Raw genomic sequence first — 72089 nt, 5'->3', positions numbered from 1 at the left:
TACTCTATAAATTTCAATTTTCGTTATAAAAATTGAACATTCAAGCATATCAATTTTATTTTCCAAAATTCACAGTCATCAATAAATATGATAAAAACATCATTTTATCATTTCTAATTTATGTGTCATCAAATTCACACATATCATAATTTATTATGTTTAGAGATTCATATTCTCTAAATTCTGATTTATATGAACTTTTGGTTCATATTTCTTGACTGCAATAAAAAAAATTGTCTAATCATATAACGTTGGAATTAAGTCCAAGTTACTCAAGTTTAAAATTAAACGCTTGTTCACACAATAAATTTTGATATGTCAAATATTAAAATCACACAACTAATAAAATAGAAGGAGAGTTTAATTTTGAACATACCATCAAAGGTGCAATCTTTTTGCACAAGAATGTATGGTAGACAAGTCTCTCTTTAAGTCCGAGTTAACTCAGTCTTATTCAATAGAAATCTGAAATTCAGATTCTTTCTTATTTTTAGAACATGCAACATGTCTATATACCCAATATGTCATAAAGTTTATGGCAATTCTTGTTATTGTTTAAAACAATAACTCACGTAAGTACCAGCCAATAAAAAAAAACTTTATCAATTCTTGTTACTGTTTAGTAACAAACAGAACCAAACAATTTCTTTTCAGCTCACATCGCTTGTTATGTGACAACTCACATTTTTTTATTTTCAGCTCCAAACATTTTTTTTTGGCTCGTTTCTTTTGTTTTGTAACAAAATAAACTCGTTTGGTTCTATAACAAATAATTTGTTTTGTAACAAATTATTGTTTCACTATATGGCTTTGATTTCGAAACCGTATTTCAAACAAATTCAACGTATTTGAATTTTTTAGTGTTGTTATTTAAAACAACAATCACTTCATCGTTTCAGTCAAAAGATGTATTTCTATAGCATGATTTATCCTTAATATATTTAGGGATAACTTAACCTTAATAAGTAACTTCTTTGGTAAACATAGTAGATCGAAACGTCTTAAAATTGTTGTTTTTGGATTTCCAAACTGTTGTATTTGAATTTCCAAATTCTATTATCTACCGAAGTTGTTACTAGGTTGAGTCACGATCAGGTCGCTCTCTTTAAGACGTTTCGTGGCACTGCCCAAAATTGTGCAAAGCAGACTATCAACCACGCCGCCTCCAGGATAAAACAAGCCCAGCTACAACTGTGCGGTTAACTACTACACCGTAGAAAACCGTTCGAGAATTACACCTTCAAATATGGTACTAAGATCACTCTTTAATACTGAAACCACTTTAATATGGTATTATTACCATTCTATTATGGTGCTAAGACCACTCAAATATGGTGTTTCCACCATTCTAACCCTTAAGTTCTCCAAACTATCAATATGGTACTATGACCACTCAAATATGGTGTTACCACCATTTCTCCTCAAATAGAAAAATATTGTTATAATATTTATATACCGTTAAGATCATTCTTGATTCCGACGGGACATTATTATTCCAAATAGGGACTATGATCTTAAAAGTACTCTTTATTCCGAAGGGACATATATTACCGAAGGGACTATGAACTTAAGATCATTCTTAGGGTTGGGAATAGGCCAGGCCGGCCTACAGGGGCCTACGGCCTGACCTGTTTTGGCCTGGCCTGGCCTGGCCTGTTTCGTAGATAGGCCTAGGCTTAGGCTTTTTAAAAAGCCTGTTTAGTTAAATAGGCCAGGCTTAGGCTTCCAGAAAAGCCTGTTAAGCCTAATAGGCTGGCCTATTAATACTATTTATTAAAAAATGTTTTTTTTTTATATTAAAATAATTGCATATATTAAAAATATAAATATCTTTTTCTCTATCTATTAGTCCCTTAATAGGCTTTGTTGTTATAGGCTTTTAAGTAGGCTTTAATCTAGTTAAAATTTACTTGTAGTTAAATAGGCTTTTAAGTAGGCTTTAAGGCTTGTTTAGCTTATTTAGTAGGCTAAATGAACTATTTGATGACCTTAATATAAAGTAGGCCTGTAAGTAGGCTTTCAGGCCAGTCCAGGCTTTTAAATAGGCCAGGCCAGGCCCAGAAAAACGGCCTATGATAGGCCATAGGCCAGGCTCAGGCCTGTAAATTTTTTCGTAGGCCAGGCTCAGGCTTATCAAAGCCTGGCCTGGCCTGGCCTATTCCCACCCCTAATCATTCTTAATTCCGAAGGGACATTAAACCGAAAAAGGACTATGGTCTTAAGAACACTCTTAATTCCAAAGGGACAGAAAGGGTAGAAAAAGGAGAAGGACTTGTTAAACAAGTCGAAGGAGGGAGAAGAGATGAAGGACTCGTCAACACAAGTCAAAAAAAGGGAGAAGAGAGAAAGAGTTCCCGACAACTCAATGAAACTCTTTGATGTGTGGAATGCACTGTGTGAGCTCTCTATTTATAGAGAAAATTCACAACTAATAAGTGAGAAACTTTGGGAACAAGTAATATGAGAAACTTTGGGAACAAGTAACATATTACTTTGCGATTAAGTAATTCACATATTAGATCTAGTACAAAAATATCTTAATTGAGTACTAAAATATATTAAATTTAGTACAAAAATATATTATATTATGTACCAAAATATTTTAGCAAAACTTGGGGACTAAGAAAGCACTTTCTAATAATGATTAAATTAATTATTTAATTTATCATTTCCAAATAATAAAATATATATCAATATATATTTTTCTCTAATTCTTATGTACCCCCATTAATTAGAGGTACACCCCCACTATATAAACAGTACTAATGTGTGTGTTCCATCCGATGTGGGACTTCCACTTTTTTCAATTCACACAACACTAGTTCTACCCAACATGGGAATTTGTGTTTAGTCTTTTTACTCAATTTCCACACATGTTCCAACATGAATCATACAATAGCCTCAGAACCTTCAACATAATACACACTTGGAAGTACCAGAACCACCGCCAGAGAGGCGCCGTTGGACTTCTCCAGGTTGAGAACCAAAGTGATGGTCGTGATAGCCACCACGTCAACCAAGCCAATGGGTTTTAAACCTTCCAAACACCTGCAAAACCACTTCAAACTCTAGCCTAGCAGTAGATCTGGAAGGATGGTGGTGCAGACCAAACGCCACTCATCACACCTCCTGAAATAAAGGTTACAAGGTGGACAACTGGAAGGTTTTGAAAAGGGAAGAAGACTTGCGGTTTAATTTAGAGAGAGGGCATATGAGAAGTTTTTTAGAGAGAGAAGTTCAATGGTGCGTTGACCACACATATTTTTTTTAAAATATATGTGGTCAACGCACCATTGGACTTCTCTCTAAAAGACTTTCCCTATGCCTAATCCAACTACCATTTAATAACTTATCTCAAATTATTTTTTCTCATGTATTAAAAAACTTTTTATGTACTAAATTGAGCACTACATATTTTTTCCCAAAGACCACAATGATCTTTTTTTTTTATCTTTTTTTTTTTTATGTATTTTCTTGTCTGTGATGTCACATATTTTTTAGGATGGTTTTAAATTGTAATGTGTCCCTCTGTTTTAGGATTAATTTTCATTTGTATAAACATATTTTGCATGCACAAAACCTTTGTTAAATACTAATTTAAACCTACTTTGAGTTAGATATCATATTTTACGAAGTCTGAGGTAATAGTGTGTTTTCAACTATTTTCTATGCACTTTTACACTTATGAATCGATTCATATGTCATAAACAACTAAGGATGTCAATGGGTACCCATGGGTACAAATAGTATGATAGACGTCCCCGTCCCGTTGGATAAATATGATACTCGTGGGGTATTGAGGTATCCATGGGTATTCATGGGTACCCATGAATTTTTGAATTTATTTATTTTTTTGTACAAATAATAACTTTTTTAATTACCAAAATTTTCAACTTTTAAACATTCATACATAATCCTTTCAAAATTTCATAAATCATACATAATCCATAGAAAATTCATGATTCTTACATAATCCATAGGATATGTTTTATGATGTGAATGAAGTGGAAACGGTGAACTTAATAAGATGATTTAAAAAAAATTAAAAATAAAATTAGGTTATTAATGAGAAATATTACGCAGACAATAAAATTTCCTTCAATATGGTAACAACTTTAAAGTAATAAGATAATCAAGTATAGGTACCCGTGGGTATGGAAACAATCAAATCTGTGTCCGTATCCATATAATAATGGGTAGTCAAATACCCATTTGTTATACCCGTGGATACCCGTTTAGCTACCCGCCCCGTACCCGTGACGGATTTTTCCCACGGGTACCCGTGGGCGTGGGTATTTTTGCCACCCCTATAAACGACATCTTGAATCGATTCAATGCAAATATAAAGGTTTGGGACACGTTTGAATCGATTCAAATTGTGTAGAAGACACTTTTAAGTATTTCAAACCTTATCAAGATGATTCTAAATCAATTTAATCTTCATCTTGAATCAAATCCTTCTTCAAAGGAACCCAGAAGGCATTTTAGTCCGTGATTCGCACTTTCTCGTAATCGATCCAGACAATCATTTTTCACTAAAAATCAGCTTTCTTTTGTTCTATAATAATCCACCTATAAATATAACATTTCACATTATGTTCAAGTTAGAAATCCTTCATTACGAGCTCCACTGCGCTCTCTCTCCGACACACATTAACGTTTTTAAACACTTTCATCAAAGTTTTTTTTAGATTGCATCATAGTTTAGGGGAACATTCTATGATTGTATAATCGTGTGATTACTCAAGGACAGGGGTGGAGCCAGCATAAATCCAGGGGATGCAGCTGAACCCCCTCAACCTTTTAATCTACACCTACTATCCTATGTTTTATCTATTTTGAATCCCCTCAAGTTTGTTAATTGTTAAATTTGAGTTAGAATATGTTCAAGTTGCCGGCGATATGATGATTTTGATGGTGATAATGGGATCGAATGATTCTGACGAAGAGTAAAATAAAACCGGTGTTAATGTTCAGTTTCTGTGAGAACGCCGAATTACTCATCGGTCACCGGAAAATGGCAGGTGGAGAAGAAACTCAGAACGAGTTTGAGAAGGGAGAAAACAAAAGCTCATTTCACCGGAGACAGTGAGAGCACTGCCGGGGAGAGAGGGAAAATGGTCGTCGCCCATGTCACACTATAGTCTTTTCTGTCTTCATCATGGCTTCTCCTGGCGTGGTCATCGTCGCCGGCAACACCACTGGCGTTCTCTCCCTGCATCGATTTCCTTTGTCTCACTCTTGGTGCTTTTATTTGAAAGCTTTTTATTTTATTTTAATGTCAAAATTCTCTCTGTCCCTTTGTTATGATTATTTATTACTTTTATTTATATGTTTATGTGGTGTCAAATTTTGATTTGATGTGTTCAAAGGCAACTTTCTTGGTCCTGGACCACTCAAGAATTTCTCCTCAAATATATACATTGCACCACTAACCCAAAGCTTGTCTCTCTCTCACCTCATATTATATTAGTTTTCAATGCTAGCATGCACCCTATACCCACTTAGTAAAGTATGTGTATGCTATACAAATGTACGTATAGCTGTATGAACGTGTCAGGTTTGGACCTGGACCAACATGAGGATTGATGAGGAAGAAATATATAAATTCTGAACTATTAAAATAGAGAAAATAAAATAAAAAGAGGTAAAACTAAAACATCAGGCACATGAGGAATTTAAGAAAAATGGTTAAATATGTTTATTGTTCTTACAAAATTATAAGTTTTGCATTTTAGTCTCAAAAAAATTATTCATTTTTAGGATCCATTTGGATTTTATAGAGACTATTTTGAAGGACTAAAAGTATCAATTTTTTGTAAAAAGCTTTCAAAATATGAACTTTTTTTTACAAACTATGATATTATGGAAGATTAAAATTACCATTCAAATTTTATAGGGACTAAACTTAAAAAATTTGTGATTTTATAAGTATTTGAATATATATATATATATATATATGAGTCAGGATCCGTTAACACCAGGTGTCAACGGATTCGTTGACACCAAGTCTCAACCGTCGGTTATTTTTAATCAAAGGGTAATAATAACTTTTTAAATTGATTCACATTTGATTAGTATGTTATCAGTTTTAAAACAAAATTAATTTGTTTGATAACAAAAAAAAAAACTCAATTTGATGATCGCCGCCACCGTGATGATTTTCATTCTTTCCGGCTTGAAAACTTCCACTATTTCACATATGCATTGAAACCAATGCAAACTATAAGCCTAAATTGAGTTTTTGTAATTGAATTAATTGAATAAACATGATTTCATAGCAATTGCATTTAATTTGTGAGAAAATGGCTTGATTAGATCATTTCGGAATCCCTTTAAATTAAATTTAGAAAGATCACACCTTTTGGGTATGAAATATGAATAAGGAGATGTGCCATCGGTGATAGCGAGAAGGAACTCTGCTGTGTATTACGGCTGATGGGAAACAGGAGTATGCAATCCTGTGAGTCTTGAGAGAAAAAGATCACCCTATTAATTTAACAAATAAATTCACACCCTTTGATTAAAAACAATCGACGGTTGAGATTTGGTGTCAACGAATCCGTTGACACCTGGTGTCAACGGATCCTGACTCTATATATATATATATATATATATATATATATATATTTGTGTGTGTTAATTATAAGTAAAATTCAAAAGTTAGAACCCCCGAGTCAGAGTCCTGGCAACGCCACTGCTCAAGGAAATTGAAGAATTCAAGGTTCTAAAGCAAATAAGAAGGGTTTCTTGTTCCTCTAATTCTTTGGAGATTTTTCCTTGCTTATTCAATTCGAAGGAATTCCAAGATTCTCATGTCAAAGAAAGATTCTCACCGGAAGAAGCACAAATCAACACTTTGAGTTGGGTATCATACAAATCAACACTTTATAGATGTAAAATGAATGTAATACAACATCCGGAGTTAAGTTTAATGGAAAAAGCTAGCCTTACAAAACGAGTCAAATTAAGGTTTGAATTTTGGTTGAAAGAGATTTGATCGACAACATGCGCCTTGTATAAGATTATCTCTAATAATCTATGGATAAAAAAGAGAAAATTAAATATAGCTTGAGTGGGCTTAATATTTGATCGGGCGAATTTATGATATTGAAAACTAAGTCTGTTTGTTAAATATTAAAAATGATTTTCCTTTGTATTTTTAAAAATGATTTTTATAAAAAAATTTCTCAAAAATTGTATTTCTCAAAAATTGTATAATTTATTTCAAATCCAGTTGTCATAAATTAAAAGAGTAATTTTGATATTCATTAATATTAATCATAAAAATCACATATTTTTTCAAAAACATATGTCTCAAGAATGATTTTTATCAAAAGTTATTTAAAGTGGCTTCTCAGTTTAGGCATTTTTTTTTTTTGAAGTTTTATTATAAAAAAAACCGCATTAAAAGGATGAAATACTTAAAATTACTTTTTGTGAGAAACTATTTAAACTATTATATGAAACTTTATTTTAAAAATTATTTGTTAAGTAATTTATAGCATAAGATAAATCACAATACAAATCATTTTTTATCAAAGTTATAAAAGTAAATGGACCCAGAAAACAATTGACGAAGGAATCTGAAAAAGAAAATGAAAGTGAAAGGAATATGAGAAGAGTGTGGAGCTACTCACTTAGCTCTTTCTAGTGAACTTCGTAAAATAAAGGAAAGCACGCAAGACATAGATAGTGCCTAGCTTCGAGTGAATTCAGAAAAAGTATCATGTCTGATAGTGACACTATTTTATTACATCACTTTGGAATAACCTCCTTTCACTTTTATTCATTTTTATGTATCGTTTTAAAATAGTATACTCAGATTAAGAAAGACAATAGTATATCTTTAGTACCAAAATAAAAATAAAAAAAGTATACCTATATTTTAATTCACAAATGAATTTATATTTTTTTCACACATATTCTCTCTCTAATATGTTTGCTGTGTTATATTTCTTTCTTCCATAACTAACAATTGTTAATACTCTCCATCTCTTCAATAAATTTGAGTCTTTAACTATTTCTTCTTCTTTTTTATCCGATGAGTCTTCAACTTTTTTTTATTGGAACATTCTTGAAGTCTTCTATTTTTTGCATTATAATTGTTATTTTATTTTGTATTTGAAATTTTTAATTATGTTATTTATCTTAGTTATAGAATTTCAACTCTTGATGAAACTATCATTAGGTAACAAAAAATTGTTTTAGGAAAGTTTAAATTTGTAGATAAAAAACAAACTTTATTTAAAAAAATATACTCGAATTTTTCAAATAGACAACATTAGTTAGTTTTATTGAAAGATAGTAAGTATAAGTAATTAAAAAATGATCCAATTGATAAATTGTACCCTTAAACTATCAAAAAGACGGTTAAATAATAACACAAACTCCGTACTCAAACGATAGATATTCTCTAAGTTTAGAGATAGATTTAGTAGATTATTTGAGTTGTCTATGTTGAAGGGGGAGTCAGTGTTGGATGGGGGAATGAGGGGGCAGCTTGGAGTTGGAGGCGTAGGTTGTTTGCGTGGGAAGAGGAGTTGGTGGGGGATCTTAGGCTATTACTTTAAAATGTTACTTTGCAAGTGGACAGGGAAGATATATAGATGGTTTTGGAGATTGGAGTCATCTTCCGTTTATACTGTTCGTAATGCTTATAATTTTTTGAATGTTCAGTCTCCTATTGATCATGTGGTACTTGTGTCTTCTCTCTAGCATAAGGATGTGCCTTTGAAGGATGTGTTGTTTGCTTGGCGTCTATTTCGTGATAGGCTACCTAATAAGGAAACCTTCATCGTCGACGTGTTATTGATATTGATGCTCAGACGTGCGTCGAAGGGTGCGATGCGGTGGAAACTTCTTCTCACTTATTATTACATTGTACTTTTTTTGGGTCCGTTTGGTACTTTATTTTTCGGTGGCTAGGCATGTCTAGGGTTATGCCGTTTGATGTAGCAGGTCATTTTAATCAGTTCAGCTATATTGGTGGTGCTGCTAAGTCACGACGTTCGATCTTACAAGTTATTTGATTTGCAACCGTGTGGGAAATCTGGAAAGAAAGAAATAATATAATTTTTAATGACAAAGAATGTAATATCCCGCTCGTCGGTATTGGGATATCAGTCAAGCATGGGTTTAAGTATCAGTGTCAGGCTAAACACGTTTAAGACGAAGGGCAAAATGGTAAAAAGCCACAAGGTCTATTTAAGGCCACAAGGGCCATTTTTCCTTCATTTTCTACAACCCATTCTCTCTCTAGGTTTTGAGAAAAAGAATTCTCTCCTCCCTCTCTCTAGATATCGCCCCATCTCTCCCTCTCTAAGCCATCAAAGCTTCCAAATACATGAAATTGGTGATCAAGCATGGATCATAGAAGCTTCATGGACAAGAAACAACAAAGAGAATGAATTAAAGCTTGGATTCTTGAGCTAGAGGTCTTGCAAGCTAGGGTTTGGTCTTGGCGAAGCTTGAAGCTCGAAGAAATCACAAGAAACATGTTGAGGTGAGTTCTTAGATAGTTAAACCTCCGTTTAGATTGAGTAATCCTAGTGAGAAAACTATGAAATTATGCTAAGTTAGTATGATATGATTTTAGTGCCCCAAAGCAATTCTTGTTGATTATATGCTAAAATTGCCATGGAATATGTTTATTACTGTCTCTATATGTTGCTGGATGTTTATGGTGCATTGCAGGATCGAATTGGACGAGTTTTGGGTAAAAATTGCAAATTCTGCACTATAGACCCGAAGAAACTCGCTATTAGCGAAATATTTCGCTAGTAGCGAAATTTCCAGAACCTTGCCCAGATACATTTCGCTAATAGCGAAAGTCTCTAACCTTGCCAACTTCCTTTTGGCTTGTTGGCTCATTTTAGGGCCGGTGGTGCAATCCAAAGCCTTTCTTTCATCGATTTACAACTTTATAACCCCAAAACAACATCTAAGCAATGCACATAACATCAAATGATTCATGAAATGAAAATCATGGCAATCTTAGCTTAATTGGCAAGGACGACTTATGATAGTTTTACACGAACATGATGGGGTAGAAATGAACTAAGAAAGGGAATGAATGTAGTGTCGCGACATAGCTTGTCGAGAACTAGAATGTTAAGCATGAAACTTATGTATGTTAAGACGCGAAGTGCTTAGTGTATTCTCTTCGTACATGAACAAGAATGTATATGCAAGTATGATAAGCCGTGAATTGATAAGTTAATCCCTTCACATATGATTAAGAATGATCAAGTAAGTAGTTACCACTAATCGGGTAGATAATGAACCCGTGGTAATGAGCAAGCATGAATGGGTTAATACCTTTATGAATGTATAAGACCATGACTATAATGTAAGATGCAGTTTACCACTATTGGATCGATCACGGATCTGTGGTAAATGAGTAAGTAAGATGTAGGTGCAGTGTCCCTTGTGATCCACGCAAGGTTGGGATCTCAAGGGGTTCTCACCATGGGAACGGGATAAGCTCCGCAAGGGGGGCCCACACGTCACTGAGGGCATAATGTAAGACGTAGGTGTCGTGTCTTTTCGTTATCCACGCCAAGGGGGATACAGGAGGTTCTCGCCAAGGAACAGGATAAACTCCGCAAGGGGGCCCCTCACGTCACTGAGGGAGTCCGATGTACCTTAGCTAGGTTTTCGTCGGTCATGTATGGGATTGTACTCAGGGTTACTCCACCCGGGGCTCTCCGTAAGATGAACCAATATAATAAATGTTTGTTCAACGCTAACATCTAACATGAATGTATGAATGTATGAATGAATGAATGAATATGACTATGTACGACACGATATGATCATGATTATGATATGATGTTAGTCATGTGCAGGTTATGCAATAGAGCAAGTTATGAATGTTATACCGATGACGATCTTAGGTTTCCCTAATTGTCTGGTTTAGGACCGTGTCATGAATAAGCATGTTATGTCTTGATGCGTTTAGCGTATCTTGAGTTAGCGGTTCTAGGATCCCTTGGCCGCCATGACACGTATGATGTAAGCAAGACCTATGACAAGTTAAGATGAACTTACGACGGATCTAGTATGCACGACCGTCTAGGAAAGCATGACCACACACATATAATCAACCGTCAGGTTGTATTGTAGACACGTGGTGACCATAGGCTTCCCCGGAGGTTACCTATAGCCTAGGATTAGGTAGAACTCACTGAGACATTATGTCTCATCCCAATCCTTAATTGTTTCAGGTTAACTGGAAGGCATTGCAAGCTTGTAGCCGGATGGATATTTCAGCAAGTGCTCGTTCGTACCCGCTGTAGGATGTCATGGATGTTAAGAATGCATTTACTATGTTTAGACGAGTAGTGTTGTATTATTGATGTACGAACGCATATTGTTGTATAAAATATTCATTCGAATGTATTTAAGTTGTAAATTTTAAGGTATCCAGTACTAAAGATAACACACATGCTAAACTTTCTAGATACGTTTAGTATGGGTGTTACAAAGAATGTACAATTATGCAGGTGATCGATAAGATTAAGTCTATAACATTTATGTGGTTGAAGGTGAAATTCGCTTCACTTCCCTTCAATTATCATGGTTGGTGACTTAGTCCGTTTACCATGCTGGGTATAGGGTAATTGTTATTTCTTTCTTGTAATGTTTATTGTTCAGCCTTTGGCTTGTAAATATTGATTAAACTCTGTTTGGATTCTGATGTTTCTTCCTCGGCACACCTTATGTTAGGAAAACATTTTTGTTGTGGTAATATATTCCATTTTAGCCTCTTAAAAAAAAGAATTTTTTTAAAATACTTTTAAAAGTTAAATATATTTTTCGTCACTTAAAACAAATAAGCTTTGTTTTTAATTTTTTTTTGGCTTTCGCACCGGTTTTCGATCCACCAATGGTGTACGACTAATCCGGCTCATGCGTAGAGGCATGTGCACTGGCCAAGCGTTTTTCCCCCTGAGAATCGAACCCGGTATTCCCCGGATACGTCCTTGAAAGCAGCTCATTGCCACTGGAGCCCAAGCAACTTGGTTAGCTTTGTTTTTAATTCTTGAAATAAATAAACTCGTTCAAATTTTCGCCCCCAATTATTTTTCATGAATTATTCCAGTCATAATTTAATATAGTGACACCTATTTTTTATTTTTTTTTATTGAATTTCATGTGGCAAATGTTACGAATTACTCACTCTGATTTTAAAAATAAAACATTAAAAAATATCTGTGAATTAACATGTGAAGGTCGAGGATTTTGTAAAAATAAAATAAAATTGAGAAGGGTGTGAGTATGATCACTTATTCTTGTCTTGCATCATTTTTGGGCAGGTGTGGCAGCTTGTTCGGTATTGATTAGGTGTTCTTTCAGCACCCTTAACCATTGTTGATCACTATTTTCAGTTTGGTATGTCCTCTAGACTTGCAAGATCACAATGTTCTTTTATGTATCTAATATGGTATGCAAGTTCTTGGGTCGTTTGGAAGGAAATGAATGCGAGAATTTTCCGGAGAGCACACTTTATCAGCTCCTGAAAAATATCATTTTTCTTTCTTTTTGGTGATATAAAGCTCACTTTGATGTTTATCATTATCAGTTTCACGAATGGTGTCAGAACCCATTTTTATGCTTGGGTGTTGGTTGATATTTTTACTTTCTGTTTTGAAACTTGAAACTCTGATGTAATTATTGGCTATCCTCTTTGGCACACCTTGTGCCGGAGGGATAGTCCGTTAGTTTCAATATATTTCATTTTGATTTGTTAAAAAAAATGATACCACCCATTAAAATGCATTGGGCCCTGTTTATAATTTTTATAAGTTGTAAAATCCATTGAATTTCAGTGATAAAATTATACACATAACTTGTACCAAAAAAAAAAAATTATACACATAACCCTCTCAATTTTTTTATACAATTGAGATGGTCCAAATCCAACAACCAGAGAGTAGTTTTTAATCTCATGAAATGCTTATTTTAATTAAATATATTGAACATGTGCACCTATATTTATTTTTTGGGTTAAAATCTTATTTTGATAAAGTCTTTGTTTTTCTCCATAAATTTCCATAAAGTAGAGATAATCTTATTACTTGAGACGGTGTCAAACATTAAAACAAATCTACAAATCTTGGTTCGTCACGTTGGGAGAGATTAACCTCTTATGTTATCCAACTCGCCGCATGCTAATTATTTAAATTTATACTTTTTTTCAGCTTATCATATATAATTTGTACAAAACTATTTTTTTTTGGGTACATGTACAAAACTATTACTATTATAGTAAATTAAATATCATCAAAATTTAACCAAAAGAATAACTAATTAATTGAAAATGACCTTAAAAATAATTATTCTACAATAAACAATGACATAAAAAGGAAATAAATTTATACCATTTAATGTTATTTCATACTTTTTTCTATAAAATTAATTTCATACATTTGGACGTATGAAAATCATAAACAAAACACATCTTTTATCAATCTAAAGAATCTACAAAAAGGACCCGTCCAGAACTAAAGTAATATTTTTACGTGTAATCTTAGGCCAGCAAGAAAAACAGCCAAAGCCAGCCAATACTCTTACCATTGAAGCGTCCAAGGCACATAATATATATTCCTTTTCTGCATATATATAAATGCCTCTCACACTTCCTTTCTATATGTGCATATTAACTATATTTGTTATACATAAAAAATTAAACGTTATAACCAACGATAAATAGTGAGACCAAGTTGATTTAGTGTTGATTAATTTCATCATCAAGTTCAAGTTATCATATGATGAAGACAAGTTGGTCGTTCAAGAAGTTGAGCAAGGAGCAATTGCGACCATGGAAATTCTCTCCTGCGTTTCACTGGAAACGACTTCATCTACGCACGACGATCATGGATACTGTCGTTTTCAAGATAGTTTATGTTGTTGAAGGTGTTGTAATTGTTTCCTCATTTTGCTTCTTCTACCTTTGTTGTGGTTTCTGAATTCTATGTACATCACTATATAAGCATATTTAAAATTGTGAGCTTCTAATTCAAATTTGTTCGTTCTTCAATTTTTTTGTAGTAATTTCTCAATAATATATACAAGGTTCATTTTTTGCTATTCTTATCAAAGTTTTATTCTGTGGTGAAAGTCACAAGAAATATTAGGCTGAATTAATGGATTAATTGTTGAAATAGCTTTTGTAATATGTTGATGCGTTTTCAAACTATAGGCTAATAAATCAATGCTTCCAACAATGAAACTTAAAAAAAAATTGTCTTCAATCTTCACAATCATAGACAATCTTGAAGTGAACAATAGCTAATCCCATACTTCGGATTTTAACCAAGGCTTGCAAAACAAATCTGAAGCCATCAAGAAAAGTTATGAGAGAAACCAAATTGAACTAGAAGCAACTAACTGCAGCAATTTGAGATTGCAAAGCTATTGGTTTCGTACGCAAAAATTCAAATTGTTTGCGAAGAGACAAGATCAAGATGTCGAAGACACGTGGGAGCTTGTCAAGAGTCTGAGAAACCTAACAGGGCATGCGTCGAAAGCTTTGTTTGTGATTGTTATTTGCAGTTATTTCTTACTAAGTGTATATAATAGTTTTGTGTAGGAAATAGGGGTCAGAAATCATTTACAAAAATTCTTAAGAGTGTATTTGGATGAGAGAATGTTTTGAGGTAATGTAATATTTTGAGCAAATTCAAATACCTTTAAGTGAATTATATTGTTCGGATAATAATATCGAGAACTTTCAAAATGATGGAAATTTATAAAGTATTTTGTTCAAGTTAAATTTAAAGATTTTCAAATGACATCTAAAAGCTAAGAATTTCAAATTTCTTCATTGTTATAATTTTTCAAATTTTCCAAAATTTTCAACAATTATAATTTGACCCCTCAAAATTTTTGAAATTTGCAATTGAACCCTAATTTCAGTTTTCAATTTTGGCCCCAAAAAATTAAAATTTTAAAAAGTTGCCCAAAAATAATGACAATGAAATTTTTTTATTACTCCATCCAAACAAAAGTATTGAGAAATGAAAGCAATTTAATTGAATCATTTGAATTACTTAAAATTCTAAATTATTTTAAAAATTTCAATTACCTCATCCAAACACACTTTTAAACACTCGAAGTATCCATGTCAAAGAGAGAAACAAGTCATGGGCAAATGTATGATTTTGCGTATGTTAGCCTGTAATTTCGACAGGCTCAATTAATACGGTCAACATTTGTTGACTTTTGTCTATTTCAGGAATCAAAGTATGTTCCTTCAGCATGACGATTTCAACAGATTTGGACTTAGCGTGAGAAAGGGTTTAAAAGCGCCGGAGTTCAACAAGACACGAGTCAGAACGAAAGTCGGTCGAAAACAAAGCAGTTACTGTCGAAGAGGGAATAATTTGAATTCAAAATGAGCGGTTTCCTCAACGAATACGTGGGGGACAAACAATTTTTAATGGAAGAAGTGCTGATTGTGGGAGTTAGCCTTTTTTCCAATTATTTAACTATGTATAAATAGTAGTTTTCCATATGAAAAATGGGTCGCAAATCATTTATAGAAATTCTAAGCAATGGAAGTACCGACGTCTAGAGAAAAGAGTCATACAGATTATATGTAATCTTATTTGTCGAACCACCTTTATTTTAATGCAATGCAATTTACCTTTCCTTTAAGTTTCTGCATTTTAAACTTTTAGCTTTTATTTGCATTTACTGCGTTTTCTTTTGTTTTATCATTTTTTCTATCGAAAGGCACCATACAGATTCATCTTGTTCATAAAGCAACATATGAATTTGATGAACGCTCACTCATTTTCTGGAAAAACCATTGCACAACATGTCCTAGGATTTTTGGTTTGATCCTGCTTGTAATAACCAAAACCAGCCCTTCTTGTTTACCAAAAACACCGGTAAACAAATTGACACGCCCAGTAGGACCCTGTTTGTGCAATTTTTGGAAATAATTTCCATAACGTTTCAAATATTTTTCTAACTTTTCTTGTGAAAACTGTTTTCTGAAAATTTGCAACTATTTTTAGTAAACTTTTTATGGGAAAACTCTTGTTTGTACATGCATTTAAGAAGTGGTAAAACTTTGAAAATAATGACTAAACCCACCAGTAGTGGTGATTCTGTGTCATCACAATCATCGTAATCCTCTTCACAAGCACAATCTACATAAGCATCTGCCCCTACAATGGGTGCTAGTGTATCAACTCCCGTGGGAGCAATCATGGCTATGGCAGTTTCGAAGGAAATGGGGGTAACCGCTCCTCCAACCGTTTCCACAACTGCTGCTGCAGTGACATGACCAGAAATGCGGACATTTGTGCTGCCATTTACTGTTGGTGTACCCGTGTCTACCAGTGTTCCTACTTTTCCTCATCCTCAAGTTAGGCCTAGACTTGATGATAAGTTTATAACTATGCATAATCTGTCTAGGGAACAACCTTATGGTATGCCAACTTTGATGATGACAAATTTTCATAATAATGCGTCTGTCGCGTCATTTTTTGGAGATCAAGGCTATTTGATTAGCGTTTGACTCACTTTTTATTTCACGACTTTGAAAAAAAATATATTTAAATTGGGGGGAGGGGGGGGGGGGGGGTCCGGGGGTTGGTTATATTTAGGGAAGGTATTAGCACCCTAAATATTCGTAGTACTCTACGAGAACCTCTTGATTTTATTTAACTTTTTGTGCTATAAACTTGCTTGCTTTTTTTAAAAATGGAATTTTGAAATGATTAAAAAAAAAGAAGACCTAATTATCTACATTTTATTGATTTGGAAGGACGAGTGTCCTCTGCCTACGTACCCGTGAGGGATCAAAACCTCGTAGTTCGGGGTTGAAATTGACGTTTGATTTGTTGTGTGTTTTTTTATTTAATTTTTGAAAAGGTTTTAAAATGAAAAGCCAAGTGGCAAATGAGAATTGGTTTGTATTTTTTATATTGAAAGAAAAATAGACTCAAAGTACGATTAAAGTTGATTTGATATTTGATTAAGAAAGAAAATAAAAAGGACGATCACTTGATTGAAAATCAAGGTTTATTATGAAAATATTTTTGTGATTTTTGATTTTTTGAATGTTTTTGTTGTTTTGGAATAATAAATTAAAATTAAACTAACGGAGCAATAAAATTAAAAGCGCGTGGATTTTTGTAGTGACGTTGGGTCACCACAAAATCCCTAATCTAATTTTTTTGTATTTTTTTATATATATAAAGCGATAAAGAAATAAAAGACACACACACACACACACACTTTTCTTATTTATATTTACATTGGACCTAAATACATTCTAATTGCAGGAAAATAAATGACAATAATTAAAATGCTAAATAGAAATAAAATAAAATGCTAAAAAGAAATAAAATGCAAGAAAATAAAAAAAAAGGGACAACCGAAGGGACAAAAATTACCGAAGGGACAAAATTCCGAAGGGACTTATTCCGAAGGGACAGAAAAAAGAGAGAGAAGAAAAGAATAGCTCGTCAACACAAGCTAAATGAGGGAGAAGAGAGAAAAGTTCTTTGACAACTCAAGAGAACTTGTGGTGTGTGAAATTGTGAAGGATGAGAGCTCTATTTATAGGTTCTAAAGTTGATAAAAAATGGAAAATTGGTTTAATGCACTTTGATGGGGATTTGAATGAGATTGATGGTTTTGGAATGTGATTTGAATGATTTTTCAAATGGGAGAGTTGACATGTAAAAATGGCATGATTGGTGGCACGCTTGAGAAAGAAAAAAATTGGACCTTGACACTATATTTTTTGACAATTTTTGGACTCATTAAAAAAAGTTAATAAAAACCTAAAGAAGTAATTAAACGAAAAAAATAAAAACAAAATGGTAAAATGGAAAATAAAAAAATATAAAAATCAAGACTGAATAAAAATGAAAGATAAAAATAAAAACTAAAAGTTTAAAAAAAATGACTAATAAATTAAAAAAGTGAGAAGAGGTATTGATGATGAAACGCGTTCCTGATGAAAAACGGGAAGAAAGTTTTGACTCTGCACTGATTATGGCATGGCTTGGAGGAAAAATATTTTGGACCCCTGGACACTTAATTTTGGACTCATTGACACTTTGGTTTTTTTTACTTGGACAATAAAATAAAAGTAACTAAAATAAAATATGAAAAATGACTAATTAAAAGCTAAAATAAAAATTGGAAATAAAAACTAAAATTATAAAATTAAATAAAAGATGGAAATTAAAGAGTAAATAACAAATAATAAAAAAAATAAAGAAAACTAAAGTTATAAAAATATAAAGAGCGAAGAGGGCCTGACTCGGAACCAAACATGAGGTATTTTAAGATACCTTTCTGCTGAAATTTCCTTTGGAAAGTCAAAGACTAATTAGGGTCAGACAATGTATGAATGTAGGATGTTAGGTCAAAAATTGGGGTATGACAGATGCCCCTATTTAAGTTTTCTTCGTCCGGAGATTTGAATATGAAATCTTTGAGTTGACGGGACGAAGAGACTTAAATACAAAAGTACACCAATTTTTGACCTAAGATGTTGTGAAATGCTCATGATGCAATTATGAATGCAGGACGGCAAAGATGATTTGACTGGGACGAGAAACAAACAACGAGATACCCAATTTGTTAAAGAAAGAGATCCGACTCCGCTGGGGAATTGCGGTTTCACTGGGGAAGAGTCTGTCTACTACCGTATCGGTTTGGAACAATAGCTTAATGAAACAAAACATTGTTAGCGACATCACTTGAACAGCTAAGCTGGGGATGACACTGGAGAAAATAAAATGTGATTTCAAACTGTTCATTGGTTGGAACTGACCATGACGAAAGGTAAACTCAAGTGGTCCGTTGTTTAGGACTGGCAGCTTGAAACAAGACAAAAGGTAAACTCAAGCGATCCGTTGTTTAGGACTCGCAGCTTGAAACAAGACAAAAGGTAAACTCAAGCGGTCCGTTGTTTAGGACTGACAGCCTGAAACAAGACAAAATGTAGACAAGCGGTCCGTTGTTTTGGACTAGCAGCTTGAAACAAGACAAAAAAAGGTAAACTCAAGCGGTCCGTTGTTTTGGACTGGCGGCTTGAAACAAGATTAAAAGGTAAACTCAAGAGGTCCGTTGTTTAGGGCTAGCAGCTTGAAACAAGGTAAACGTTTGCGAGATTCCACCCGGCTTTTGATAAACATTTGCGAGAATCCACTCAGCATTTGATAAACATTTGCGAGAATCCACTCGGCTTTTGATAAGGTTTGCGAGAATCCACTCGGCTTTTGCGAGAATCCACTCGGCTTGGTAAACATATGAGGGAATCCACTCGGCTTTTGCGAGAATCCACTCGGCTTGGTAACAGGTTTGCGAGAGTCTACTCGGCTTTTGATAAAGGTTTGCGAGAATCCACTCGGCTTTTGATGAAAGGTTTGCGAGAATCAACTCAGCTTGGTGAACATTTGCGAGAATCCACTCGGCTTTTGATAAAAGTTGGCCAGAATCCACTGGGCTTCATAAGAGTTTTGCGAGAATCCATTCAGCTTTTGATAAAAGTTTTGCGAGAATCCACTCGACTTGGTAAACATATGCGAGAATCCACTCGGCTTTTGCAAGGTTGTGCCGGAATCCACCGGGCTTTGTATAAGATTGCCGGAATCCACCGGACTTTGTAATAAGTGACATCTCTAGACCAGACACACTGGGGATGACACTTTTGATGATGAGAAGGTAAATGTCAGATGTTCATGTGTAGAAACATGCGGCATTGACACAATGATAAGTAAAGACCAAACTGAAGAGACACGACCGAAACAAGATTTTGGTGACTAATGCAATCATGTGTGAATGATGTCGTATGTATGTTGTGTATGCATCAGTGTATGAATGTGTGAAAGTATTAACGTATGAATGTATGATTGTATAAATGCATGAATGTATGATTGTATGGACTGGATTGTGACAGGTGACTTGACAAACAAGACAAAACAGGTAAGATGGGAGGCGGACTGACATCGTAGTACAAACACTCGGCAGACTTCCTTGGGGATGATAGTATTGCGAACAAATCGAGCCGCTGACGGGGCAAAACCTGGCACAAGGTAGCAGATGATGCTCCTGGTGATAAAGCCCATTGCCGACCAAAAGTCTGGAAAAAGTCGCCATTTGTAAGACGGTGCAAAGTGTACTTCCATAGGCATGCTTCAATAGTCATTTTTTTTTCTTCTTTTTTTTGAAAATCCCTAACTTTTGCCTGGACTGCCCTTTCGGGTTTTCAGTCCACCGAGAGTATATTCCTTTTTTGTGCCCCTAATTTTTGCTTGGACCGCCCTTTCAGGTTTTCAGTCCACCGGGACGCTCTCTATTGCCTAAGCCGCCTTTTTAGGTTTTCAACTTAGTGAGCTTTGATTGATTTTTTTTTTTTGTATTTTTTTTTTGTATTTATTTATTTTTTGACTGTGACAACACCTTGCTCAAAGCAGGAGTCCTCTCCATAGTGCTTAGCTATGTTTCTTTTCTGGAGTGTAACTATTCTCGAGGCAGATGTACGCTTCACCTACTCACGAGTTCAAAGAGGGTGTGTTTGTTGTTCACACTTTTCATAGATGTAAAAAAATGTTTTGTATTTTGAACAAAATTTTTGCTTCAAGTATGGCCATCAAAAATAGAAGAAATTTTGCAAAAAGAATAAATGAGAGTTCCAAATAAATTGGCACAGGTTCAAATTTGATGAATTGAGTGGTGGCCTGCCAATGGTGTGGCCCCATAGATCTTTGAAAAATTTGGAAAATGGTAAATATAATGGGGAGGTACATTGAACACAATAACCGTTATACTCCCTAACAACTTTGAATTGCCCATGTTCCGAGTCTTTGGTCTGCAGATGCTTCGAATCAGAGGTCTTTTGATAGCTGGATGCCCCAAGTGGATCTTGCCTGACCGGATGCGACCATGAATTTCCCCTGTTCCAAGTCTTGGATTTGTAGATGCTTAAATTGGAGGTTCTTTGATAGCAGGTATGCCCCAAGTGGATTGTGCCTGACTGGATGCAGTTACTTTGTCATGATCCTTAATTTTTGCATAGATCGACCTTTTGGGTTTTCAATCTATCAGGATGATTATTTTTGTTCATGTCTCTAATTTTTACCTGGACCGCCCTTTCGGGTTTTCAGTCCACCGAGACGCTCATTTTTGCCTAAGACGCCTTTTCAGGTTTGCGACTTATCGAGCTTTTATTTTTGACAAAGTATTTCTTGACTGCATCGACATTCATAGGACGTGTGTGTTTGTCACCATCCGTAGTTTCAAGAGTCATTGCACATGGGCCTTCCTAGTTAGGCGTCCATTTTCCCCTGGAGTCTGGTTGGGAAGATATTACTTTTTTGGGCACAAAATCTCTTTCTTGAAATTTACGGGGACGAACCTTCTTGTTTGATGTTTGTTTCAACCTCTTTTGATATAGTTATACAATGCCGTTATGCATTAAATTCAATGAAACTTGGATTTCACCATGACCTCCACGTTGTATACTGAGGGAAGGAAGGGGGTTGCCCCTGTTGAAATGTGTACTGAAGCGCGATACTCATGAAGTGCAGATAGTAACATCTCATGCCATTCTTTGTAAGTGAATGTCACCTTCTTGATATTTTAATTTGCAGCTTTGACGGCTAAGATGCCCCAGTATGCGAGAGATCTTGTCGGAAGAACTCTTCATCTTCCTTTCTTTTAGTTTCGCACACAGGGAACTCAAAGTCGAAAGAGAGTACATGGTTAATGTGTTCAACGGGCTTATAAATGTTTAATCTGCATTCATGTTTGAATTTAGAAAAGTGAATGATTATATGCAGATATTTGGAAATGATTAATCTTTGGGTTCTTTGTATTACCATTTTTCCAGAAAAAGCACAAAATAAAATCAAAGCCGGGATCAAAACGACCTTTTTATTAATGATGACAATACTTAAAGCAAAAATCCCTACACAAGTTCACATTCGCCTCGGGCGGGACGAAAGGATTTTTTTTGAAAAGCAGCAAACAATAAACAAACGCATTATTTGAACAGATGAGTAGTAGAAGGAACATCAAAAGCGACCCAATTGCGGCTATCCAGTCCATGCGTCATAACATTAGATAATATAATCTGGCAGTGGATTAACTTGCACGTCCGAATTCAATCTTGGAAAAGCAAGATATTGGCTTCAATCAGCTTCTGGACTTCAATCTTCAAAGAGAAACAGTGCTCGATGTCATGGCCGGGTGCTTCTTGATGGAAGGCACATGAGAGGTCAGGTTGATACCAAACCGGCAACTCGTTAGGCGCCCGAGGAGGCGCTCTAGTTTGGACAAGGTTCTTCATGAGCAAGATGGGAAGCAGCTCCTCATATGTCATTGGGATTGGGTCAAACTGCATCCTTGGAGCCTGTTGTCGAGGCTGCTGTTGATGTTGGCGTTCGGGCCCTTGCTGGAACCGCGGCTGATCCTGTGAAGATACTAGTGAAACCACCAGGGTACTCAGTCTCTCTAACTCGGCCTGGAGTGTTGTTACCTCTTCACGAATGCTCGTGGATTTCTTGTTCAAACTGATGCGTTCTCTCTCTTTGTTTGCACGAGTGTTGTAGGTGTGAGTTGGCTTTGGACGAGGACAGTCGGACCACTTTTGAAATGGGTTGACCTTTTTATAGGAAAAACAAACGTGTGAGACACAGACTTGAAACTATGAATGAATGATGATGGATTATGCTTATGCAAAAAATGGACACATTTTTTTATTGAAGGACTTTTCAAAGTAATTGTAAACATTATAAGAAACATTGTTTCAATTAATAATTTGAAGTGTTACAAATAGTTTCTTTAAGAGCAAAAGCAAAGTCAAGGAAAGAGACCCCAACAAAAGCTAAGGTCTGGATAAGACTTTTGAAAATGTATTTCTCGGTGTTCCTTTTATAAGGTGCATACCTCTAATGTTTACAAAAACTTATCGAAGTCCTTCGGTATTTAATGAGAAAAAGTTTATGAATGTATGCATGTATGCATGATTATGCAACAAGAACGGTGAAAACATGGTGAGGTTTAAGTCCATAATGTTGGAGTCAAGGGTAATAACGTCTTTTGGTAAGGACTATGGTTTTCAAATGTACCTGTATCACGGGTTCTACCAGGTTCCCAGAGTTATCAACCACTTTCGAACACTATCGGGTTACGAAAATACTTTCGATCTAACAATGTTCGTAAGAAGGTCTCGCTGAGTGTAGTATCGCGTATCAACTAAACCAAGATTACTCATGATTAGCCACCGCACTACGTCCTAAAAGGCCAAAGAGGGGTTTATAGGTAACTAAAGGTCCTCAACTTCGACGGTCACTTGAAAATAACATGCCAAACACGAATACTCATGCCAACATAGTATATTTCCAAGATCCCTTAGTTGAGTGGGGTTATCACATGTGTCACAAACCAAAATTCACTTTTGGCAAGGCACTATGATTATACCACCATCCTATCTTAAATTTCTCTCAAGTCCGGGTGTAGGACTTATCTCACCACTCACGTTTAAAAAAGGAGAAAGAAGAAGGAAGAACACATATATACACGAATTTCCATCTTTTATTTTTTTGTTTTTTTTTATTTTTAATCAAGTTTAAAGCACAAAATTTTAAACAAAGCCAAGTTAGGCTTAACCCTCTTAAGGTATCCCCAGTGAAGTCGCCATTTTCTGTCGCGTCATTTTTGGAGATCAAGGCTATTTGATTAGCGTTTGACTCACTTTTTATTTCACGACTTTGAAAAAAAAATTATTTAAATTGGGGGGGTCCGGGGGTTGGTTATATTTAGGGAAGGTATTAGCACCCTAAATATTCGTAGTACTCTACGAGAACCTCTTGATTATATTTAACTTTTTGTGCTATAAACTTGCTTGCTTTTTTAAAAATGGAATTTTGAAATGATTAAAAAAAAAAGAAGACCTAATTATCTACGTTTTATTGATTTGGAAGGACGAGTGTCCTCTGCCTACGTACCCGTGAGGGATCAAAACCTCGTAGTTCGGGGTTGAAATTGACGTTTGATTTGTTGTGTGTTTTTTTATTTAATTTTTGAAAAGGTTTTAAAATGAAAAGCCAAGTGGCAAATGAGAATTGGTTTGTATTTTTTATATTGAAAGAAAAATAGACTCAAAGTATGATTAAAGTTGATTTGATATTTGATTAAGAAAGAAAATAAAAAGGACGATCACTTGATTGAAAATCAAGGTTTATTATGTAAATATTTTTGTGATTTTTGATTTTTTGAATGTTTTTGTTGTTTTGGAATAATAAATTAAAATTAAACTAACGGAGCAATAAAATTAAAAGCGCGTGGATTTTTGTAGTGACGTTGGGTCACCACAAAATCCCTAATCTAATTTTTTTGTATTTTTTTTATATATATAAAGTGATAAAGAAATAAAAGACACACACACACACACACACACACTTACACACACACACACACACTTTTCTTATTTATATTTACATTGGACTTAAATACATTCTAATTGCAGGAAAATAAATGACAATAATTAAAATGCTAAATAGAAATAAAATAAAATGCTAAAAAGAAATAAAATGCAAGAAAATAAAAGAAAGGGACAACCGAAGGGACAAAAATTACCGAAGGGACAAAATTCCGAAGGGACTTATTTCGAAGGGACAGAAAAAAGAGAGAGAAGAAAAGAATAGCTCGTCAACACAAGCTAAATGAGGGAGAAGAGAGAAAAGTTCTTTGACAACTCAAGAGAACTTTTGGTGTGTGAAATTGTGAAGGATGAGAGCTCTATTTATAGGCTCTAAGGTTGATGAAAAATGGAAAATTGGTTTAATGCACTTTGATGGGGATTTGAATGAGATTGATGGTTTTGGAATGTGATTTGAATGATTTTTCAAATGGGAGAGTTGACATGTAAAAATGGCATGATTGGTGGCACACTTGAGAAAGAAAAAAAATTGGACCTTGACACTATATTTTTTGACAATTTTTGGACTCATTAAAAAAAGTTAATAAAAACCTAAAGAAGTAATTAAACGAAAAAAATAAAAACAAAATGGTAAAATGGAAAATAAAATAATATAAAAATCAAGACTGAATAAAAATGAAAGATAAAAATAAAAACTAAAAGTTTAAAAAAAATGACTAATAAATTAAAAAAGTGTGAAGAGGTATTGATGATGAAACGCGTTCCTGATGAAAAATGGGAAGAAAGTTTTGACTCTGCACTGATTATGGCATGGCTTGGAGGAAAAATATTTTGGACCCTTGGACACTTAACTTTGGACTCATTGACACTTTGGCTTTTTTTACTTGGACAATAAAATAAAAGTGACTAAATTAAAATATGAAAAATGACTAATTAAAAGCTAAAATAAAAATTGGAAATAAAAACTAAAATTATAAAATTAAATAAAAGATGGAAATTAAAGAGTAAATAACAAATAATAAAAAAAATAAAGAAAACTAAAGTTATAAAATTATAAAGAGCGAAGAGGGCCTAACTCGGAACCAAACATGAGGTATTTTAAGATACCTTTCTGCTGAAATTTCCTTTGGAAAGTCAAAGACTATTCAGGGTCAGACAATGTATGAATGTAGGATGTTAGGTCAAAAATTGGGGTATGACAGATGCCCCTATTTAAGTTTTCTTCGTCCGGAGATTTGAAGATGAAATCTTTGAGTTGACGGGACGAAGAGACTTAAATACAAAAGTACACCAATTTTTGACCTAAGATGTTGTGAAATGCTCATGATGCAATTATGAATGCAGGAAGGCAAAGATGATTTGACTGGGACGAGAAACAAACAACGGGATACCCAATTTGTTAAAGAAAGGGATCCGACTCCGCTGGGGAATTGCAGTTTCACTGGGGAAGAGATTGTCTACTACCGTATCGGTTTGGAACAATAGCTTAATGAAAACAAAACATTGTTAGCGACATCACTTGAACAGCTAAGCTGGGGATGACACTGGAGAAAATAAAATGTGATTTCAAACTGTTCATTGGTTGGAACTGACCATGACGAAAGGTAAACTCAAGCGGTCCCTTGTTTAGGACTGGCAGCTTGAAACAAGACAAAAGGTAAACTCAAGCGGTCCGTTGTTTAGGACTAACAGCTTGAAACAAGACAAAAGGTAAACTCAAGCAGTCCGTTGTTTAGGACTGACAGCCTGAAACAAGACAAAATGTAGACAAGCGGTCCGTTGTTTTGGACTAGCAGCTTGAAACAAGACAAAAAAAGGTAAACTCAAGCGGACCGTTGTTTAGGACTGGCAGCTTGAAACAAGACAAAAAGGTAAACTCAAGCGGTCCGTTGTTTTGGACTGGCGGCTTGAAACAAGATTAAAAGGTAAACTCAAGCGGTCCGTTGTTTAGGGCTAGCAGCTTGAAACAAGGTAAACGTTTGCGAGAATCCACCCGACTTTTGATAAACATTTGCGAGAATCCATTCGGCTTTTGATAAACATTTGTGAGAATCCACTCGGCTTTTGCGAGAATCCACTCGGCTTTTGCGAGAATCCACTCGGCTTGGTAAACATATGCGAGAATCCACTCGGCTTTTGCGAGAATCCACTCGGCTTGGTAACAGGTTTGCGAGAGTCTACTCGGCTTTTGACAAAGGTTTGCGAGAATCCACTCGGCTTTTGATGAAAGGTTTGCGAGAATCTACTCGGCTTGGTGAACATTTACGAGAATCCACTCGGCTTTTGATAAAAGTTGGCCAGAATCCACTGGGCTTCATAAGAGTTTTGCGAGAATCCACTCGGCTTTTGATAAAAGTTTTGCGAGAATCCACTCGACTTGGTAAACATATGCGAGAATCCACTCGGCTTTTGCAAGGTTGTGCCGTAATCCACCGGGCTTTGTAAAAGATTGCCGGAATCCACCGGGCTTTGTAATAAGTGACATCTCCAGACCAGACACACTGGGGATGACACTTTTGATGATGAGAAGGTAAATGTCAGATGTTCATGTGTAGAAACATGCGGCATTGACACAATGATAAGTAAAGACCAAACTGAAGAGACACGACCGAAACAAGATTTTGGTGACTAATGCAATCATGTGTGAATGATGCCGTATGTATGTTGTGTATGCATGAGTGTATGAATGTGTGAAAGTATTAACATATGAATGTATGATTGTATGAATGCATGAATGTATGATTGTATGGACTAGATTGTGACAGGTGACTTGACAAACAAGACAAAACAGGTAAGATGGGAGGCGGACTGACATCGTAGTACAAACACTCGGCAGACTTCCTTGGGGATGATAGTATTGCGAACAAATCGAGCCACTGACGGGGCAAAACCTGGCACAAGGTAATGGATGATGCTCCTAGCGATAAAGCCCATTGCCGACCAAAAGTCTGGAAAAAGTCGCCATTTGTAAGAAGGTGCAAAGTGTACTTCCATAGGCATGCTTCAACAGTCATGTTTTTTTTTCTTTTTTTTGAAAATCCCTAGCTTTTGCCTGGACCGCCCTTTCGGGTTTTCAGTCCACCGAGAGTATATTCCTTTTTTGTGCCCCTAATTTTTGCCTGAACCGCCCTTTCAGGTTTTCAGTCCACCGGGACGCTCTCTATTGCCTAAGCCGCCTTTTTAGGTTTTCAATTTAGCGAGCTTTGATTGATTTTTTTTTTTTTGTATTTATTTATTTTTTGACTGTGACAACACCTTGCTCAAAGCAGGAGTCCTCTCCATAGTGCTTAGCTATGTTTCTCTTCCGGAGTGTAACTGTTCTCGAGGCGGATGTACGCTTCACCTACTCACGAGTTCAAAGAGGGTGTGTTTGTTGTTCACACTTTTCAAAGATGTAAAAAAATGTTTTGTATTTTGAACAAAATTTTTGCTTCAAGTATGGCCATCAAAAATAGAAGAAATTTTGCAAAAAGAATAAATGAGAGTTCCAAATAAATGGGCACATGTTCAAATTTGATGAATTGAGTGGTGGCCTCCCAATGGTGTGGCCCCATAGATCTTTGAAAAATTTGGAAAATGGTAAATATAATGGGGAGGTACATTGAACACAATAACCGTTATACTCCCTAACAACTTTGAATTGCCCATGTTCCGAGTCTTTGGTCTGCAGATGCTTCAAATCAGAGGTCTTTTGATAGCTGGATGCCCCAAGTGGATCTTTCCTGACCGGATGCGACCATGAATTGCCCCTGTTCCAAGTCTTGGATTTGTAGATGCTTAAATTGGAGGTTCTTTGATAGCAGACATGCCCCAAGTGGATTGTGCCTGACTGGATGCAGTTACTTTGTCATGATCCTTAATTTTTGCATAGATCGACCTTTTGGGTTTTCAATCTATCAGGTTGATCATTTTTGTTCATGTCTCTAATTTTTACCTGGACCGCCCTTTCGGGTTTTCAGTCCACCGAGACGCTCATTTTTGCCTAAGACGCCTTTTCAGGTTTGCGACTTATCGAGCTTTTATTTTTGACAAATTATTTCTTGACTGCATCTACATTCATAGGACGTGTGTGTTTGTCGCCATCCGTAGTTTCAAGAGTCATTGCACATGGGCCTTCCTAGTTAGGCGTCCATTTTCCCATGGAGTCTGGTTGGGAAGATATTACTTTTTTGGGCACAAAATCTCTTTCTTGAAATTTACGGGGACGAACTTTCTTGTTTGATGTTTGTTTCAACCTCTTTTGATATAGTTATACAATGCCGTTATGCATTAAATTCAATGAAACTTGGATTTCACCATGACCTCCACGTTGTATACTGAGGGAAGGAAGGGGGTTGCCCCTGTTGAAATGTGTACTGAAGCGCGATACTCATGAAGTGCAGATAGTAACATATCATGCCAGTCTTTGTAAGTGAATGTCACCTTCTTGATATTTTAATTTGCAGCTTTGACGGCTAAGATGCCCCAGTATGCGAGAGATCTTGTCGGAAGAACTCTTCATCTTCCTTTCTTTTAGTTTCGCACACAGGGAACTCAAAGTTGAAAGAGAGTACAAGGTTAATGTGTTCAACAGGCTTATCAATGTTTAATCTGCATTCATGTTTGAATTTAGAAAAGTGAATGATTATATGCAGATATTTGGAAATGATTAATCTTTGGGTTCTTTGTATTACCATTTTTCGAGAAAAAGCACAAAATAAAATCAAAGCCGGGATCAAAACGACCTTTTTATTAATGATGACAATACTTAAAGCAAAAATCCCTACACAAGTTCACATTCGTCTCGGGCGGGACGAAAGGATTTTTTTTGAAAAGCAGCAAACAATAAGCAAACGCATTATTTGAAGAGATGAGTAGTAGAAGGAACATCAAAAGCGACCCAATTGCGGCTATCCAGTCCATGCGTCATAACATTAGATAATATAATCTGGTAGTGGATTAACTTGCACGTCCGAATTCAATCTTGGAAAAGCAAGATATTGGCTTCAATCAGCTTCTAGACTTCAATCTTCAAAGAGAAACAGTGCTCGATGTCATGGCCGGGTGCTTTTTGATGGAAGGCACATGAGAGGTCAGGTTGATACCAAACCGGCAACTCGTTAGGCGCTCGAGGAGGTGCTCTAGTTTGGACAAGGTTCTTCATGAGCAAGATGGGAAGCAGCTCCTCATATATCATTGGGATTGGGTCAAACTGCATCCTTGGAGCCTGTTGTCGAGGCTTCTGTTGATGTTGGCGTTCGGGCCCTTGCTGGAACCGCGGCTGATCCTATGAAGATACTAGTGAAACCACCAGGGTACTCAGTCTCTCTAACTCGGCCTGGAGTGTTGTTACCTCTTCACGAATGCTCGTGGATTTCTTGTTCAAACAGATGCGTTCTCTCTCTTTGTTTGCACGAGTGTTGTAGGTGTGAGTTGGCTTTGGACGAGGACAGTTGGACCACTTTTGAAATGGGTTGACCTTTTTATAGGAAAAACAAACGTGTGAGACACAGACTTGAAACTATGAATGAATGATGATGGATTATGCTTATGCAAAAAATGGACACATTTTTTTATTGAAGGACTTTTCAAAGTAATTTTAAACATTATAAGAAACATTGTTTCAATTAATAATTTGAAGTGTTACAAACAGTTTCTTTAAGAGCAAAAGCAAAGTCAAGGAAAGAGACCCCAACAAAAGCTAAGGTCTGGATAAGACTTTTGAAAATGTATTTCTCGGTGTTCCTTTTATAAGGTGCATACCTCTAATGTTTATGAAAACTTATCGAAGTCCTTCAGTATTTAATGAGAAAAAGTTTATGAATGTATGCATGTATGCATGATTATGCAACAAGAACGGTGAAAACATGGTGAGGTTTAAGTCCATAATGTTGGAGTCAAGGGTAATAACGTCTTTTGGTAAGGACTATGGTTTTCAAATGTACCTGTATCACGGGTTCTACCAGGTTCCCAGAGTTATCAACCACTTCCGAACACTATCGGGTTACGAAAATACTTTCGATCCAACAATGTTCGTAAGAAGGTCTCGTCTGAGTGTAGTATCGCGTATCAACTAAACCAAGATTACTCATGATTAGCCACCGCACTACGTCCTAAAAGGCCAAAGAGGGGTTTATAGGTAACTAAAGGTCCTCAACTTCGACGGTCACTTGAAAATAACATGCCAAACACGAATACTCATGCCAACATAGTATATTTCCAAGATCCCTTAGTTGAGTGGGGTTATCACATGTGTCACAAACCAAAATTCACTCTTGGCATGACACTATGATTATACCACCATCCTATCTTAAATTTCTCTCAAGTCCGGGTGTAGGACTTATCTCACCACTCACGTTTAAGAAAGGAGAAAGAAGAAGGAAGAACACATATATACACGAATTTCCATCTTTTATTTTTTTGTTTTTTTTATTTTTAATCAACTTTAAAGCACAAAATTTTAAACAAAGCCAAGTTAGGCTTAACCCTCTTAAGGTATCTGTAACGCCCCATTGGGGGCTTATGCCCTGGAATGTTTATCATTCACTTGTTGGGGGCTTATGCCCTGGAATGCTTTAACCATCCAAATTGTTGGGGGCTTATGCCCTGGAATGCTTAGCATTCAACGCGCGTAGATTGGTACCACCTGCATGATGCATTAGTTGTTGTTGTCGTAGCATTGTTGGGTTGTTGTTGTCGTTGTAGCATTGTCGAGTTGTTGTCGTTGTCGAATTGTCGAGTTGTCGGTGTCGTTGTGGATAATGTTGTTGTTGTTATTGCTGTTGTACCTTGTTGCTGAAAATAATTATGTTGTTGCTTATGCATTTATTTATATACATTATTAATGATGCATGTTGTGATATGCTTTGTTGTTTTCATTAATTTGATGAATTATATATTATTATTATTGGATAAGTTTCTCACCCCTTCTGCTTGAAAATGTTGCCCTTCGTATGGGTAACTTGCAGGTAATGATGGCTTGTAGGTTTGGTCGGCTCAAGTGTCTAGGACTCTGATACATATTAGGATGGGGATTCGTCGCGACTGTTTTCGTTTTCTTCATTTCTTTTATGTATCATATTTTTGGTAAAAGAGTTAATAATGGAGTTTATCGTTGTCGAAAATAGTGTTGAATATGTTGAGGCCTTTGTGCCAAGATTTTCATTGACGTTGGATTTGGTTGAAATTGTATTTTCCAAAGAATTATTCCGCTGTATGTTTTGGAGATATTTTAAATATTGGTTTAAATAAATAGCTATTTTCTATTTATGAAATTTTGATTAGCAGTGTGACACTCCGTTGTTGGTCTACTCTGATTAAATTAATTATTATTACGTTGTTGGGAGAACGGGGTGTTACAATTGGTATCAGAGCAGGTCGGTCCGTCCGGCCAATTAGTAGAGTCGTGTCGAGCCATGTAGAGTTGTTTGACAATTTATATTGTCTTAGTTGTGCTGATTTTTTGTTGTTATGTAGAGTAGAGACCTGGAGGCTGCGAACATTATCTGTTACAAGAGAAATAGAATGGCCGGAAGAAATGATGCTGTGGTGGCTGCTGCGTTGGAAGTTGTAGCCCAAGCTATAGGACAACAACAAAATGTTGGTGCTGGTGTTAATGCTGACGTAAGAATGTTGGAGGCCTTTCTGAGGAATCATCCTCCTACTTTCAAAGGAAGGTACGACCCTGATGAAGCACAGACATGGCTCAAGGAAGTTGAAAGAGTTTTCAGGGTTATGCAATGTACTGATGACCAGAAGGTGCGTTTTGGTACGCACATGCTAGCTGAGGAAGCTGATGACTGGTGGGTGAGTCTCTTTCCTGAATTAGAGCAAGGTGATGCAGTTGTGACTTGGGCTGTGTTTAGGAGGGAGTTCCTAAACAGATATTTCCCTGAGGATGTTCGCGGAAGGAAAGAGATTGAGTTCCTTGAGCTGAAGCAAGGAAATATGTCGGTGACAGAGTATGCAGCCAAGTTTGTGGAGCTGGCTCAGTTCTATCCACACTATACTAGAGATAATGCTGAGTTTTCCAAGTGTATCAAGTTTGAGAATGGTTTGCGTGCTGATATTAAGCGAGCCATTGGTTACCAGCAGATCCGTGACTTTTCTGCTTTGGTGAGCAGATGCAGAATCTATGAAGATGATACCAAAGCTCACTACAAGGTGATGAGCGACCGTAGGGGTAAGAGACAGCAGAGTCGTCCGAAACCTTACAGTGCCCCTGCTGACAAGGGCAAACAGAGGATGCCTGAGGAAAGGAGACCCAAAGGGAGAAATGTTCAGGCTGAGATAGTTTGTTACAAGTGTGGTGAGAAAGGCCACAAGAGTAATGCATGTACTCAACAGGATGAGAACAGGTGTTACCGTTGTGGCAAGAAAGGGCATACGATGGCTGAGTGCAAGCGTGGTGACATGGTTTGCTTCAATTGTGATGAAGAGGGTCATCTTAGTTCTCAGTGTAAGAATCCTAAGAAGGCTCAGACTAGTGGAAAGGTGTTTGCATTGGCCGGTACACAAACGGCTAATGAAGATCGACTTATCAGAGGTACTTGTTTCTTTAATGGTACTCCTTTAATTGCTATTATTGATACTGGTGCTACACATTGTTTCATTGCTGTTGATTGTGCAAATAAGTTGGGTTTAGTTATGTCAAGTATGCCTGTGGAAATGGTTGTTGAAACTCCAGCTAAGGGTTCAGTAACCACTTCGTTTGTTTGTCAGAGTTGTCCTATATCTATGTATGGTAGGGATTTTGAAGTTGATCTTGTATGTTTGCCGCGGGTATGGATGTGATTCTTGGTATGAACTGGTTGGAATACAACCATGTGCATATTAATTGTTTTAGGAAGACGGTGTACTTTTCTTCTGCTAAAGAAGAGAGTGGAGCAGAATTTTTATCTACCAAGCAGCTGAAGCAGTTAGAGCATGATGGAAACTTGATGTTTTCCTTGATGGCGTATTTGTCTGTAGAGAATCAGTCGATAATTGATAGATTTCCCGTTGTGAATGAATTTCCTGAAGTTTTTCCTGATGAGATTCCAGATGTGCCACCGGAGAGGGAGGTTGAATTTTCGATTGAACTAGTGCCGGGTACGAAGCCGGTGTCGATGGCTCCTTACCGTATGTCAGCTTCGGAGTTGGTAGAGTTGAAGAAACAATTAGAAGACTTGCTTGATAAGAAGTTTATAAGGCCAAGTGTGTCACCTTGGGGAGCGCCTGTGTTGCTAGTTAAGAAGAAGGATGGTAGCATGAGATTGTGCATAGATTACCGTCAGCTGAATAAAGTGACGATAAAGAATAGGTATCCACTTCCGAGAATTGATGACTTGATGGATCAATTAGTGGGTGCACGTGTGTTTAGTAAAATCGATTTGAGGTCAGGTTACCATCAGATTAAGGTGAAGGATGAAGATATGCAGAAGACGGCCTTTAGGACACGGTATGGACACTGTGAATATAAAGTGATGCCTTTTGGTGTTACTAATGCGCCTGGTGTGTTCATGGAGTATATGAACAGAATTTTTCATGCTTTTCTAGATAAATTTGTTGTTGTGTTTATTGATGATATTTTGATTTATTCTAAGACTGAAGAAGAGCATGCAGAACATTTGAAGATTGTTTTACAGGTGCTGAAAGAAAAGAAGTTGTATGCAAAGTTGTCAAAGTGCGAGTTCTGGTTAAGTGAAGTAAGTTTCCTTGGCCATATTATTTCTGGTAGTGGTATTGCAGTTGACCCGTCGAAGGTTGAAGCGGTATCACAGTGGGAGACTCCTAAGTCAGTTACGGAGATTAGAAGTTTTCTTGGTTTGGCTGGTTATTACAGAAGATTTATCGAAGGATTTTCGAAGTTAGCACTTCCATTGACTCAGTTGACCTGTAAAGGTAAAGCTTTTGTGTGGGATGCTCAGTGCGAGAATAATTTCAATGAGTTGAAGCGGAGATTGACAACGGCTCCGATTTTGATTTTACCAGAGCCAGATAAACCTTTTGTTGTATATTGTGATGCGTCCAAGTTGGGCTTAGGTGGTGTGCTTATGCAAGATGGCAAGGTAGTGGCTTATGCTTCGAGACAATTGAGAATACATGAGAAGAACTACCCTACACATGATTTAGAGTTGGCTGCTGTGGTTTTTGTGTTGAAAATTTGGAGACACTATTTGTACGGTTCCAGATTTGAAGTGTTTAGTGATCATAAAAGTCTGAAATATTTATTTGATCAAAAGGAGTTAAATATGAGGCAGAGGAGGTGGCTAGAGTTGTTGAAAGATTATGATTTTGGCTTGAATTACCATCCGGGTAAAGCTAATGTGGTTGCAGATGCCTTGAGTAGGAAAACGTTGCACATGTCGGCTATGATGGTGAAAGAATTTGAATTGCTGGAACAGTTTAGAGACTTAAGTCTTGTTTGTGAATTGGCACCTCAGACTGTGCAGTTGGGTATGTTAAAAATTAATAATGAGTTCTTGAAGAGTATCAAAGAAGCCCAGGAGGTTGATGTGAAATTTGTAGACTTAATGGTTGCCAGTAATCAGACTGCATATGGTGATTTTCAGGTTGATGATCAAGGAGTGTTGAGATTCCGAGGCAGGATTTGTATCCCTGATAATAATGAATTGAAAAAGTTGATTTTAGAAGAAAGTCACAGAAGTAGCTTGAGTATCCATCCGGGAGCTACAAAGATGTATCATGACTTGAAGAAACTGTTTTGGTGGTCTGGATTGAAGCGTGATGTCGCGCAATTTGTTTATGCTTGTTTAACTTGTCAGAAATTGAAAGTTGAACATCAGAAGCCTGCTGGTTTGTTGACACCATTAGATGTACCGGAATGGAAATGGGATAGCATCTCCATGGATTTTGTGACGAGTTTGCCAAACACTCAAAGAGGGCATGATGCCATTTGGGTCGTTGTCAATAGATTGACGAAGTCGGCACATTTTATTCCGATTAATATCACTTATTCAGTAGTTCAGTTGGCGGAGATTTATATTCATAATATTGTAAAGTTGCATGGTGTCCCGTCGAGTATTGTGTCAGATAGAGATCCGAGGTTCACTTCGAGATTTTGGAAAAGCTTGCAAGAAGCTTTGGGCTCTCAGTTGAAGTTGAGTTCGGCTTATCATTCGCAAACAGATGGTCAGCCAGAAAGAAAGATTCAATCATTAGAAGACTTGTTGAGGGTGTGTGTACTTGAGCAAGGTGGAGCTTGGGACAGTCACCTACCATTGATAGAGTTCACGTCCAACAATAGTTACCATTCAAGTATTGGTATGGCACCTTTCGAAGCTTTATATGGTCGAAGGTGTAGGACTCCTTTATGTTGGTTTGAGTCGGGTGAAAGTATTGTGTTGGGACCTGAAATAGTTCAGCAGACTACGGAGAAGGTCAAGATGATAAGAGAGCATATGAAAGCATCGCAGAGTCGACAGAAGAGCTATCATGACAAGCGTAGGAAGGACCTTGAGTTTCAAGAGGGTGACCATGTGTTCTTGAGAGTCACTCCTATGACCGGTGTGGGTCGTGCATTGAAGTCCAAGAAGTTGACTCCGAAGTTTATTGGTCCTTATCAAATATCTGAGAGAATTGGCACGGTGGCTTATAGAGTTGGTTTGCCACCACATCTTTCGAACTTGCATGATGTGTTTCATGTGTCGCAACTTCGGAAGTATGTAGCGGATCCTTCACATGTCATTCCTAGAGATGATGTGCAAGTTAGAGAAAACCTTACGATAGAAACTTTACCTTTGAGGATTGATGATCGCAAGGTGAAGACGTTGAGAGGTAAGGAGATACCTCTAGTGAGAGTTGTTTGGGGAGGAGCAGCTGGTGAAAGTCTTACTTGGGAGTTGGAGAGTAAGATGCAGGAGTCATATCCTGAGTTGTTTGCTTGAGGTAATATTTCGAGGACGAAATTCTATAAGTTGGGGAGAGTTGTAACGCCCCATTTTTATTCTAATATTTTAGTAGATGTGTGAGTTTTTTTATATGATTTTATTTGTTATATAGATGATTTTATGTGAAATATGTGTTTTGGGTGATTTTATGTGATATATGATGTGATGCTATTTTATTATATGATTTAGAGAATTGTATATTATTTAAATGAATATGGCTTTATTATTTGTGGAAATATTAGGAGAAATAAAAATAGGAGTAAAATATTAATATTTTGGTTAATGGGAGTTAATTAGTAATTATGTGAGTTTAAGGGAGTTAAGAAAAATAAATGAGAGGTTATGTTTATTGGGAAATAGAATAGAGAGAAGTCAGAAACATTTTTCACGTACAAAAGAAAACATAAGTTTTTGGGAGAAGAGGAGAAAACCTAGAAGAGGCAAAGAGAAGAGGAGGATCAATTCTGTAAGCTTTTGATTCATCTAAACTAAGGTAAGGGTGAGATTCCTTTCACTAATAATATGTATAATTCTGATTTTTGATGATTGTGGTGTTTTGGTATTAGGGTTAGAAAGTTTTAGGTTAATAGCTATAATATGATAAATTGTGTTGTTGATGCATGTTCTATGTTATTTGATTGTTATATTGCCCAATTGAACCTGAAAACTTCTGTTGAAACGCATTTTGGGTAACCAGGGATTGAAAATTGGGAATTTCGATTGAAACGTCGGTGTCTGAATGTTCTACAGACAAGTGATTATGTGAGGCTTGGGAAATCGATTTTTTTTGAGTGGTGGAAACTTGAATTTTTCTGTAGATTATGATAGAGGGAAATGTCAGGAGCGTGTAGGCGAAAACGGCACAAAAATCCGCTTAACGGTTTGAATTTTATGCGCGAAATGGTGAAAACGGAAAGAACGAAGGAAAAAGCTGTGCTGTCAATCGAGCACGGCCGTGCCGTGCATGGCACGGGCCGTGCCAACGTTCTGTTTCTTCATGCTGATAGAACTTCGGTTTCTGCGTTTCTTGTGCTTTTTCACCCATTTCTGTTTTGAATTGGCTTTTGATGTAAACATGAAAGTTGTAGATAATTAAGTTAGCTTTATAATGGCCTTGGTTTGGAGTGGAAAAGATTTGTAGATTTTGAGTTATGATAAAAATAGTCCAGGAGGGTCTTCAGAAAACCTTAAGAAAACTTAGCATAACTAATCCAAAGTTAGTCCAAAAACTTATGGTTGGTTTCCCAACTTCAAACTTAAGTGTTAGGGATTTAGTTGAGGTGTTTTATGGATATTTGACTTATGTTCTATTGACCAAAACTTAATTGCTTATGGGGGGATGTTTTAGACTTTGAGATTAATGTAATTGATTTATATATATGCTATGTTGTTGATTTCCGTTGTTGATGTCGTTGTAATCATCTGATGTCGAAGTTGGGGAGTGTGTCATAATTGTTTAGGCACATATGTTGTTGTTGTAGTCGCTGTTGAAGTTGTATGTTGATATACACAAGTTGAGTCCATTGCATACTCACATCTGTTGGGGGCTTATGCCCTGGAATGTTCATCGTTCAACCCGTTGGGGGCTTATGCCCTGGAATGTTTATCATTCACTTGTTGGGGGCTTATGCCCTAGGATGCTTTAACCATCCAAATTGTTGGGGGCTTATGCCCTGGAATGCTTAGCATTCAACGCGCGTAGATTGGTACCACCTGCATGATGCATTAGTTGTTGTTGTCGTAGCATTGTTGGGTTGTTGTTGTCGTTGTAGCTTTTGTCGAGTTGTTGTCGTTGTCGAATTGTCGAGTTGTCGGTGTCGTTGTGGATAATGTTGTTGTTGTTGTTGCTGTTGTACCTTGTTGCTGAAAATAATTATGTTGTTGCTTATGTATTTATTTATATACATTATTAATGATGCCTGTTGTGATATGCTTTGTTGTTTTCATTAATTTGATGAATTATATATTATTATTATTGGATAAGTTTCTCACCCCTTCTGCTTGAAAATGTTGCCCTTCGTATGGGTAACTTGCAGGTAATGATGGCTTGTAGGTTTGGTCGGCTCAAGTGTCTAGGGCTCTGATACATATTAGGATGGGGATTCGTCGCGACTGTTTTCGTTTTCTTCATTTCTTTTATGTATCATATTTTTGGTAAAAGACTTAATAATGGAGTTTATCGTTGTCGAAAATAGTGTTGAATATGTTGAGGCCTTTGTGCCAAGATTTTCATTGACGTTGGATTTGGTTGAAATTGTATTTTCTAAAGAATTATTCCGCTGCATGTTTTGGAGACATTTTAAATATTGGTTTAAATAAATAGCTATTTTCTATTTATGAAATTTTGATTAGCAGTGTGACACTCCGTTGTTGGTCTACTCTGATTAAATTAATTATTATTACGTTGTTGGGAGAACGGGGTGTTACAGTATCCCCATTGAAGTCGCCATTTTCTGTCGCGTCATTTTTTGGAGATCAAGGCTATTTGATTAGCGTTTGACTCACTTTTTATTTCACGACTTTGAAAAAAAAAATTATTTAAATTGGGGGGGTCCGGGGGCTGGTTATATTTAGGCAAGGTATTAGCACCCTAAATATTCGTAGTACTCTACGAGAACCTCTTGATTATATTTAACTTTTTGTGCTATAAACTTGCTTGCTTTTTTAAAAATGGAATTTTGAAATGATTAAAAAAAAAGAAGACCTAATTATCTACGTTTTATTGATTTGGAAGGACGAGTGTCCTCTGCCTACGTACCCGTGAGGGATCAAAACCTCGTAGTTCGGGGTTGAAATTGACGTTTGATTTGTTGTGTGTTTTTTTTATTTAATTTTTGAAAAGGTTTTAAAATGAAAAGCCATGTGGCAAATGAGAATTGGTTTGTATTTTTTATATTGAAAGAAAAATAGACTCAAAGTATGATTAAAGTTGATTTGATATTTGATTAAGAAAGAAAATAAAAAGGACGATCACTTGATTGAAAATCAAGGTTTATTATGTAAATATTTTTGTGATTTTTGATTTTTTGAATGTTTTTGTTGTTTTGGAATAGTAAATGAAAATTAAACTAACGGAGTAATAAAATTAAAAGCGCGTGGATTTTTGTAGTGACGTTGGGTCGCCACAAAATCCCTAATCTTATTTTTTTTTATTTTTTTTATATATATAAAGTGATAAAGAAATAAAAGACACACACACACACACAGTTTTCTTATTTATATTTACATTGGATCTAAATACATTCTAATTGCAGGAAAATAAATGACAATAATTAAAATGCTAAATAGAAATAAAATAAAATGCTAAAAAGAAATAAAATGCAAGAAAATAAAAGAAAGGGACAACTGAAGGGACAAAAATTACCGAAGGGACAAAATTCCGAAGGGACTTATTCCGAAGGGACAGAAAAAAGAGAGAGAAGAAAAGAATAGCTCGTCAACACAAGCTAAATGAGGGAGAAGAGAGAAAAGTTCCTTGACAACTCAAGAGAACTTCTGGTGTGTGAAATTGTGAAGGATGAGAGCTCTATTTATAGGTTCTAAGGTTGATGAAAAATGGAAAATTGGTTTAATGCACTTTGATGGGGATTTGAATGAGATTGATGGTTTTGGAATGTGATTTGAATGATTTTTCAAATGGGAGAGTTGACATGTAAAAATGGCATGATTGGTGGCACACTTGAGAAAGAAAAAAAATTGGACCTTGACACTATATTTTTTGACAATTTTTGGACTCATTAAAAAAGTTAATAAAAACCTAAAGAAGTAATTAAACAAAAAAAATAAAAACAAAATGGTAAAATGGAAAATAAAAAAATATAAAAATCAAGACTGAATAAAAATGAAAGATAAAAATAAAAACTAAAAGTTAAAAAAAAAAGACTAATAAATTAAAAAAGTGAGAAGAGGTATTGATGATGAAACGCGTTCCTGATGAAAAATGGGAAGAAAGTTTTGACTCTGCACTGATTATGGCATGACTTGGAGGAAAAATATTTTGGACCCCTGGACACTTAATTTTGGACTCATTGACACTTTGGTTTTTTTTACTTGGACAATAAAATAAAAGTTATTAAAATAAAATATGAAAAATGACTAATTAAAAGCTAAAATAAAAATTGGAAATAAAAACTAAAATTATAAAATTAAATAAAAGATGGAAATTAAAGAGTAAATAACAAATAATACAAAAATAAAGAAAACTAAAGTTATAAAAATATAAAGAGCGAAGAGGGCCTGACTCGGAACCAAACATGAGGTATTTTAAGATACCTTTCTGCTGAAATTTCCTTTGAAAAGTCAAAGACTATTCAGGGTCAGACAATGTATGAATGTAGGATGTTAGGTCAAAAATTGGGGTATGACAGCGTCTGCATTCACAGACCATGTAAACCCATTCACACCATTTAATACACATAGTCCTTCAAGTTCTAGTATTTTTGGCAGAAATGCTCAGCCAACCTTTACTACAGAATCCATGATGTTATTTAGGCAACAAATGGCCGAGAGCAACTATGTGTTTACCGGTGTTTTTGGTAAACAATACAGGATGGTTTTGATTATTACAAGCAAGATCAAACCATAAATCCTAGAACATATTGAGCATTTGTTTTCAAAAAAAAAAAAAAAGAGTTCACGTTCATCAAGTTCATAGGAAGCTTAATGAGCAGGACGAGACCGTATGGCGTCTTTCGACATAAACAGGTTTTAAGGTGAAAATAAACGCAGTAAATGCAAGATAAAAGTGCTAAAAGTTGAAATTACAGAAACTTAAAGGTAAGATAAGTTGCATTGCATTAAAAATAAAGGTTGTCCGACAAATCCTTTACATACATTCTGTATAACTCCTTTCTCTCGCGCCGGTACTTCGAGTATTATAGAATTTCTGTAAGTGATTTGCGACCCATTTTCCTTATGGAAAACTACTATTTATACATAGTATAATAACTGGAAAAAGCCTAACTCCACGATCAACATTTCTTCCATGTAGACAACCGCTTGTCTCCCACGTTTACATTGAGGAAACCACTTCTCTTTGAATTTCGAAATTTTCCCACCTTGCCAATACTTGCTCGGCTTCGACGAACTTGCGTTCTCTGCTTGCATCTTGTCGAACTCCAAAGCTTTTAGACCCTTTCACGTCAAGTCCAAATCTCGTCGAAATCCTCAAGTTGAAGAGAAAGACTTCAATTCCTGCAAAGATAAAAGTCAACTAATATTGACTGCATTAAATGAGTCTGGTAAAATTACCAGCCAACACCATGTAATGGTTAATTTGTTAACACAAAAAATTGGTACAGTGTTTAATCCTTTGATTTAAAGCACAAACCAAAGTTATCAATCATTAGCCACTCAAATGGGGAGAATAGAAAATTTCTTCGCCCCTCCACAACCTGTTTTTCAACAGATTCCTCAATTTCAAAATATCCCATAAATCCAAAATCCTCAACCTTTGCATGTTGCGAACTTGTGGTTTAGAGACAACAACATGTGCCTCAAACATCATAACATCATAGCCAATTTGGTTGAAACCATAATGGCTCGGAATGGCTTAAACATAGGTTTCAATAGGCCAAACTTTGTCTCTCCTTTGTCAGAATACGTTTTACAAAATAAACATCCTAGGGGTTGGAAAATTCCTAAGTTCACAAAGTTTGAAGGTGATACTAGTGAATCTACTGTTGAACATATTGCTCGTTATTCGACTGAGGCATGAGATATAACAAATAACAAGAATTTGAGATTAAAGTCTTTTCCAAATTCTTTAACAAAAAATGCCTTTACTTGGTTCACTACAGTTACACCACATTCAATTCCACATTTGACTCAATTAGAAAGGTTATTCCATGAATAGTTCTACATGGGCCAGTCTAAGATAAGTCTGAAGGAATTGGCGAGTTTTAGGAGAAGAACAATTGAATCTATTGATGATTATTTGAATAGATTTAGATTGCTAAAGGCTAGATGTTTTATTCAAGGGCCTGAGCATGAGTTAGTCGAAATGGCTGTTGGTGGCTTAGATTATTCCGTTAGGAAAAAATTAGATACTCAACACTTGAGAGATATGGCTCAGTTAGCCGATAGAGTTCGACAAGTCGAAAGACTGAGGACTGAAAAAGCTAGAACTCATAAATATAAAAGAGAAAAGGTTGCTTACATAGAAACATATGATAGCGACCAGGAATTCAACATAGCCTTTGAGGATGTCGAAAATTGCGAGGTTAATGTTGTTGAACTAAAACCTGGGCCTTCTTATACATGGAAGTTGTTGAAGCCATCAGATGGGAAGAATACTGTCGAAGCAAAAATTGATAGATATATTCATAAAACTTATACGTTTGATGTAACCAAATGTGTCGGGATTCTTGATCTCTTAGTTTCTGGTGATGATGTGGTAGTGCCTAATGGTTTAAAAATCCCACCACTAGTGCAACGTAAATAGCGAGGGTTTTGTAAATATCATAATTTCTTGGGACATAAAACCTGACATTGTCTACTTTTTAGGAATTTGGTTCAGAAAGCTCTGAATGAAGGCAGACTAAAATTCGGAGACAAAGCAAAGCCTCAAACACAAGTGGATGTTGATGCGATGTACACTGAAGTTGCAGATTGCATTGTAGTAGAAGCCATCAATGATGCTGTCGAAAAGATGTACGTTGATGAAAAAGTTGATGTTGCTGAATGTCAGATGGTGGAAGTTTCTGGAGGCCCCAAAAGTGATGATGAAGTCATTTCGGAGTCTTAGTTTGATGAGAAGGCGAAAGTGGCTTATCCTATAGCTGAAGAGGAACTGATTGATTTCCTCAACCGTTTTAGATTAAAGAACTCCGAGGTTATGTTATGCGGTTCTGTGTTTGACAAAGAGGCTACTAAAAGCCTTGAAGGTTTCATTTTGAAATCAAAGAAAAGAGGAAAATGGTCTGCTGATCATAGACCAAAGTTTTCTTTTACCAAAAGTTATATTCCTTTCATCAATAACTCTTCGACCACTAATTATGTTAATAAAAATGGTCAAGGAAAAATGTCTGTGCCTCATGCTAAGGCTCCTGTTCAAAAGTGTCAACTGGGTGGAATGTTGAAGATAATTGTCATGTCTGAGCAAGATGCTTGGAACGAGATTACGACTTACTTGGCTGAAAATAAAATCAAGAAGGCCTTAGAGGCTGAGTTACAAAAAAATTTGGTCATAAGAACCATTGAAAAAGATGTTGTCGAAGCAGTTGGTGAAGAACCTAAGGAATTAATGGTTAAAGGCCAAAAACTCGATTGTATCTTGCTGATTAACCTTTAGGTTTTTGAGAAATATCCTTCTCTTGAAACCTAAAAGATCCAGGCTTAGGATCCTTTGGAGGGGATTGATTTGGAGGATGGATCGATTAAAAGGCCAACTTACATAAGTTCTAAAATTGTTCTAGAATGTAAGGTTCAAATAATTGCACTTCTAAAGAAGTACAAAGATTGTTTTGCTTGGTGTAACGCCCACTTTTTAATATCTATTAATTAATTGATTTATTGCATTTTAGTAGAATATTGTATGATTTATATGTGTGATTTATATAATCTATGAATTTAAGTGATTTACATGATTTATAGATGAAGTATATGATTTTAAGATTTATGTGAAGTATATGATTTTAGTGAAGTTATAATGATGGTGTGACCTATTTTATTATTTAATAAAATAAGGTATGAAAATAAAATAAAATTTAAGTTGTGGGGTTGTTTTATAAATTTAGAGAGTTTAGTGGTAGAAAGAGGGCTATAAATAGAAGAGGTTAGGTTTAGAAAAGTTTTACACAGAACGTACATTTTTGGAGAAAAAGGGAGAAAAGTCAGAAAAGAGGAGAACAAGAGAGGGAGCTGCGATTTTCATCAAACAAGGTAACGGTGAGACTAACTTTCAACATTATTGAGTGTATGATTCTGAAAAATGGATTTAGCATGACTAGGTTGAGTTTTTGTGAGAGTTGAGAATTAGGGTTTATGACCAATTTTGATGATTGAACCATGAAAAGATGTTAGATTGATGCAAAACTTGTGTACAGACCTTAGATATTCCATAGAGTGATAATTAGATGCTATTTGGATGATAGAACCAAGAGATTATGTAAAATTTTGAGAAAACCATGATACTGCCCGAGTTGACATTCATCGCTCGCAACTGCGAGCAGCAATACTCGCCATTGCGAGCTATGAAGCTCATCGCTCGCCATTGCGAGCAAATCCAACCACACGCCATTGCGAGCAAAGTCACTCGCCGTTGCGAGTTAAGTTGTAGTTGCCCAAACTAGTTTTATTGGCGATCCATTCGCACGAGTAGTTATGAGATGATCCTAGAGTTAAGAAATGAGAGTTGTTTAGACTGATTAAAGTTGCACAGAAGCCTTGAGTTAGATGATTGTGACTATTAGCAAAGAAGTATTGGTTTATAAATATTATTTATGATGTTTTATTATGTTAAGTTGATATGATTCATTCCTTTAATGATGATATGATGTTCAAGCACTGTTATATGCTGCATTTGTTGTTGTTTGCTGTTGTTGACCATTTAATGTCACAAAGTTGTATGAGTCGGCCCAAGTTGTAAATATCTAAGAAGTTGTCCATGTTAGTGGAATTATAAGAGACGTTCATGATGTTGTCTAAGTTGTAGGGAGATTGAGTCCATTGCATACTCATTAAAGATGGGGGCTTGAGGCCCGACAACTTAATGCTCACACTACGTTGGGGGCTTGAGGCCCGACAACTTTTTGCTCACTTTGTTGAAGAGCCTATTTACGCTCATATATGTTGGGGGCTTGATGCCCTGAATTGTACCACATGCATTTGCATATCAAGAAGTTTTACGATGATTTAAGATGTTAAGAGTTGCATTGTCAAGTTGAGTCGCATTGTCGAGTCAAGTGTTGAGTCGAATAAGATGTCGTATGATGATTTTAAGATGATTGTTGATTATGATTTAAGATGATTTTTGCTTATGAATTAAAGATGATATTTGATTACGAACTAATAATGATATTTGATGATGATAATTGCTTATTATTTGATATGATGCTAAGTGATAAATGTTTGATATGTTAATAATGTTTTATGTTGTTAAATGCATTTTGATGAATTATATGCTTAATTTGTTGATTGTGAAATCTCACCCCTTCTGCTTGAAAATGTTGCCCTTCGTATGGGTAACTTGCAGGTAATGAAGACTAGAGGTGGTCGTGAGTGGACTCCTCACATTGTGTCTAGGTGCTCTGATACGTAACGGGATGGGGCTTGCTTTTACTTCTATTCCTTACATGTCATTTATGAACTTTTTATAATTAATTTTGAACCAATACTTATGAGATTTTTTTGATGAGGCCTGCGTGCCAAAGACTTTTATTATGTTGAACTATTTTCCGCTGCGAAGTTTCAGATTTTATGATGTTGAATTTTGAAGGATAAATGTTAATTATCCATTTTATGACTTTCAAGAAGTATGTGACATTCCGTTTATGATTTAAATACTCTGATTTATTATGAAATTTTTATGTTGGGAAATCGGGGTGTTACAATTGGTATCAGAACAGGTCGGTCCGTCCGGCCAAGTAGTTGAGTTAAGTAGTGTCGTTTAACAATTGGAATACCATTATTATGTTATTCTAATTGTTGTGTGTTGTGCAGAGAAGAAGAAGAGACCTGGAGGCTGCTAATTTCATCTGTTATAAGAGAACTAGAATGGCTGGAAGGAATGATGCTGCAATTGCTGCTGCGTTGGAAGCTGTGGCCCAAGCTGTGGGACAACATCCTAATGTTGGTGCTGGTGTTAATGCTGAAGTGAGAATGTTGGAGACCTTCCTGAGGAATCACCCCCTACTTTCAAAGGAAGATACGACCCTGATGGAGCACAGACATGGCTCAAAGAGATTGAAAGAGTTTTCAGAGTGATGCAATGTATGGATGATCAGAAGGTGCGTTTAGGTACGCACATGCTGTCTGAGGAAGCTGATGACTAGTGGGTGAGCCTCCAACCTACCCTAGAGCAAGATGATGCAGTTGTTACTTGGGCCGTGTTTAAGAGGGAATTTCTAAACAGATACTTTCCTGAGGATGTTTGCGGAAGAAAGGAGATCGAGTTCCTTGAGCTGAAACAAGGAAACATGTCGGTGACAGAGTATACAACAAAGTTTGTGGAGCTAGCTAAGTTTTATCCGCACTACACCGGTGATAATGCTGAGTTTTCTAAGTGTATCAAGTTTGAGAATGGTTTGCGTGCTGACATCAAGCGGGCCATTGGTTACCAACAGATCCGTGACTTTTCTGAATTAGTAAGCAGTTACAGAATCTATGAAGATGATACTAAAGCTCATTATAAGATTGTGAATGAGAAGAGAGGCAAGGGTCAGCAAAGTCGCCCAAAGCCTTACAGTGCTCCTGCTGATAAAGGAAAAAGAAGAGTTAATGATGAAAGAAGGTCGAATATGAAAGATGCTGCTGCTGAGATCATTTGTTTCTCTTATGGCGAGAAAGGCTATAAGAGTAATGCTTGCACTAAGGATATTAAACGGTGCTTTCGTTGTGGCAGTAAGGGACATACACTCGCAGAGTGTAAGCATGAAGATGTTGTGTGTTTTAACTGCAATGAAGAGGGTCATGTTGGGTCTCAATGCAAGAATCCGAAGAAGGCTCAGACCAAGGGGAAAGTTTTTGCTTTGACTGGTACTCAGACTGAGAATGAGGATCGCTTGATCAAAGGTACTTGTTATATTAATGATACTCCTTTAGTTGCTATTATTGATATTGGTGCTACACATTGTTTTGTTGCTTTTGATTGTGCTTCTAAGTTGGGTCTTCCTATGTCTGATATGAATGGAGAAATGGTTGTCGAAACTCCGGCTAAGGGTTCAGTGACTACTTCTCTTGTTTGTTTACAATGTCCTTTGTCTATGTTTGATCGAGATTTTGAGATTGATTTAGTTTGTCTACCTTTAAGAAGAATGGATGTAATTCTTGGTATGAACTGGTTAGAGTACAACCATGTCCACATTAATTGTTTTAGTAAGTCGATGTATTTCTCTTCTGCTGAAGAAGAAAGTGGAGCAGAGTTTTTGTCTACTAAGCAAATGAAGCAGTTGGAACGCGATGGAATTTTGATGTTTTCCTTGATGGCAACTTTATCTTTGGAGAATCAAGCAGTGATTGATAAGTTACAAGTGGTGTGCGATTTTCCTGAAGTTTTTCTTGATGAGATTTCTGATGTGCCGCCAGAGAGGGAGGTTGAATTTTCTATAGATCTTATTCCGGGAACAAAGCCTGTGTCTATGACGCCTTATCGTATGTCATCTTCTGAGTTGGCTGAGTTGAAGAAACAGTTGGAAGATTTGCTTGATAAGAAGTTTATAAGACCGAGTGTTTCACCTTGGGGAGCGCCAGTATTGTTGGTTAAAAAGAAGGATGGTAGTATGAGGTTATGTATTGACTATCGACAGTTGAACAAAGTAACTATAAAGAATAGGTATCCACTTCCAAGAATTGATGACTTGATGGATCAGTTAGTGGGTGCACGTGTGTTCAGCAAGATTGACTTAAGGTCAGGTTACCACCAGATTAAAGTAAGAGATGAAGATATGCAGAAGACGGCTTTTAGGACGCGTTATGGACATTATGAATATAAGGTGATACCTTTTGGTGTTAGTAATGCGCCTGGCGTGTTTATGGAGTATATGAATCACATTTTTCATGCATTTTTGGATCGCTTCGTGGTTGTGTTCATCGATGATATTTTGATTTATTCTAAGACGGAAGAAGAACATGCTGAGCATTTGAAGATTGTCTTGCAAGTGCTGAAAGAGAAGAAGTTGTATGCTAAATTGTCTAAGTGCGAGTTCTGGTTGAAGGAAGTAAGTTTTCTTGGCCATGTTATTTCTGGTAGTGGTATTGCGGTCGATCTGTCTAAAGTTGAAGCAGTATCACAATGGGAGACTCCTAAGTTGGTTACAGAGATTAGAAGCTTTTTTGGGTTTGGCAGGTTACTACCGAAGATTTATAGAAGGATTTTCTAAGTTAGCACTTCCGTTAACGCAGTTGACGTGTAAAGGTAAGACCTTTGTGTGGGATGTTCATTGTGAGAATAGTTTTAATGAATTGAAGAAGCGTTTGATGACGACTCCGGTTTTGATTTTACCGAAACCTGATGAACCTTTTGTGGTGTATTGTGATGCGTCCAAGTTGGGCTTAGGTGGTGTGCTTATGTAAGATGGTAAAGTGGTTGCTTAAGCATCAAGACAGTTGAGAATTCATGAACGAAACTATCCTACTCATGATCTTGAATTAGCTGCAGTTGTATTTGTGCTTAAGATTTGGAGACATTACTTGTATGGTTCTAGATTTGAGGTGTTTAGTGATCAAAAGAGCTTGAAGTAATTGTTTGATCAGAAGGAATTGAATATGAGGCAGCGAAGGTGGCTCGAATTGTTGAAAGATTATGACTTTGGTTTGAATTACCATCCGGGTAAAGCTAATGTCGTTGCGGATGCCTTAAGTAGGAAGACGTTACATATGTCTGTTATGATGGTTAAAGAGTTTGAATTGCTTGAACAGTTTAGAGATTTGAGCTTAGTCTGTGAAATGTCGTCTCGGAGTGTTAAGCTAGGAATGCTGAAAATTGATAATGATTTCTTGAAAAGTATTAAAGATGCGCAGAAAGTTGATGTTAAGTTTGTGGACTTGTTGGTTGCTAGTAATCAAACTGAAAATAGTGACTTTAAGGTTGATGATCAAGGTGTGTTGAGGTTTCGAGGTAGGATTTTTATTCCAGACAATGATGAGATGAAGAAGATGATTCTTGAAGAGAGTCATAGGAGTAGCTTGAGTATTCATCCGGGATCTACAAAGATGTATCATGACTTAAAGAAGTTGTTTTGGTGGTCTGGATTGAAACGTGATGTAGCACAATTTGTCAGAACGTACGTTTTTGGAGAAAAAGGGAGAAAAGTCAGAAAAGAGGAGAACAAGTGAGGAAGCTACGATTTTCATCAAATAAGGTAACGGTGAGACTAACTTTCAACATTATTGAGTGTATGATTCTGAAAAATGGATTTAGCATGACTAGGTTGAGTTTTTGTGAGAGTTGAGAATTAGGGTTTATGACCAATTTTGATGATTGAACCATGAAAAGATGTTAGATTGATGCAAAACTTGTGTACAGACCTTAGATATTCCATAGAGTGATAATTAGATGCTATTTGGATGATAGAACCAAGAGATTAGGTTAAATTTTGAGCTCGCAACTGCGAGCAGCAATACTCGCCATTGCGAGCTATGAAGCTCATCGCTCGCCATTGCGAGCAAAATCACTCGCCATTGCGACCAAATCCAACCACTCGCCATTGCGAGCAAAGTCACTCGCCGTTGAAAGTTAAGTTGTAGTTGCCCAAACTAGTTTTATTGGCGATCCTTTCGCACGAGTAGTTATGAGATGATCCTAGAGTTAAGAAATGAGAGTTGTTTAGACTGATTAAAGCTGCACAGAAGCCTTGAGTTAGATGATTGTGACTATTAGCAAAGAAGTATTGGTTTATAAATATTATTTATGATGTTTTATGATGTTAAGTTGATATGATTCATTCTTTTAATGATGATATGATGTTCAAGCACTGTTATATGATGCATTTGTTGTTGTTTGTTGTTGTTGACCATTTAATGTCACAAAGTTGTATGAGTCGGCCCAAGTTGTAAATATCTAAGAAGTTGTCCATGTTAATGGAATTATAGGAGATGTTCATGATGTTGTCTAAGTTGTAGGAAGATTGAGTCCATTGCTTACTCATTAAAGATGGGGGCTTGAGGCCCGACAACTTAATGCTCAAACTATGTTGGGGCTTGAGGCCCGGCAGCTTTTTGCTCACTTTGTTGAAGAGCCTATTTACGCTCATATATGTTGGGGGCTTGATGCCCTGAATGGGAATTTTACGATGATTTAAGATGTTAAGAGTTGCATTGTCAAGTTGAGTCGCATTGTCGAGTCAAGTGTTGAGTCGAATAAGATGTATGATGATGATTTTAAGATGATACTTGATTATGATTTAAAGATGATTTTTGCTTATGAATTAAAGATGATATTTGATTACGAACTAATAATGATATTTGATGATGATAATTGCTTATGATTTGATATGATGCTAAGTGATAAATGTTTGATATGTTAATAATGTTTTATGTTGTTAAATGCATTTTGATGGATTATATGCCTAATTTGTTGATTGTGAAATCTCACCCCTTCTGCTTGAAAATGTTGCCCTTCGTATGGGTAACTTGCAGGTAATAAAGACTAGAGGCGGTCGTGAGTGGAGTCCTCACATTGTGTCTAGGTGCTCTGATACGTAACGGGATGGGGCTTGCTTTTACTTCTATTCCTTACGTGTCATTTATGAACTTTTTATGAATAAATATTGAACCAAGACTTATGAGATTTTTCTGATGAGGCCTGCGTGCCAAAGACTTTTATTATGTTGAACTATTTTCCGCTGCGAAGTTTCAGATTTTATGATGTTGAATTTTGAAGGATAAATGTTAATTATCCATTTTATGACTTTCAAGAAGTATGTGACATTTCGTTTATGATTTAAATACTCTGATTTATTATGAAATTTTTATGTTGGGAAATCGGGGTGTTACACTTGGGATTACAATGAAATGCCTGGTTTGAGCAGGAATGTGGTAGAATTGAAATTACCAATTCGACCAGACAAGAAACCAGTAAAACAACTTCCAAGAAGGTTTGCACCTCATATCATGTCGAACATTAAAGAGGAAATCGAAAGACTCCATAAAAGAAAGTTCAATAGAACTATCAGGTATGTTGAATGGTTAGCAAATATTGTTCCTGTAATTAAGAAAAATGGAACTTTTAGAGTTTGTATAGACTTTAGAGACCTGAACAATGCTACACCAAAAGGTGAATATCCTATACCAGTGACAAAAATGCTAGTTGATTCTATAGCAGGATTTGAATACTTGAGTATGCTTGATGGCTATTTTGGTTACAATCAGATTTTCATTGCTGAAGAAGATGTGTCAAAAACAACATTTCGATGTCCAGGAGCTTTGGGCACTTATGAATGGGTAGTAATGGCTTTTGGCCTAAAAAACGCTGGTGCTACATACCAAAGAGCAATGAATTCAATGTTTCATGATTTTATTATGATTTTATTGAATTTATGCAAATTTACATTGATGATAATGTGGTAAAATCTTTGTCAAAAGATGATCATTTGAAACACCTTCGACTCTCATTTGAAAGAATGAGAAAATATGGATTGAAAATGAATCCGCTGAAATGTGCTTTTGGTGTCAGTGTAGGTGACTTCTTAGGTTTTCTTGTGCATAAAAAAGGCATTGAAATCAATAAAAATAAAACCAAGGCTATATTGGAAACCATGCCTCCTTCGACAAAGAAGGAACTTTAGTCCTTGTTGGGAAAAATCAACTTCACAAGGCTTCCTCGATCAATTCCCTCGCTCAGTCTTAAGTCATCACTGTTTTCCAAGAGCCACGATTTGGGGCGCTACTGTTCTGGACCGGTCAAAGACTTTAGGCCCAATTTCTTAGGCCCAATGACAAATCAAGCCCAAATGCTACATTTGGCAGTTTACTCGCAACACACCCCATCCCCGCGGGGGGGGGGGGGGGGGGGGGGGGGGGGTGCACGGAGCAACTGAGACCAGTTCAAATGAACTGTAACGTCTCTTTACCCATGTTTCCGCAAATCTCTCCCCAGCGGTTACACTTCCCACGATTTCGTAACCGTAGGGCACACATGTGCCATTACAACGGCTCTGCATTCACCCACCTCTATATAAAGGGGGCTCCTCGCAGTCCCCAAGGTAAAATCTCTCTTACTTCTAAACTCCCATTTCTGACCTCTACTGATTTGAGCGTCGAAGTGTATGCAGGTACACATGCCCCGCCATTTTAGTACTCAACTGACGCGTTTCCACCACCTTCAACCACCGCCTTAAAGAAGCACCGACAGTCGTCTTCAGATCAGGTACGATCATTATCTTTAAACAATTTTAAAGTCAATAAAAATTTGGAAATTAAAATATGCAAATTTTTGGACCTAATATAAAAGATCATATATGATATTGAAACTCTTTCAAAATCATGATCCATTTAAATTAGAAACAAATTATATTAAAATCATGTAAATCTCTTAAATAAATTCAAAAGATCATATATGACCTTGATAATATTTCAAATCATGATCTTTTAAATTTACTATCAAATTTTTAATGTTTCTAGAAATTAGGATCATTTATTACCTTTTCAAACAACTTTTGAAAAACAATCAAAAAGTATATTTTTTTTTACTTAATTATAGTAATAATATGACACTCAATAATTATTATAATTAAATCTGATTTATTTAGGCGACCAGTTTGTTTCGAAAACAAATTATGGTGCTAAAATTAAGCAAATAATTTATTACCAAATTCAAAAATCATATATGATATTGAAACCCTTTCAAAATCATGATCTTTTAAATTTACCACATTTCTCCAATATAATAAATTAATTAAACAAATAATTTCAAGGATTGTTTGTTTAGCATGAACAACCGGATCTTTGATGCTTCACCAGATTCGGGTATCGAAACTCAATCTCACGAATTGTTCAAACTCACATGAATCTCTTTTAAAACAACTGATCGAACCCCTGACATGCATTGTTATATGCAGGGGTTGGGGTTCAAACCCCGAACACCCCACTTATTCACCTTGAAAAAGGTAAGTTCTAGCCATTAGGCTATCTAACAAAAAAAAACTGATCAAATGATACAACCATAATAATACAACTCTTATATAGTTTGGTACCCTAATACGACAATCAAACATCAATAGGTTTAACAATTGTTTGTTCAGTATAGACAACCGAATCTTTGATGCTTTGAAGCTCAATCTCACGAATTGTCTACAAATTCACAATCAATTATATACGAATGACACCATCAATATATCACATATAATGATGTTGTATTAGAATCATATATTATTGGTCCGTCAATATATTCCTAAAGACCTAAAAGACCTTCAAAAGGGCTTTTAGACCCTTCTAGAGGCCTCAGCGCCCTCCAAAAGGGCCATAAAGCCTAAAGGCGCGTCCTTCGCAGGACGCCGCCTCTATTTGCTTCTAGAAGACCCTAGAACACACCTAAATACCCAAAACACCCCTATTACTTGATGCCTAAGTAATTTCAAATCAGGCCCATGGAAGGCTATAAATACCACCCTTGGGAGCACTCTTAAGGCATCCAATAATCAGTCTAAACCCTAGAATATGATACTTAACACTAGTATCCCTTAATGTGATTTTTGCAAGTACAGTTGGTGCCGTTTGTGGGAAAAGGTAAAACTAGCCTTGACCACGTTCCTAAATCGCAAATCGTGATTTGGAAACCCTAAAACCCTTTTGAATCGTAGAACATCTCTGCGATTTCGAAATTCAACCTTTCACTTTAAAACCCTAAATCGCCCTGTTTTTAGGTAATCAATCTAGCCATCCTCATGGCCCCCTAAAAAAGTCGAGACATTGAAAACTCAAATCGCTCAACTTAGGGAGCAGAATGAAGCTCTGCATGCCTAAGTAGAAACCATCCAGCACAAACAACAAGAAGAGAAGGATGAGTCCCATCATGGTGAGATGGAAGAACTTGAGCCCCAACCCCTCTCGGTTGAAATTTGGAATGCACCCGTTCGAAAGAACTTCAAACCGCCTCACCTTTCATCCTTCAACAGAAAGAGCGATCAAATGGAACATATCATAGTGTTTAATACCCGTATGGCTGTTGTCGGAGCTGCCGATTCCCTCAAATGCAAGCTTTTGGCAGGAACTCTCACTGATGCCACCCTACGCTGGTACATGAATCTTCCACGGTTCTCCATCGTAGGTTATCAAGACATGACAAGGAAGCTTATCCAACAATTCTCTGCAAGTAGACACTGAAAGGTCCCCGCTACCAGCCTTTTCAATGTTCGCCAAGGACAAAACGAATCTTTGCGGAACTATCTTTCCAGAATGGCCTAAGAGCCGGTAAATTTAATGAATCTTTAGCCCACAAGCCCGCTGACTCCATGAACAAGATCATTGCCAAAGCTGAATGTTACATCAAAGGAGAAGAAAACAATGAAGAGAAGAAAGCAAGAGATGTAAAGGAACACACCACCAGTAACTCAGAACGGAGGAACTACCAGCCACAAACAAGCAGAGATCGTGCGCTATATAAGAAGCAGGAAAGGCAACCTTATGCACCCTATAGTACCAGACCACGCCTGGACGATTTTACTCCACTAAACACTTGCCCAGAGCGCATCCTCAAAGAAGTTTACCAGTCGAAGATGATTCCAGATACATCAGCACCACGAGGCCCAACCATGGGAACATACAGAAATGGATGGTGCAAGTATCACAGGATCCGAGAGCACGACACTGATTCCTGCATCCACCTCAGATAAGAAATTGAGAAGCTAATACAAAATGGAAAACTACGAGGGTACGCCTAAGATGAGAAGGGAGAAGATAAGAGGAAATTAAAGCGAGATTAGAAAACCACGAAAGAAGGGCAGAACGAAGAGAAAAGACACACCCTTCATACTATCTCAGGAGGTTTCGCAGGAGGAGGCGAATCCATTTCTTCCTGCAAGAAGTATATAAGGCAAGTAATGTTATGCCATGAGGATAACAAGCAAGCTACAGAGCGCGAACCTGACATATGCTTTTCACCCAAGGATTATCGAGATGTTGTTCCTCATGATGACGTCCCCATGGTCATCACTCTACAAATCTTCAAGTGGGATATCAGGAGAGTATTAATTGATCCAGGAATTTCAGCTGATATCCTCTATTACGAAACTTTCGAAAGAATGGGGCTTGATCCCGAACAGCTACAACCTTTTAGAGGGACCCTGGCGGGATTCATCGGCGAACAGGTACATGTATGAGGGTACATCACCTTGAAGACGACTTTTGGCGTCGGATCTCAGGTGAAGACTGTTCGAGTAAGGTATCTCGTAGTCAATTCGCCCAATTCCTATAATATAATTATCGAACGACCTGCTTTTTATCTTTTGGGGGCTTTTCTGTCCACTAAATTTCTAGTAATGAAATATCCTTTGGACAACGGGAAAGTAGGAACAATTAAGGGCAATCAGAAAATCGCTAGAGAATGTTATCATAACAGCCTACGATTGCAGAAAGGAAAGAACAAGGCAAACAATGATGAAAGCCATACTATGAATATGATTGGTTTAGACCCCAGAGAAAAATTTCAACAGGCGATCATAAACATGAGGAGCCCGTTAAACATCAAGGAAGTCCAACAACTGACTGGAAGATTAGCAGCCTTATCACATTTTTTGTCCTATGCAGGCGATAAAGCCTTCTCTTTTTTCACCTCCATTAAAAAGAAAGAAAACTTTGAATGGACGACAGAATGTGAAGACGCTTTTCAACAGATAAAAGCCTTTTTATCCAGCCCACCCATCTTGCACCTCCCCAGTAAGAATGCCATCCTTTTTCTTTATTTAGCAATTTCTAATAATGTCATGAGTACAATATTGGTGGAAGACTCGGAAGCGGGTGAGAAACCAGTTTATTTCGTGAGTAGATTCTTATAAGGAGCAGAATTAAGATATCAAAAAATAAAACGCCTAGCATTAGCTGTGGTAACTACGGCAAGGAAGCTACGACCATATTTCCAAGGCCTCAAGATTGTAGTTAAGTCAAATTATCCCATAAAACATGTACTAGGTAAACCAGATTTAGCAGGGAGAATGGTAGCATGGTCCATAGAGTTTTCAGAATACGACATCCAATTTTTACCAAGAGGTAGCATCAAATCACAAGTGCTAGCAGATTTCGTTGTAGAATTCACTTCGCCAGTCCAGGAAGAAGTGCCATATGCGTGGCTCCTATCGATGGATGGGTCTTCAAACCTCAAAGGAAGCGGAGCAGGCGTCGTGCTCGAAGGACCCAACAATCTTTTAATCGAGAAATCCCTAAGATTCGAGTTCAAGGTGAGTAATAACCAGGATGAATATGAAGCTCTCATCGCCGGAATGACTTTAGCATGAGAAATGGGCGTAGAGAATTTAAGAGCAAAGAGTGATTCTCAATTGGTAACAAGTCAAATCACAAGGGAATACCAGACTAAAGATACTCAACTCATCAAATACTTGACTAAAGTTCAGAATTCAGCAAAAAGATTCAGTTTCTTCGAAGCCATCTATGTACCACGAGAGCAAAACTCTAGGGCAGACTTACTAGCCAAACTCGCCAGCACTAAAAGACCAGGCAACAACAAGACTGTGATCCAAGAGGTGATTGCATCACCCAACACTGAAATCATGGAGGTCAATTCTATTACTGAAGATAAAGAAAGTTGGATGACCCCCTTATTAAAGTACCTGTGAAATTCCGGCACACTAGCAACATAATGTTCTATGCGATGTTCCAACACCAAACACAGATTACGGATGTTGAGTGTAATGTTTAGAACATCGTGCTTGCAGTAAACAAAATAACAAGGAAAATAAAGAACAGAAAAATAAAAAGGCACAGAGAGTTCGTTGACCCAGTTCGGTGACAAACACACCTACTCTGGGGCTACCAAGCCAGGAAGGAAATCCACTAGTGTAGTCCTTATTCTATAGCTCTCAGCAAACTTCTCGTTTACACTAAAGACCTAGGACCTACCCGTCTAGATATCAACCTAGGAACTCCTAGATCTGAGATCCCATCTCACTATCCTATAGTCAACCACAACCCCTGTGATTATCAGACTTAAACACGAACAAAAGGGTGAAGTTACCTTCAAACAAACAACTACAACCTTGCTTAAAAGCTTTGGCGTAGCACACAAGAGTATACAACATAACACACAGTCCTTAACATGTATCAAACTGATACAAGAAAGGCTCACAATAAACAGGACTAAACTTGCATCAACACGATACAAGAGTAGAACACACAAAGACTCAAAACCCTAAAAATTAAACTTTTTAGTATGACGGCTTGAATGATCAATTAGGTCTTGAAATCTTCAATATATACTGAAGCAAAACGGGTTAAATAATCGGTTTGGGCTTCAAAACAAATTGCAGATCGGTCTGATCTACAAAACAGAATAAGAGACAATTATAGAAAGTCCTAAAATGTAGGAACATCTTTAGGAGCGTCCAAAACATCTTCAAATATTCCTTAAAAAATTCTTGCTCTTTTGGGAATAAACCAAAACTAATTCTATACAGATATGTACATTGCTTGGTCATCAAGTTAAGGAAAAGTTGTTTCCTTTTAAAGATAAGGCGCACGTAAAAATAGGCATGAAATCAGGCACACTGAACTGTGCCAGAATGTAGGAACATTCCGTCCAACATCTCATATGGATGCCTAAACCATGTTGGAACATAGTATCCAACAACACACTTAATGGATATTTGTTTTCACAACAATGCAGCCAATACAAATACCCAATAACCTGACATGTTCATTCATGCCAAAAAACGAAGAAGAAGAACAAATGGTTCAAAAGAGAGCCTCCAAATTCACTATTGTGTCAGGAAAACTATACAAAACGGGAAGAGCAACTCCAATGCTGTGATGCTTAGGAGAGGATGAAACAAATCTGGTTTTATTAGAAGTTCACGAAGGCATGTGTGGAAGCCACATTGGTGGGCGAGCTTTAGCAGCAAAGCTTCTTCGTGCAGGTTATTATTGGCCCACCATGCTCCAAGATAGTTCTGAATTTGTGAAAAAGTGTGACAAATGCCAGAAAGTTTCTGACAAAAAGCACGCCCCAACTCATGAATTAACTTCAGTGTACTCACCGTGGCCTTTCCAAAAGTGGGTGATTGACATCGTTGGACCCTTTCCTCTAGCTCCTGGATAATTACAATTTCTTATAGTAGGCGTGGACTACTTCACCAAATGGATCGAAGTCGAGGCAGTCGCCAAGATCACAGCAGAAAGAATCAGGAAGTTCTATTGGAAGAAAATAATATGCCGTTTTGGCCTCCCACGATACATCGTATCTGATAACGGGACCCAATTCGCCAGCTCTACCGTTGTTGATTTCTGCAAACATTTAGGAATACAAACTAAATTTGTATCTGTCATTCACCCACAAGCTAACGGACAAGCTGAATCAGCCAACAAAGTAATCCTCAATGGTGTCAAGAAAAAACTAGAAGCCGCCAAGGGACTTTGGCCAGAACAGCTCCATGAGGTAAACGCCGCAATTACAATTTCTTTGTTTTTTATCAAGGTATTTCTCCAAAAACAAGGATATATATACATAGTATAAGAATCAAAATGCGAACTCAACAAAATAAGTACAGGTGTTGTGGTCTTATCATACAACTCCTCATTCCACAACCAAAGAAACACCATTTACCATGGTTTACGGCACAGATGCCATGCTTCCCGTAGAAATCGACACCCCTACGTAGCGAAGAGACAACTTTTCCGAATAAGGTAAGGATTTTGCTAATATATCACTAACAAGATTTCCAAGCCGACACAAGTCGCCGGTGTGTTTTTGCATTATTTCGAGTTGACGAAAGTCACCAGGGCATTTTCTTTAAATCCTCTCGCACAAATCTGAGCCGAAAAAAGTCACCGGAGCGTTTGGAATCTTCGCATTATTTCGAGCCGACAAAAGTCGTTGGGGCATTTAAATAAAACAAAGGCGATTAGAATAATAATCCTTAAGTTGCCTAAAGCGAGGTGGACAAAAAAGACTACAAATCACCGAGGAAGCTACAACCATATTTTCAAGGCCACAAGATTGTAGTTAAGTCAAATTATCCCATAAATTAGGTACTAGGTAAACCAGATTTAGCAGGGAGAACGGTAGCATCAAATCACAAGTACTAGCGGATTTCGCTGTAGAATTCACATCGCCAGTTGTTTGCCTGTGATTTTGGCAAACGGGGGCTAGTTCTGATTATTACAAGCGAGATCGAACCAGAAACCTCAAGACCATTGTGCAAAGGTTTTTTTATAGGAAAATGTTTGAAAAAAGGCACGAAATGCACTCAGGTTGCTTAGAGAGCAGGATGAGTTTGAATGAAAAGGAACTGTCTCACGACAGGTTTGAGTTTGTAAGTAAAAAGCTTAAAATAAAGCAAGATAAAAGTAAGTTTACGCACGTAAACTCAAGGAAAAGGTAAAATGCAAATGCATTAAAATAAAAGGGGTGGTCTATAAATCAGTTTACATACATTCGGTATAACTCGTTTCCCTAGACGCTGATAGTTTGAGTGTTGTAGAATTATGTATATGATTTGCGACCCACTTTCCGGCTTGGAAACTACTATTTATACTAAAAAACTAGATAGAAAACCACTAAGCCCATGATCAACACTTCCTCCATCTTGGACAACTACTTTTCCCACGTTTTCCACTAAAAGAAAACCATCTCCTTGCTTGAAATCGTGCTTTCCCGCCTTTTGCTTATCGTCGACGCGAAACACCATTTCAACCTTGCTTTGTCGAGATTCTGACCATACGCTCTAGGCTTGATGCTTTGTCGAAACTCTTCAATTTATATACGAAAGCTCTTCGATTCCTGCAAAGTTAAAGGTCAAACAAATGTTGACCATATTAAGTGAGCCTGTCAAATTTACAGGCTAACAAATGCCATTTTCGACGACACAATTATCATCAATAAGGAGAACATTGGCATTTTTGAAAACATTTTATTTCTCATCAATACGTATGATGACACTATAGTCATCATGGCTTTTGACCAAAACTTTTGATGCCCTTCTTGGATTCCACTAGTTCATGGTTTTGGCTGTCACGTGCTCCGAATTATTCGCTTTCAGCTTTTGCACGATTTGCCACTTCTACCATTATGGCGCCTCTAACTTACTAATCCATATTTCTTGGGACTCCCCAATTTCACTATCCCACGAACGTGACAGTTTTAACATTTCTCTAGAGAAGTGAACGGTTCCCGCTTGCCCTTTTTGTTTATAAAGCCTTATTTAGTGCAGTTGCTTCCATCCTCCGACCTTTTACATCTTCAACTTTTCTATGCTCTTCCGTTTTACAAAACTTTTTTCTTGATGATGGACACTCTGCCAAGAGATATGTTGTTTGTAATCATCAAGAAAATAGCGGCTTTTGGGGCTGAAGAACTCATCAGGTTTGAAACTGTTTTTCCCTTCTATCGAGAGTTTACAAGTAATCAAGCAGTTCTTAGAGCTTTACCTCGTAGCTACTTGTGGTATCTAACCGATCATTCCCCTAGTGAAGGAAAACACAAGCTCATGCGTCAGATATCTCACAGTGGGCATGGAATGTACAGTGACTTGGGAGAGATAAAAGTCATCCTCAGAGAAGCAGTTATTCATAGGTCTGACAATTCTAGGTATTTCGACCTTATACTGAAGGTGTTAGCTGAAGAAGGCTTTTCTATCGATGAAATTTTCCCCATCTTCATGGACCTCTTTAAACGGAAACAACTCGCTGAATGCAGGCGGGCCTTGACGAATGTTGGTGGTGTCCCTTTTTTTCTAGGGGCCCTACTGGACAAGACCTCTGCTTCCAGGTTTGAAGCATAGATTTGTATGTTCATCCAAAGGGACCTGTAAGGGCTATGGTAGAAATCCTAACATTTTTTGGCCTATTCCCGGAGATGACAAAGAATATTCGACAATTGAATTTTGTTCCTCCTGTCATCTTGACGTCGAAGCTTGCCTGGTTCTTAGAGCATTTCCGCTTTTTTGATCTCGACTTCTTGTTGTAAAGCTCTAATAACCATTCTATTACGTGTCGAATGAACAAGATTATGCTTGACCATTTTTGATTTTTGACTTATTGTATTCTGACCCAGTAGTTGGTCTTGTACTATTTAATCAATCTAAAGTCGAAATAGTTTCCTTTTTTGTCGAATTTTTACTTTGTGCTATCTTTATTTCACACAAATAGGCTTATATTCTTGATACATGCCTTTATTTCGACATATTTATCAAAGTACTCAATTTCTTTGACAATTTGTAAAATGGTAAAGATTTTCAATTTTTAAGACAAGAGTTATTTGCAACAAAGCTATGCCTTTGCAAATAGACCAAAATTTGTAAGTAAAACTTCAATAAACATAATTGCTTGCCCCCAAGTTTTGATATTGGCAAATTCGCCACAAGGGTTCTAAACAAGAATTGTATTTATTTTGGTTTCACCCACTATTTATGGTTTCTTACCCCAAACCTTTGAATCTTTAAGGCAACTAATGCCAAATTTCACCATTTGATTTTCAATTCAGGAATCTTACAAATTCCTTATCAAAGATACAATCAATTTTATGGCCAATTGGCCAAAATTTCCTTAAGTATAAACTTGAGAGTTTCGATAGCATCTCCACTAATGGTTTCCTAACCATCTTTTACTAAGTACCAGCCACTAAGGCTTTCTTGATCTCACACTCAGGCTAAACAACTATGATTTGATTCTAAGCATCTTGCTTAGATGTGATGATCATCTTCATCATTCCCTAAGGTCAGGGAACTCATATCCTCCATGTCAGGTTCTGTGTCGAACGTCTCCCTTTCCCACATGAAACCATGAGTTGGATGGAGTTTCACAGAACTTGCATTGGCTTGATTAGCATCGTCAAATTTTGCAGATGAACATGGAACAATATTCGCTAGATTCTTGTCAAAAGTTTTCCATGTGATTTGATTCACTTCAGCAAGAGCCAAGAAAATAGCTTTGGTCAGCCTCAATGTTTAAGGTTATACCATCATCTCTCCAAATTGAAATTCTTTGGAGCATGGATGAGGAAACATCGCCTATCCCATGAATCCATTCTCTCCCTATTAATAGGTTGAAGTTAGCCTTCGACGGGACCACCATGAACAAAGTTGGTCTAACCACAGTTCCCACTTAGACTTACTTGGAGTGCACCAAGGGAATGACCAGCCTTTCCTTCATAATTCGACAGAATTACATTATGAGGTTTCAAATCTTTGTCGGTCTTGCCAATCCTTTTGAGTAAGGATTGAGGCATCATATTGACAGCAGCGCCACCGTCGACCAACACTTTGTTAACATTAACCTCATCCACTTTGGCTTGGATGAACAAAGGTTTGAGATGACTCATCATCGAATCATCAGGCTGTTCAAATATGGCTTTCTGATTATCTTCAGAGCCATCATTCACAAAATAGCACATGGGTTTGTACTCCCCCATGTCCTTGGGATCAAACTCTTCCTATGAATCATCAACTTCAGATATCATATCATATTCAGTTGGTAAAATGGAAACAAAATTGCATATGATATCAAAGTCTAGTTCTGAATCTGTAAATCCCGATCCTAACTCATTATCATTATTAAGATCTTCTTCGACTAAAGGAAGAGATAACCTCTCTTTTGTTGGTCTTCTTTTTGATTCGAGCATTCTTTGATCACCCTTTGGGTCAATAGTTTCATCTTCAAGGCTTGTAGAAATGCCTTTCTTGGACCTCTGGTACCTCCTCCATTGAGTTCTTGTCATGCGGTTCTTTCCCTTGTAGTTGCTGCTATAAGAAAACTTCCTCGACTCAAAGGCAGTACCATTTTTTTGGTTATCCACAACACTGGTGTTTCTTTTCACCGTATTGTTCTTCCCATGTTGCACATTCTTTTGGGTCGACTGAAACCATTTTTCGTTTGGTGCATAAGGGACCAAAGTTTTTCCCTGACCACTTTGATTGACGTAATTGGTGGTCGAAGAGTTATTGATGAAAGGAATATAACTCTTTGTAAAGGAAAACTTAGGTCTACGATTAGCATACCATTTCCTCCTTTTCTTAGGTTTTGGGATAGAACCTTCGAGGCCATTAGTTGCCTCTTTGTCAAACACAGCACTACATCTAGGGCAGAGAATTACCCCAAAATTCTTCAGCTTGCATCGATTGAAGAAATCAATCAATTCTTCTTCAACTGTAGGATAAGTTGTCTTTAACTTTTCATCGAACTGAGGCTCTGGAGCAGTCTCTTCGGCGTGTTCTGCATCTTTAGTGATGTCCACCATTTGACACTATGCAACTTCAGTTTCTGCTTCTACTTCTGCTTCGACAGACATGTTCTCGATAGTATCAATATCTGCTTCGACAATATTCCAGCCTGCAATGTCAGTGTACATCATACTCACATCTTTCAAGGGATCAGAGTCTACTTGCATTTGAGGCTTTGGCTTGTTTCCAAACTTCAGTCTGCCTTCATTAAGACCCTTCTGAACCAAATCCCTGAAAAGGGAACATCGAGAGGTGTTATGTCCCAATAAGTTATGATATTTGCAAAAACCTCTTTTCTGACATTGTTCTAGTGGTGGGATTTTTACATCCTTAGGTGCTACCACTTGACCATCAGCAACTAAGAGGTCATAAATCTCGTCACACTTGGTTACGTCGAATGTATATGTCTTGGGGACATATCTTTCATTTCTTGTTTCGACAGGATTATTCCCATCGGAGGGCCTTAACGATTTACACGTATAAGGGGGCCCTGGTTTCAACTCAGCAATATCAACCTCCTTTATTTCAACATCGCCAAAAGCTATGTCGAATTCTTGGTTGCTTTCTTCTGATGCGACAAAAGCAACCTTTTCTTTCCTGAAATGTATCTGAGTTCTGGCTTTTTCAGCCTTTAGTATTTCGACATATCGAACTCTATTGGCCAATTGAGCCATGTCTCTCAAGTGTTGAGTGTCTAATTTCTTCCGAATGGAATAATCTAGGCCACCAGCGGCCATTTCGACTAACTCATGTTCAGGCACTTGAGTGAAACATTTTGCCTTTAACAATCTTATTCTATTGAGATAATCATCAATGGAAGGGCCGGCCCTAGGCATAGGCCGGGAGTGCGACGGCCCAGGGCCCTTGACCGTAGGGGGCCCTAATTTTTTTTTACAGGGGGTGTATATCTTTTTTCGGCACAGCAAGTAAAAAACAGAAAGAAAAAAAAACATGTAATGGCCCAAATAAGGAGAGAAAAAAATTGATAGGGCCCAACTTTTAAAAGCATACACAAATAAAAACTCTTATTGAGCAATTAAAAAGACAGATGAAAAAAGAAAGAAACCTAGGTTCCAAAATCAGCCATTCTCTCTCCAAGTGAATTGTTTTAGATTTTGTTTTTATTCCAATTCTCTTTGATAATGATTGTTTCAATTCTCTAATTTCTTCACGTGTTGAATTCTAAATTTCTAATCGAATGAATTATTCTTTTTTCGAATGAAATTTCTTAATTTATGCTTATAGCATGATTTGTATGGTAAACCCAAAGCATATATGCATGATTTATGCTTGAAAAGTTCAAGTATTGTACACCAAGACGTACACGAAGACCACAGTACACATGAATAATTGAATATCAATTCTTCATTTTTTTTTAATTAACATGATCTATGTTTCAATTTTTGTATTTTTTTTCAATTGAATTCTCGATTTTTGCTTAATCAAGTGTTGATATATTTCTCTCTTTTTTGTTGCGCTTTTATTTTCAGGTTCTAAAACTTCAGTCTACCTTTAAGGTGCTACTGTCTCTACTTCACTACTTCTATGGTTTTTTGTTTGTTTGTTTGTATTAGTTTTCAAAAAGGTAGACACCCAAGAAAATGTTCCTAATGATGTGCCAAATTTGGAAAACAACAACAATGAAAAACGACGTTTACTTCACGAGAAAAAGAGAAGTTTTTTGGATATTTTGTAAAACTATTGTATATTCTCAATGATGGTCTATATCTCTATGTCATACTTTTATTAGAGTTGATTTCTCTAGAGATAGGTTGATATCCATACCTATAATTTTACTTAATTTTGCTGGGTTAGGTTTGGCCCCCACCAACTTTTTTTTATGTTGATTTTACTTTTTATTAATAATATATTGGATGAGGTGTATTGGCACACAATATTTTGGTGTGCCAGCATAGTTGGGATGTCAAAATATCTTATTATAGTGACTTGTGGTGCCAGCATAGTTGGGATGTCAATCACTATAACTAATGCATGTCTCATTCATTATTTATCAGAAGAATTTTTGTTTTTTTTATGTGATGCAAATGGCCCTTTTTTTATATTGTGCCTCAGGCCCGTAAAACTCTAGGAACGACCCTGATCAATGGATTCAGTGGAACTTCTCTTAACACTCACCAATTATTTTAGACTGATCTTAGATTGGCCCGTGTAGAATTTTTCATGGAATAACCTTTCCAATTTAGTCCAATATTGGATCGAATGCGGTGCAAGAGTAGTAAACCATGAGAAGGCATTCTTTGTTAGAGAATTGGGTAAGAATTTCAACCTCAAATTCTCATCATTTGCTAGGTCCCCTCCCTCCGTCAAATATCTTGCGATATGTTCGACAGTGGACTCACTGGTATCCCCTGCAAATTTAGTGAACTTAGGAATTTTATAACCCCTTGGAAGTTCAGATTGTAATACGAATTCCGACAAAGGAGAAACAAAGTTTGGCCTATGCAGGCCAATATTTAAACCATTTTGAGCCATTATATTTTTGACCAAATTGGCTATATTATTATGTACTCCTTTGTTTTGTTGTCAGACATCCGATCAACTTCATCGGCATTATCATTTCGATCTATCAAGATCACTTCAGGTTGACCCTGTATTACTCGTTCAACCGGTTGGGGATGAGGCACAGGTTGTTGCCTCTGAACCATTTGTTCAACTAACCGCAATGGTTGTTGATTTTGTATTTGTGTAACCGGTTGGTATACCGGTTGTGGGGCTGCAAAGAAATGTGTTATTCTCCCCATTTGTGTGGTTAAGGCTTGGTAACTCCGGTTTGTGTCCCTTATCAAAGGATTAAACACGGTACCAATTTGGTGTGTTAACAAATTAACCATTTCGTGGTTACTCTCATCCATTTGTTGTCTCAACAAATTCATCGAATCTGTTGTCAACGGTGGTAGAGTATTCCGACCAAAAATGCTAGAACTTGAGGGACTATGTACGTTGTGCATTGTGAACGGATTTGCTTGGTCTGCAAACATGGAAGCACTATTATGTACATTTGCCATCATTGAAGTTGGCATACCATACGGTGGTTCCCTCGAAATGTTCTGTACATTTACATTTCGATCATCAAGCCTAGGCCTGTTTGAAGGATTTGTAGTACTTGGCATGCTGGTAGTCGAAGGAACACCAGCGGTGAACGGGGGTATAACGGTTCCCATTTAGAGTGTGTCATTTGAGTGGACGTAGAAACGGTCGAAGGAGCGGTTACTCCCATTTCTGTCGAGCCTGACATAGCCTTGATTTCCCCCACAAGGGTTGACACGTTTAATTCTCCTAAAGGAGAGGTCCCTTGTAAAGGTTCTGCTTGTGAAGATGATTGTGAGGAGGATGAACTGGCACAAGCCATAGATTTACCACTTCTCAAATGCATACACAAACAATCTTGGTGTTTTAAGAAATAAAGTTACCCGGAAATAGTAACAATATTCTAAAAACGTATCTCTTCAAAGAGATTGGTTTTTTGAAAAAGTTTTTGAAAACGGTTTTTGATTTGAAAAAAGTCTTTGAAAATCAATTGCACTAACTGGGTCCCACTGGGCGTGCCAATTTGTTTTCCTATGATTTTGGCAAAAGGGGGCTAGTTCTAATTATTACAAGCGAGATCGAACTAGAAATCTCAAGACTGTTGTGCAAAGGTTTTTTATAGGAAAAAGTTTGAAAAAAGGCCACGAAATGCACTCAGGTTGCTTACAGAGCAGAACAGGTTTGAATGAAAAGGAACTGTCTCTCGATAGGTTTGAGTTTGCAAGTAAAATAAAAAGCTTTAAATAAAGCAAGATAAATGTAAGTTTACACACGTAAACTCAAGGAAAAGGTAAAATGCAAATACATTAAAATAAAAGGGGTGGTCCACAAATCAGTTTAGATACATTCTGTATAACTCGTTTCCACAGACGCATGTAGTTTGAGTGTTGTAGAATTCTGTATATGATTTGCGACCCACTTTCCGGCTTGGAAACTACTATTTATACTAAAATACTAGATGGCGAACCACTAAGCCCATGATCAGCACTTCCTCCATCTTGGACAACTACTTGTCCTACATTTTCCACTGTAAGGAAACCGTCTCTTTGCTTGAAATCACGCTTCCCCGCCTTTTGCTAGTCTTTGACGCGAAACACCCTTTCAGCCTTGCTTTGTCGAGATTTTGACCATACGCTCTAGGCTTGATCCTTTGTCGAAGCTCTTCAACTTATATGTGAAAGCTCTTCGATACATGCAAAGTTAAAGGTCAAACAAATGTTGATCGTATTAAATGTGCCTGTCAAATTTACAGGCTAACACCAGTCCAGGAAGAAGTACCATATGTGTGGCTTCTATTGGTGGATGGGTCTTCAAACCTCAAAGGAAGCGTAACAGGTGTCGTGCTCGAAGGACCCAATGATCTTTTAATCGAGCAATCCCTAAGATTCAAGTTCAAGGCGAGTAATAACCAGGCTGAATATGAAGCTCTCATCGCTGGAATGACTTTAGCAAGAGAAATGGGCATAGAGAATTTAAGAGGAAAGAGTGATTCTCAATTGGTAACAAGTAAAATCATAGGGGAATGCTAGACGAAAGATACTCAACTCATCAAATACTTGACTAAAGTTCATAATTCAGCAGAAAGATTCAGTTTCTTCGAAGCCATCTATGTACCACGAGAGCAAAACTCCAGGACGGACTTACTAGCCAAACTCGCCAGCACTAAAAGACCAGGCAACAACAATACTGTGATCCAAGAGGTAATCGCATCACCCAGCACTGAAATCATGGAGGTCAAAGATAAAGAAAGTTGGATGACCCCATTATTAAAGTACCTGACAAGTTCATTCGCGCCAAAAAACGAAGAAGAAGAACAGATGGTTTGAAAGAGAGCCTCCAAATTCACTATTGTGTCCGAAAAACTATACGAAATGGGAAGAGAAACTCCAACACTGCGATGCTTAGGAGAGGACGAAACATATCTGGTTTTATTAGAAGTTCACGAAGGCGTGTGCGGAAGCCACATTGGTGGGAGAGCTTTAGCAGCAAAGATTCTTCATGCAGGTTATTATTAGCTCACCATGCTCCAAGACAGTTCTGAATTTGTTAAAAAGTGTGACAAATGCTCACCGTGGCCTTTCCACTAGTGGGTGGTTGACATCGTTGGACCCTTTCCTCAAGCTCACGGACAATTAAAATTTCTTATAGTAGGCATGGACTACTTCACCAAATGGATCAAAGCCGAGGAAGTCGCCAAGATCACAACAGAAATGATCAGGAAGTTCTCTTGGAAGAAAATAATATGTTGTTTTGGCCTCCCACGATACATCGTACCTGATAACGGGACCCAATTCGCCAGCTCTACTGTTGTTGATTTCTGCAAACATTTAGGAATACAAACTAAATTTGTATCTGTCATTCACCCACAAGATAACATACAAGTTGAATCAGCCAACAAAGTAATCCTCAATGGTATCAAGAAAAAACTAGAAGCCACCAAGGGACTTTGGGAAGAACAGCTCCATGAGGTAAACGCCGCATTTACAATTTCTTTGTTTTTTATCAAGGTATTTCTCCAAAAACAACTATATATATACATAGTATAATAATCAAAATGCGAACTCAACAAAATAAGTACAGGTGTTGTGGTCTTATCTTACAACTCCTCATTCCACATCCAAAGAAATGCCATTTACCATGGTTTACGGCATATATGCCATGCTTCCCGTAGAAATTGACACCCCTACGTGGCGAAGAGACAACTTTTCCGAAGAAGGTAAGGTTTTTGCTAATATATCACTAGCAAGATTTCTACAGGCTACTCATTTATATATACTAGATGTCCATAAAGTATTTATAAACTAAATTTACGTTGAAAAGAAAACGAAGTAGGAGTCAGATGTAGCATGGATATGATCAACGAGATAAGAGAACATGATCACATCAGGGAATTCGCCGCCAAACAGAGAGAAGCTCGCCGTTACAACTCCAGAGTAATTACTAGAGAGATGAAAGAAGGCGATCTCGTCTTAAAACAAGTCGTCGCCCCAACCAGGATTGGAAAACTGCTACCAAACTGGGAAGGTTCATATAGAATCAGAGAAAAGTTTCCCCATGGAGCATATAAATTAGAAGAGTTGAGTGGAGAAACAGTGCCACACACTTGGAATGTGGCCAACTTACGCCACTATTATAGTTAGAATTTTTCTCTTTTTTCCTTTTATGTTTTTTCCTTTTTTGAATAAGGCAAGGTAGACTAACGCCATCAGAGCTGATCATTGTATTTTATCTCCTACTCATTAATAAAAATGAGTAGGGTAGCACTATTTTCCCCTGCAAGGGCAGGGGTTATTAACGAGGCACCCTACTTTCTTCAAAAAGCATGAGCTATCTTTGTTTATATTGTTTTTTCACTTACCAAAATATCTATAAAAAAGAAAAGTCCAAGAGGAAAGTACAAATTCGCCAAGCATCAAGCGACATAGAATAAAACCGAGCCGACAAAAGTCTCCGGGTAATTCGAGCCAAAAAAAGTCGCCGAACTAACTTTTGCATTATTCCGAGCCGACAAAAGTCGTCGCGGCGTTTTCGCATTATTCCGAGTTGACAAAAGTCACCGAGGCGTTTTCTTTGAATCCTCTCGCGCAAATCTGAGCCGACAAAAGTCACCGGAGCGTTTGGAATCTTCACATTATTTCGTGCCGACAAAAGTCGCTGGGGAGTTTTCGCATTATTCCTAGTTGACCAAAGTCACCGGGGCGTTTCTTTAAATCCTCTTGCACAAATCTGAGCCGACAAAAGTCGCCAGAGCGTTTAGAATCTTCGCATTATTCCGAGCCGACAAAAGTCGCCGAGGTGTTTAAATAAAACAAAGGCGATTAGAATAATAATCCTTAAGTCGCCTAATGCGAGGTGGACAAAAAAGACTACAAATCACCAGGTGATGAATAATTTCTCCATAAACAAAATTTTCAAGGCAAGAATTCGAAGTAACTTTGAAATGATCTACATAACAAGAAAGTCAGGAAATATCTGATCTAAATACGAGCAAGTCTACATAAGATCGACTCAAATAAACCCAGAAAAAGAATGTTTAAACGCCATAGAAGTCTAAACAAGTCATGAATAAAACTAGAAGTGTTAACAAGAATGTGAAATCGCCACCAACAAAGCGCCTGAAGAACGCTAAACAAACGAAAAGATCTCTCAATGCAAAACAAAACTCTGATATCACCAAGAGAATTGTTACGAGCAAAATAAATAAAAGATGCATTCAAATATTCATAAGACGACCTTAGAACGTCAGCTCAAAATAAGTTCAGGAAAGCGCCACACAAGGCCGCCAAAATAAATTACACAAATAAATAAAGTAGCACAAAATCACTCCTCATCGATCAACTCTCCATTCACCAAGATCTTAAAAGGATCCAGCTCCTCCACTTTGGCGTCTGGGTTGAAATGCAAAACCTGCTCCTTCGTGCGATTGAAGCCATCATCAAAATACTGAGCAAGCGCCCCCCTCCCTTCTTCCACGGTAGAATGAGCATCGGCCAATTTCTTTTCTAGCTCGCCCACCTTTTCTTTCAAAGCATCCTTCTCTGATTCTACAGCCTCTTTTGCTTCTTTGAACTCGCCGGCCTCCTTCTCAGCAGCCTTCTTATCCTTCAAGGCTTCTTTCAGCCGCGTCTTCAAAAATAAATCAATGGCGAATACAGTAAATAATGAAAACACGAGCTAAATTTAAGACACTCACGCAAGTAAGCTTCCAAACTCTTGACATCGCCCTCTTGGTTGAGCAGAAACTTCTCCAGAAAGCACACCACACCTTTCTCATACGGCGTCATCTTCTCAAAATTGAAACCCATCACTCCGAGAGGATTTCGAGTCCAGCAAAGAGAAAATTTTGGCTCACCATCAACCATGAGTGATGTAGTAGAGCATCCAAGCGCTCCCTGTATCCTAGCAAAAGAATCCCGCTATTCCTTCTTGAAGTTCGAAGCATAAGGAGGAAATAGTTTTTTCCCATGATGGGTGCTGATAGTGATCCATGTGCCTTTATTCAAATCCTTAGTACCATAGAAGTGTAAAAAGGCGCCCACCGAAGGCTCCAAATCCAAGGCCTTACACAAAATTTCTAAGCCACGGATAAATGCCCAACTACTAGGGCGTATATGTGACGGCGCCACGTTCAGAAATTTTAGAACGCCCATTTCAAACTCCGTGAAAGGGACTGTCACTCCAAATTCTTCTAAGACCCTCATATACATTAAAAAAGACTCATCTTGGGCGCCCCTCGGTTTTTGGTCACAAACTCGTTCATCCACGCTACAAGGTAGCACAGCAACATCCTCTTCGTTGCTAGACGAGGAAATATCCAGCGAAGGTCATGAAATCTGAACCGTTAAGATCTCCCAGATAACGAAACAAGCCCGCCCATAACTACGAAGGAAGGTCGCCCATAAGCACAAACCACTTTGCCTTCTCCTAAGACTCGTTCTTGGGAGGCTATGAACGGCCTACCTATAAACAAATCAGAATACATATTCCCTAGAGAACTCTAAAAAGAAAATAACATCACCCTAGGGGGCTCTCCAAGATCGGGCAGCAGATACCCATAGATGATGTACGAACCATAAGCAATACACAGACTAAAATTTTCAGGCAGATTAATCACTTCGCCTTGTCCCAGGACTCGTGCTTGGGGGTTGTGGACCGTCAATATATTCCTAAAGACCTAAAAGACCTTCAAATGGGCTTCTAGACCCTTCCAGA

General features: G+C 37.0%; 3 pseudogenes; 2 read left to right on the top strand and 1 right to left on the bottom strand.

The window, feature by feature from the left end:
* Positions 1 to 16306: 16306 nt before the first annotated feature.
* On the top strand, positions 16307 to 43036 carry LOC146937781 (uncharacterized; annotated as a pseudogene).
* Positions 43037 to 46005: 2969 nt separating this feature from the next.
* LOC146937780 (uncharacterized) lies at positions 46006 to 51734 on the top strand (annotated as a pseudogene).
* Positions 51735 to 63352: 11618 nt separating this feature from the next.
* LOC146937779 (uncharacterized) lies at positions 63353 to 66511 on the bottom strand (annotated as a pseudogene).
* Positions 66512 to 72089: the final 5578 nt, after the last annotated feature.

The sequence above is a fragment of the Medicago sativa genome, chromosome 3 (genome assembly GCF_051527215.1).
Source record: "Medicago sativa cultivar Bolivia chromosome 3, Bolivia_mono, whole genome shotgun sequence".
In the NCBI taxonomy this organism is placed as follows: Eukaryota; Viridiplantae; Streptophyta; class Magnoliopsida; order Fabales; family Fabaceae; genus Medicago; species Medicago sativa.
Note: the sequence above shows the minus strand (reverse complement) of the source record. Positions and strands in the feature narration are given on the sequence as shown.